The 72089-nt window shown below is 44.0% G+C and overlaps 3 protein-coding genes across 3 annotated transcripts in view; all 3 read right to left on the bottom strand.

Annotated features, from left to right (window-relative positions):
• Opn5 (opsin 5) overlaps window positions 1-1452 on the bottom strand; it is a 25678-nt gene extending 24226 nt beyond the window's left edge. The window contains exon 1 of the mRNA XM_090355294.1: window positions 1320-1452. Coding sequence (XP_090211420.1) covers window positions 1320-1452 — 133 coding nt within the window. The remainder of the gene's footprint in view (window positions 1-1319) is intronic.
• A 20683-nt stretch (window positions 1453-22135) lies between these two features.
• Window positions 22136-34218, bottom strand: Adgrf4 (adhesion G protein-coupled receptor F4). The gene is given in 14 exon segments (XM_090356515.1): window positions 22136-22219; window positions 23687-23741; window positions 24310-24398; window positions 26942-27071; window positions 27073-27132; window positions 27134-27230; window positions 27233-27774; window positions 27776-28140; window positions 28836-28994; window positions 28996-29088; window positions 30584-30735; window positions 33314-33340; window positions 33343-33367; window positions 34132-34218. Coding segments are annotated over 14 exon segments (1929 nt in total). The 3' UTR covers window positions 22136-22171.
• Window positions 34219-41902: 7684 nt separating this feature from the next.
• Window positions 41903-57255, bottom strand: LOC150047604 (adhesion G protein-coupled receptor F2-like). Its single transcript, XM_090355515.1, has 9 exons — window positions 57184-57255; window positions 53758-53800; window positions 53024-53175; window positions 51508-51744; window positions 49058-50419; window positions 47247-47288; window positions 45498-45557; window positions 44545-44621; window positions 41903-42860 (listed from the first exon to the last, which is right to left on the bottom strand). Exons 1-8 carry the CDS (start codon window positions 57253-57255, stop codon window positions 44574-44576), a joined length of 2016 nt encoding a protein of 671 aa, XP_090211641.1. The 3' UTR covers window positions 41903-42860; window positions 44545-44573.
• Between the last annotated feature and the right edge of the window lie 14834 nt (window positions 57256-72089).

Below are 72089 nucleotides of genomic sequence, written 5' to 3' on the forward strand. Positions count from 1 at the left end.
TTTGTGTTGGAATTTAATTAGATTTCAATCAGTAAAATGCTAGCTAACAAGAAAGACAATCACCCAGGGAATCACTGCAAAATTTCTGATTCAATCTCAAAGATTCCTTTGGCCTCAAGCACTGACCATAAAGGGATCTCAACAATTTTCTAATGAGTTTTGTTTTTTTCTAATTTCAGGAATTAAATGAAATTCTTTACCAACAATAAATAAATGAGAGGGGGAAATAAACAAAAGAAAAAAGTGGAAGGAACAAGGAAGGAAAGAAAAGAAAGAGACAAAGGAGAGAGAAAAAGACAGAGGGCCCCTTGAGAAAGAAGCTTGACTCAACATCTGAAAAGATTAAAGGCGGAGAAACCTAAAGATACAACCCACCTGCAAACTGGTCACCCAAATTTAAAATAGCAACTTCAATCTTAAAAAAAAAGTATTGCAGTTAATTCTTACTTGTGTTCACTGTCTATACTAATGCACTCCAAATGACAGATTGCAAACCAGAAAAGTGGACTATTTTATTTTAAGCAAAGTGAAAGGATACAGGCAAATTAATTTTAACTGCTTCATACCTAACTTAATATGAGATATTCAGATTATTATGTGTGTTCAACCAGTAAACAATTTCTTTTAGCAATGAGATGTTTTTAACCTGGGGTTTTTCTGACCCTAAGCTGTCAGAGCATCATGGGTTTCCATGCCACAGCTCCGTTCTTGTTGGAATTCACCAGCATGGTTCAGGAGCGACTGTGACCTTTACTTCAAGCAAATGGGGCAAGTGCATCCCTCTGGGAATGCTATGCACAAATCTTCCCACCCTGACTGACTTCCAGTGACCAATAATCTCATCAATGGAGCTACTTTGGGGAAGAGCCAATGCAGAGTATCTACAGTTAATATTTCACTGGGCCAGAGTTTCCTCAATTAGAAGAGGAAGCAGAGCTTGACAATTTCTATGGTTCATTTTGATTCTCAAAATCATAAATCAAAAGTATTTTAAGCATAATATATCATTTTTTTAAATTTTATATTCCAACAAGAATCCTACTAGTAAAATAACCAAAGTGAATGCACTCTCAAGTTGATTTTTCTATAAATGTTCTTTTGCTCCATGGAATATTTGTCCCCAAGAATGATAATAATGATCATTTCTATGATATTTATGGAATGCCAAAATGTCGTGCCATCTTCCCGCTCTTTGGCTCCACTAAAAGAACAGAAAAACAAACTCATGCAGGTGTTACAAGCATTTTTGCAAAATCAACATCTCAGCCTGTGCATTTTCTAAAAACAGCCTTTACAAGAGAAGAAGGAAGGGAGCTTACCGATTACGGTTAGGTAAAAGCCAGCCACTATATCCGCTTCCCAGGAAAGCTTAGAGGCAAAGGGATCCTCGTCTGGAACGTAGTGTGGCCGGCGGCCCTCGTCCTGGGTCTCAGCAGTGTGGTTTAAGGCCATGTCGTTCTCAAGCCACCAGGATGATTCTGAAAAGCAAATTAGAACCTCATCGGACCTGAATAATAAGCTTCCATCATTTCATCACCCTTCCTTCTCTTACGGGCCCTCTATGACTCTCTACTCCATAACTGGTGTGGACTTGAGCATTTGTCTTCAAAGAACCTCATATAACAACATGTTCAAGTGTCGCTCACACTTACCTCTGACCTCCGTTAAGTGAGTAAGAGATTGAAACCAGGCAGTCCAGCTGTTTCTGAACAATTTCTGTCTGAAGCTAAGCTAACCAAAAGTTCGTATTGGCTATAGATACTGCCTGGCTTTTCATCATCTGTTGGCTTATTTTCTGATTGTCAAGAAGCACGATTTCTCCAGTCAATGAGCTTTCAAGTTTTGCCGATGGAGGAAATACCTCTAACTAAGCAGACCAGACAGAAAGATGGACAACCATTTCAACAACTGAAACTAATGGCTGAGAGGGTGGCTGACATTATCCTGAAACTTGGGGCCATTTCGGAAAGAATTTAGTCTTGGTGTGACAGGCTGGGCTCGCACAAGGAGATATGATTCTGGAGTTTCCTGTAGCAGAAAGCAACTTGATTATTTCTTCCTACCGCTCACATCATCGACAGAATTCCCCGGATTTGTGAATGGTTTGAATTTGGGGAATAAAAGACTTACAGGAAATCTCTGGTGGGTGCCCCGTGCAAATAAAAGCCACATGCTATCTGTCCTTTTAGTGGGTCCCCCCTGCTCTGAGGATGATTGTTGGCACTTGGCTTATAAAAAGGTAATGAAGGTTTCCAGCCCCCCCTAGCCTGGCTTCTTTCAGAAGTCACCAGCAGGTGCCACTGCTGGGCGTTCTGGGAAAAGAGCAGCCTGGAAGCAGCAAGGAGCAGACCATGGAGGCAATCCGCTATCTCCAATGGAGACAGGTCCACCCTTCCCTGCCTGGGGACTTCCATTGCAGCAGACTTTCTAGTGGATGGGGCTAGCACCTACATCCAAGCATACTTTGATGCCAGGGGGTCTCTGTGGGTAATGTCTGTTCATGTGCTAACACCCTGGCTTGCCAAGCCCCTGTGCATCAGGCTCCATTCAGTCAAAGCTGCCCTTGACCTCTCCAACTCGGACTCGCCCCAGACTCCTTCCCAGTCCTGGCGTCCCATCCAACACAGGCTCACAAGATGAAGGTCAGCGTCGGCTTTCACGCTCGCCCTCTGACCTAGAGCACATTCCTTCATCGCCTGTGTATGTACAACCGCTTCCAATTATTCTTCCCCATCCCTCTTGCATACTCCCATAGTACAAGGAGACAATGGACTGGAAAGAAAACTGTAAATGGAGGGAGGGGTGTCCTTTCTAGCTTGTACATACAAGGACACTTACTTATTTTCCCCAAAGTTGGCAAGTCACAAGACATAACCATGGCATAACAACTCTTTTCTTTTCTCAAAGTCTAATTTGGAACAAGTGTGTGTGTGTGTGTGTGTGTGTGTGTGTGTGTGTGTGTGTGTGTGTGTGTGAATTCAAGTAGTTGTTGAGAACTATGAGACAGGATATAAAATGTATAACTATGTTATTTAGACATAAGGAGAGTAAGTACATTTTAAACAAAAAAGACAGAACTAATAGAAAAGTAATAATGTTACAAATGCTAGGTGTGTGTGTGTGTGTGTGTGTTACGCACATGCATATACGCATGTGTGAAGTCTCATCCTTCTTCCATCTCAAAGTCTCCAAAGCCTTGGCACAACCCAAGACTCAATATGCTGTTACTGATAATAAGGACATAAAGCTTCAGATGAGTCATGAAAACCTATTTTTTGCTTTGTTATGTCCTGTCGTTGTTAAGGCTTATTCACTGTGATTATTCTTTAGATACTTGTGTCTAATCACAACTATAAGAGATTGTGGCATCTACAAAAGCTCATTCCCCAGGTGATTCAGTTTGTCAGATCTGGAAACACCCTTTCTTGCAGAGCAAGTGTCTCAAGATCATAGAGGTTAGAGGGATAACTTGCAAGGAAATGCGGCATTCACATGAATTCACTGAAGAATAAAGAATTAAAATAATTCAACTGAAATCTCTCAAGGTACAGAGCATCTACAGCAACTTGGCATAGAAAGCAAGCAGCGACAGGAAGCTGGCCAGCTCCTCCCCACATGATGCTAGCAGTGCTTGTAGAGAGAGCCAAGGAACTTGGGGAAGGTGGAAAAGAATGGAGGGAAGACCTGGTTTTTCAAAAGCACAAGTAAACTTAATGACTTTATAATATCCCCAGGGTTTACGATCCTTTGCCAAGTTATAAATTCAACCTCTCAGCAATAATTCACATTAGCTCAATCCTTTAACAATAAAACACACTCCAGCACTCACACTCCACTGACCAATCATCTTTTATCCATGAGCAAAACTTCCTAAGACTGTTTGCAGAAAAACTAAAGACACCTCTATTTCTTGGCACATTTAATAGCTTTAAATCCTTTTATGAATGACTCGAATTAACTTGGAAAAAAATCTTCAACATTCTGTAGTTGCACATTTAAAATTAAGGAATAACTTGAGGCTTTACCAGACCTAAATTCTCATGTTCAAACTGAAGAGACCTAGGAAATGTTCCTCAGCAGACGTGGTTCCCTCCAAAGACAAAAATAAACTCAAGTCAATCCCAAGAAGAGCCCAATTCTGTTTACCTTTATCAGCTCATAAAATTATTCTCAAAAATACTTGGTAAAAAAATAGATTTTCCTTGGACCTGTGTTTTTTTCACCTCCTCCTCCTCCTCCTCCTCCTCCTCCTCCTCCTCCTCCTCCTCCTCCTCCTTTTCCTCCTCCTCCTCCTCTTCCTCCTCTTCCTCCTCCTCCTTTTCCTCCTCCTCCTCCTCTTGCTCCTCCTCCTCTTCCTCCTCCTCTTTTTCCTCCTCCTCCTCTTCCTCTTCCTCCTCCTCCTCCTCTTCCTCCTCCTCCTCTTCTGCCTCCTCCTGCTCCTGCTCCTCCTCCTCCTCCTCCTCCTCCTTCTCCTCCTCCTCCTCCTCCTCCTCCTCCTCCTCCTCTTTCTTCTTGCTTGTCTGGTTGGGTTGGGTTTGGTTTTGTGCCAATACAGGGGCAAGCATTCAGAATCTCTCACTGTCAGCTTGCTTTTCTGCCCAAGGCTAGTACTCTGTAATGGGGCTTTTTATTTGTGGAGAAAGATTGTGTGTGATAAAAGCATTTTCCAATCATTTACTTTCAAAACTTTCATAATATTAAATAACTATCTTTATAATAAAAGATACATGTGCTCCGAACCTTGTGCCAGCACAGGCCTGGATGTGCATAAGCCATAGTCTAAGTACCTTGAGTGTTTCTCCTTTTCTTGCTCACAATGCACACTCCATACCCTTCAGCCACTCTCCTTATAATGACTTTTTTCCAGCTACAGATACTTCATTTGTATTAAGCCGCAATAAGACCATTATTGTGCTAACACGTTATAGATCATGTCTGTATTACAGTGAAAATAGTTGGTATACATAATGATATTATGTTTCTTTTGTATAACAAAACCCACCTGGACATGTACCTAAACATGTAAAGTAGTAATCACAAAGCAAAGCGAACGGTTTAGGGGCTTGACTATCCTAATCTAGGTCTGAAGACAGGTAGCCTTTATCTATTATCTAGTGTTAATGAGATCTTTGTCTTCTCCACAGGTGCAATGTTCACAGCCACAAAGCAAACAAGCATTGAGCAGAGGCTGGCAATCAGACCGAATTGCACACACACACACTTCAGGTTTGATCTGCCATGGTTAGTGAGACACTAGAAAAGAATTACATAAGCATAGTATTTTTGAAATCACTCAACTAAAAGTACAGTAACAAATATGGAAAGGAAGTAAAGAAGGAAGAAGAAAGGGAGGGAGAAAGAAAGAGAAGAGGGGAAAGAAGAAAAGAGAAAATATTTCCCCACATAACCAAGGCAACAGCATGATCAATATATTCAATATCTTCTAAGCCATGGTGGGAAAGAGCAGATTATCTGCTGAAAACAATGCCTTCCTCTCAATTTATTCCTAACCAGAACAACTGGAAGCAAGTGGGTCAATCTAAGGTCACTGAATGCCATAAGCAGTAGAGAAATGTGCTTGAATGTGTCTTAGATTGTTAATGCTAATTCTTTTAAAATGTCAGCTGAAGTACTACTGCCATTTCATCCATGTTCTCCTCTGAAATTCGAAATAATAAACTTCAGAGGAAGCCTACCCCTGTGGTCTACCTACTTCTTCGGAGCAAAACAGACGAGATTCATATGCTTTGCAACAATTCCGAGGTTAGTCGCCTGCTGTCAATAATCCTCATTCATGGAATACAAGAGACACTGAGCCCAGGTATCAGACAATGGAGCCTACCTCTGGTATGTACCCTCTGCTTCTTCCCAAGGAAGCCTTCTATACATCAAAGAGGCTTTCCTGGAGAAACCATCTCTGCATGTTCACAAAGGCTGTGCTGGACCTAAGACTTGCTCAAGAGCACCCAGAAAGCTGCGAGCCCCAGAGATGCCCCTGCAACCTCAAAGCTCCAACCAGCATCATCAAAGAACATTGTGCTTGAGACCTTGTGACATCAGCCTCACAAGGTCATGTTATCTCTTCAGCACTCAAAGGGTAGAAAAGGAAATCTGAGCCAGAACAGTAAAAAAAAACAAAAAACAAAAAACAAATACTCTGCAAAAAGTCCTAAAATCCCCTCACTTACTTCCCAGATTCAAATATTCCAGCTCTGAACTCAGGAATCTATCTGTACAAATCACGTCAGCTCTGATTTATCAAGTGATAAAGTAACTATCAATAAAAGTTAGTGATAATAATGGTCAATGTGAAACACAAGCAGAATTTCCAATGCCAGAATCTATTCATTCTTTCTCAACAACAAACAAATAAGCCATACCAAACAAAGCTTTAATAAAAAAAAAACACTGGCATGAGTAAATAGACTAAAATTATTCATTTACTTAGTCAAAGAATGGGCACTGCAGAAGAAAAAGTAGAGTAAAAAGCATCCATGTTTACAGTCTCTCATTTTTAACTGATAAGAACTTGCTGAATTTTATTTCTGATCTGAAATCGTTTCTGAGACGTTCTGCGTAAGTGTTAGTGGACAGATAGAAGACCAAACTCAACAGGGAAAATAAACCCAATTAACTTCCCCAGTTACACACAAAGGCTCTGAGCGGTTTCTACCACCAGCACAAAGAAAAAGAATCTCTACATAACTGCGTGAAGACTCCCATATCTGCTCCAGGAATCATGGTACCACCTCTCCCCCGCATCCCTCTAAGCCACTGTTCAACCCAAAGCTCTATTTTCCAAAAAATAAACAATTTGTTGTTCCACAGTTTTATCTCTCCCCCCCACTCCCACAACCTCGTTGAAACTCACCAAGTTAAGGGCCTGCCCCCCTAAAAAAGAAGTTTTTTTCCCTGGGCTGCTGGATGGGTTTACTCAAATTTGCCACATCTTCTCATTGGCTCTTCCGAAAACAGCACCGTAGTGACTGCGCTTCGGTGATTTTAAACATTATCAAGTGAAAGATATTCATTTTCTGGACTTTGTTGCTCTCTCTCCACCCCTTTGCTAAAGCAACCAATCATATCGTTAGGGGAGAAAGTTCACATCTTATTGAATGATGAGGAAAGATGCAATTTTTGGAAGCTTAATTTATTGGTGATTAAAAGAAAAAAAAAGCCAGCAGCAGCGAGTTGGCCCTTATATTGATTGGAAGCTAGAATAATGCTGTCTGCTAAACTAGACTTGAAGACACCCGATCTTTGATAGGTTATTTTTTTCCTTTTCAGACTTTAAAGTCTCAGCTTAATTCTTAACATAATCAATCATTTAATCTTAAAGCCTTTATTAGTTGTGTGCGTATTCTCCATTTTCTATGAATACATGCTCTCTTGGTTACCAAGCAAAGCTACTTGAGAAAGGTCAAACAAGAAAAGGAAAGCTCAGCCATAATTTTTTTAAAAAATCCTAGTTGATGTTTGCTGGTCCAGGCTTGGTTTATAACCCTAAGAGTCTGCGCGAATTGAATATATGATTTTTGTTCTTCGGTGTTGGGCCTCTGTCATGGCCTGGAGCAGCCACAGGTGTTTGATGCTTGGTAGACATTGCTCTGTCCTCAGCAAGAAGCCTGTGTCCAGGGCTGGTTTTATTGCCACTAGGAACCTTCACAGCCATGAAGATAACTGCTGGTCATCAGAGGCTGACGGTTGAACAGAAATGCACGGATGGATATGTTCCTTAGTAGCCCTGAACTAAGTTAAGCTACCAGTCATGTTCCATTACAGGTTTCTGGACTCAGCCAATGAACAAGCCCTTTCCAGCACTAAGCATTGTGTTCCAGTGATATTTCTCATGGAGAAAAAGGAAAGAGGTTATCTTTCTGTTAGAGAAAAAAAAATTGATGTGTCAATATATACAATCATTGTAAGCAGGCCTCTGAAAAATGCAAGTATTTTAGACCAGCTCCCCTCAAAGAAATATTTCCTCCTCTTCCTACATAAGTGTAACTCTATATACCCTATCTCATCAACTTCAGAAAGATACTTTTCATATACTATAAAAACATTTTCTCGAAAGGGTATCAATGTATGTGAATTAATACACCTTCTATCTGGCAAATATCATGTAACCCTTTTACTAATTACAATAAAAAAATTAAAAAAAACATTTTCTCAAAAGTTCTCCTAAGCCATGCCTGGACTTATCTCCCATTTCTCACACTCCCTAACTGGAGATAAAATATTTTGTTTTCATAAACATGAAGCCCAGTTATCTGCTGGGGTGCTTTGTGATGTTATTTTTAAATCTCTCTTTAAAAACAAATGAAAAGCTGCTACAAAAGATGCTTAACTAAGGTCAGAGGAAATGGTGCAAAGAATTCTGATTTTTTTTGTTCTTGCATGTAGGTTCTCTATTTAGGTCTAATAATGCCTTCTCTGTGGATTTGTGCTTGCCTCAAAATGGAATCTGTGACTACAGAATCATCAGGCCCACCAGTCATTGTTAACTAAACTACTTACGAGGCCCTGTTGCAGCCGCAGTGAACTTGACTTCCACTCGTTGTCCTGGAAGCACATCCCAGGCTTGCTGACAACCCTGAACTGGCCCTCTTAGGAGCAAGAGAAATTCACAGTTCATGCGCTGTGAGGGATCACCTGGAGCCTGACATGGGTCAGCATCCAGTCATCAAATAATGCTATTCATCCCCGTCTGAGATCAAACTGGAGCTGGAGCGGGTGGTTGGCGCTGTTATCCCAGTTACTGGGGAGGCTGAGAGCTGAAGGAGTGTGGGTCATAGCCAGCCAGGGGATGAAAGTCTATGAGACTCCATCTCAAAAAGACCAACAAAAAGTTGGGCTAGAGTGGTAATAGTGGTTGTGTAGTGCAAACAAGCCAAATAAAGTCCTGAATTCTAGATTAGGAAAAAAATCAAGGGCAGCAAAGACTGATAGTGTGGCTGAAAGACAGTCAAAGAACAATTCTTCTATTCACAGGACCTTCCTGGTCCACTAAACTCTTCCCTGTGCTGGGTGGGGTCTGCCCACATTAGGGGTGATGAGGGGCTCTGTCCATCTGATGTGCCAATGATACTCTCCACAGAAATGCCCAGAATACTGTTTGACTGAATACTGACGCATCTTTTCCCCTAATCGTTGCTATCACATCATATCATCACTGGTGGGATTTAAATTTAGACAAATAAACGTCTAAATGCCAGAATTCAAAGGCAGATATTATAAAATTGAATTAAAAAGCAAGGCTTCATTGAACATGTAGTACATTCAAGATACCTTTTAAATATAGAGACACAAATAAGCCATTCTTTTACCAAGTGACAGGTTGTGCCAAGACCAATCAAAAGAAATTTGAGGTGGGTCTATCAACATAGAAGAACATGGATTGTTGAGCAAAGTAAATCATCACTTTGAGGACCATATTTCACAACAATAAAGACACCAATTTACCAAAAGACACACACACATAATGTGGCAGAAAGTTCATATGAGGAGTTAAGGTCCACCTTAAGAAACTTGAGTTTTAAAAGAAAAGAATAAAGAAAAAGAAGAAAGTACTAAAGATAAAAATAAGAACCAATGAAATACAAGCAGAAAAACCAATATAGAAAAACTCAATAAGACTATTAATGTTCTCTAAAATATTTCTTGAATAAAAAATAATAGTCTACAGCACTGTGTTTCCGGTGACTTGGCACCTCAGTAAAATGCTGAACAGGAGGAATGGGTATATTTATAGTTCTGTAAATGCAGATCAATGAATTAAAACTTTAGCTGGGCATTAGATCATTTCTGGAGACAGTTTAACAAGCTTTCTCCTGGGACTCCCTGAGGATTGTAATTCCTACCTGGTTATAGATATGTGAAACTTCTCCCTAGGAACTCTGATGAGTTCATGGTACATAACTATTGGGCCTCACATCATCTTTGATTTACTTTTAGTCACCCTCAATGTAAAAAAAAAAACAACCTAAAGAGCAAGAATTCTGTTCAAGAAGACACTTCCCCAAAAATGTGTGTGACCAGAAATATGATGAGATTGTGTGGCCCTCATATCATGGCTGGCCCCAGCTGCACACACAGGCCACAGTAGACCCCAGTCTTCCAGATGGATGCTAAAAAACAACTGCATATGAAACACAGTAGCATATGCCATCCACTATCTATATTATAAAATATCCATCATGCTTTACGGCTATACAACAGTGAAAAGGCTAGCAGGGAGTTTCTGTGCAGTGAGAATAGACTTTCCATCATCAAAAGGAGATCTAGAGGTCTGCTGTCCAGTCATGAGCCTGCAGCCAAAATTACTGTATATATCTCCTGTGGGTTTTTTTTTTACCATGGCAACAAGTGGTAAGTGTATACATCAACTAAAGACATCAAGTGCTATGAATGAATATGAGCATCAATTTTTAAGTACATATGTAAAATGACGACATCAAAGGCAGGAGCAAGAAATGAAGGCATGGGCTCCTTAGGAGACAGTTTGACAGCTCTTACAAAACAAGACAAATTCTTTCTTACCCTGCAGTCTGATAACTTGGTACTTACTCTGAAGCACTGAAAACATATACCAAGTACACTTGCACATAAATGTTTCTAGAAGCTTTATTCATAACTTCACAAGCTTTGAGACAAACAAGATATCCTTTCGTGAGTGAACAGACAAGTAAACTGTGGTATATCTAGACAAGAAAAGAGAACTCAGCACTGAAAAGGAATGAGCTATTGAACCATGAAAAATCCGGGTCAAAACATAAACTTTCACATGACAAGAAGGCAACCTGAAAAGCTTCTCTAGCTGAGAGGATTTTTGAATAGTCTTGCAGAAAAGCAAAGCAAAATGATCATCTAAGCATCTTAACAAAAAATAAAAAAATAATAATTAATGAAGCTTGCCAAGACAGAAAAAAAAGGTTCTCTTACGTGTGAGTATAGCTATATGACATTCTGGAAAAGACTATGGAGACAATAAAAAAATTTAACCCAAGCCAGGCATTACCAGTGACTCACTTCCATAATCCCAGCTACTCTGAAGGCTGAGATTTGAGAATCACGGCTCCAAGCCATCCCAGGCAGGAAAATCTATGAGACTTTTGTATACAATTAATCACAGAAAAAGCCAGAAGTGGCGGTGTGGCTCAAGTGATAGAGTGCTACGCTTGAGCACAAAAAGATCTTAGGGACAGTGCCCAGGCCCTAAGTTCAAATCCCCTAGTATCGGGGGGAAGAAGAAAAGGTTAATTCATTTCCAGAAGTTAAGAGAGAAAAAAGGATGAAGAGGAATTTTAAGATAGTGACGCTTTTATTTATGATACTACAGGGATATACACCTCTGATTGCACACATGCACAAATACATACTACATAACACCAAGAGGGAGCCTTAGGTGAACTGTGAACCCTGTGTAATGAAGACATGGCAGCGTAAGTTCACCCAGAATTCGGCACTCTGGTTGATTGGCAGCAGCGGAGGAATGGGTGAGGGAGGTGGGAGATTTTAGCAACTTTCCTCTACTCAATTCTTCCTGTGACTTTAAAACTGCCCTGAAAGCTCAAAAATATAAATGAGAAATAAGGAAATGAGAAATAGAAAATAAGGCAGAATAAGATAAATAAATATATCTTTTAAAAATACATAGCAAAGAGCAGTTGTCCAGATATACAGCAATGAAAAGAGAGAAGATGCTGCAGAAGACGAAGTCAGGTGTCAGTGTTCAATGGATGGGGCTTTGTCTGCTCAGAAAGGAAAACTCACCTAGCACCAGTGGCTCCTTCCTGCATGTAATCCTAGCTTACTCAGGAGGCTGAGATGGAAGAACTGCAGTTTGACACCAGCACAGGCAGAAAAGTTTGGGATATTTGTATCTCCAATTAACTACTAAAAAGTCAGAAGCAGAGCTGATGTAGCTCAAATAGTAGAACAAGAGCCCCTGAGCAAAAATAAGGCTCAGAGGCGTCACTTGTACCCTAAGATCAAGCCCCAGAACTGGCACCAAAAATAGATAGATAGATAGATAGATAGATAGATAGATAGATAGATAGATAGATAGAGTTAGTACATGCTCCATCGCTCCCGCCCCCACCCTACTCTCATGGGGCTCTGCCCACCACCATTCTACACTCAACTTCTATGTAGTGTTTCTCTACATTCAACATCTATCCCCATAAAGGTTGTTGAGCCGATTGCTGCGTCACTTATCTACTGGATCTTACTTCATGCCCTGTGCTTTTCACTGTGAAGGTATTTTCCATATTCAGCAGATGTGAAAATGGAAGTTAGCATTGTTGGTCCACCATATCTTTACTGTAAAACTGCACTCGGTATTCTAAGAGGATATTCCTAAAGAGTAATACTGCTCTCTCTCCTCACCAACCCCCATTTCGATGCCTGTTGAAATCTGAAGTTCATCTTTATCTAGTGGAGCAAGCACCTTGGAAAAGAAAATGAGGACTTGTCTGTCTCCTTCACTTCCAAGTGACTTTTCCTCCAAATAAATCTATCAAAGTTGAGTGGGCTCCTGCTGTCACGGGAGCGGGGTGACCACAACGATCCTTTCAAAGACGTTCTAGTGAAAGTTAAGTGCTACAGTTAAGAGCTCTTCTGGTGTCTTACAGTTAGTTGTCTTCCTTTCACAACTGAAGAATAAATAAATTTTCTAAAACAACCATGTTCATATCCCCATTTAGCTATCATTCCAAACTGCAAGGATTTTTCTTCAATCTTTGCTTCTCAAGGCCACTGTGCATTAGTATCCCAACAACAGGGAATATTGAAGGCCTATACTTGATATTTACAGAAAGTATAAAAGTAATATGCAAAAATGTTTTTGATGTAACATTATACATAGGAATAAAGCTTTTTAAAGCTCTCTGAATACTAAGGTCACAAGTATTTATAGACAAAAATACAGCCAAAAGTCAACGTCAGATCATAAAGTGCTGGTTCATTTTCTTTCTATTTTTGTTCTCTTTTTTGAAAATGCCCAATACTGCTGTATTGATTTTCACATCAAAGAAAGTGTTCAGAGAAAAAAAATGAAGATGGATATTTTAGATGACTACCCAAAGAAATCAAAAGAAAACGTAATTTTGCCCCAATTATCTGGCTAACAGCCCACCCACCAGTGTAATTCAGTCTTCACAGCCTGGCATGGACAGTCTTCTACCTGGACTCAATTAAGCCTCCCAGCTGGCTTTCCCTTTCATAGAAAAGTCAGGAGCACTGGGCCAGCACCTGGCTGATTCCTCCTCACTGGTGGTGGCTGGGGGGTGGGGAAGAGCCTGGAGCAAAAGCAACATGAGCTGGAACTCTTTCAAGAGTCACATCTGAGAGTCAAGGTTTCTTTCTGCAGCCAGCTCCTTTACTGTGTGCTTTCAACTCACCCAGTCCACCGTGGCTGTTTTCTCCAGCCTTCCTAAGGTTTTTCTACATTACATTTTTTTGTCAGCTTACCTTATACTTTAACCCATCTAAAAGTATGTAAACACACACACACACACACACACACACACACACACACACACACACACACAATTAATACGCCAATTTAGTCAGTAAGATTGCCCTAAGAAAACTCTCTAGAAGGGTCATTCAGAAATGTGATTAATTGTGAATCAGTAAGGGGATCACACTTTGTTGATGTCTAATCATTTATTCCATGTAGAAGGAAGCTATATGGCAAAGAACATTCTGCCATGGAAATAATTATAGAATAGAAAGGAGCAATGATGATTAATGAATGGATAAATCTATTATCTATCAATAACAGATAATGTCATTAAATTGGGGGCCAAAATGAGACTCTTTGTTTTCTTCTTTTTCTTGGCCTTTCAATTATTTTCTTCTTTTAGAAAATAAAACAGAAGCTAATTTTAGAAAAGGAAAAAATAAAACACCAAAGATACACACAGGTTACTTAGGTTCAATACATGAAGAAATAGGATGGGAAATAAGCCATTACAGAAACTGACACTTAGCTTTATATTTGCACGTTCCGTACTTGTTTTGCAAAGACCTAAAATGTGTGACTGTCTTCCACCTGTTGGTGAATTTAAATGGCTGTGCTCCAACAGGCCCCAGCAGACTTAGCTTTTAATTGGATGCTGAAAAAAAAGACCAGTTGCAGCCATCAGAAAGCCCAATATTTTAAGAAAAATAAAGATCATCAAGCAGCCTTCCAAAAGCTACATTATTTAAAGAAGAAAGGCTAGCTTTATGGACCAGGCAGAGTGAAGTGAATTGTCAAAAAAAGTGTTGGAAGATAGTCTTTGCAGGAGGATCCACAGAGGAGGTTTTGACTTTATCCCCAAAACTACAAGATAATGAAAAACACATATTCCTCTATTTTCTAAGTCTTCTTCCATCTAAGCTGACTTATCAAATTTTCTCCTTTTTCTGATTCATTGACATTTTTTCTTGACCTTGTCCTTAAGCTGTGTCTTTAAGTAATGCTGCAAAATAACATGACTATATTCAAAGGAGAAGGGGGAAAGAAACAAAAGAGCACACAAAATAAATAGGAGAAATTGGAGTTAGATTTGCTGGCTTACCCAGCAGAAAGCCCGTGCTGTCTCTCCTTACCATATCACCAGCAAGGACAGTCTATACTGCAAATGAATGGAAAGGGCCATCTATCCCCGCAGGTGGCTGCCTTCTCCTGGATTAGTTCGTTTACTTTCTGTTCACAAATGCAAATTGAATGTCTGGGACAGTCCTGTCTCACACCAGCCTTCTGAACATGAGGCCCTTGTGCCTCTCATCTTCAAGCTCTTCACCCACTCACCCACTCCCGGGGTCTCAGACATAGATGAAGACTAAGGTGAATGTCAAGCTGGAGATCAGGAGAGGCAGATATACCAATATTTCTGTTTAATAGAACATAACCAAAACCCAATGTCCAAAGAAAGATCATGTGCTTGGAAGGGAGACTTGTCACCTTCCAGCCACTGAAGTTTGATGACCTCGCCAGCCCCAGCTTCCCAGCAGGTGTTCAGTCCATACACCCTCATCACCCTAAGCCTCCACACATACAAAACTCCCAATGGCACTTGGATTCATGAGCAACGTCCGCAGAAGTACTTCAAGCTACCTGCCGGGATGAGAAATCAAAGGACGTCTTGTCTCTCATAGCAGACTGAGCAGCGGTGTTAGGGTTTGGTTCTAAGGGCTGGTGGGTTTCACGCTTGGCCCCCCCCCCATGCCATGCTCTGAGTCAGATCCAGGACTGGATCATGAAGACTCTCACCTAATTAGTGGATTGGTCTAGGAATTAATTCCTAATTTGGTGTCATTACTGGAAGGTCATGGATATTAGAACATCAGACTTAGACCAAGGATATGGGTCACTGGGGATATGCCTAAATCTGTCTTTTGTTCAGCCCTGTGGTCTCTGTCTACTCCCTAGCCAACATGAGGTGAATAACTTTGCTTAGCCATGTCTCGCCACCATGTCCTCATCTGAAAGCATGGCTCAATTGAATGCTTTCTTCCTTTAAACCACTTTCTCAAGAATTTCTCAGCTAATTTATGAGGAATTCCTCTAAGTCCACATTCTTATGCCAAGAAGCTTACAGAGCAAAAGCATAGTAGATTAACATTAAGAATCTGGAGATGGAGGCCAGGAGTTTGGCTTAGTGGTAGAGTGCTTGCCTAGCATGCACAAAGACGCAGGTTTGATTCCTTGGTGCCACATACTTAGAAAAAGCTGGAAGTGGAGCTGAGGCTCTCAAGTGGTAGAGCTCTAGCCTTGAGAAAACTCCAAGGACAGTGCTCAGGCCCTGAGCTTAAGCCCAGGTCTGGCAAAAAAAAAAAAAAAAAAGAATCTGGAAATGGAAAGAGCACCCAGAATTACCCAGGATACTGAATCCAGTGGAATTGTAGACAGTAGTTCTCACTTTTGAAGAACCAGTACGTTCAGGTACAATGGCTCAGGCCTTCAGTCTTTGGTACTTGGAAGACAGAGATCAGACCACTCTATAAGGCCAACTCAACTATACAAGTTCACAAGACTCTATTTCAAACCAGTGGCTAAATATAGAGACAGCTGTCTGTCAGCCGAAATGACTCGGGGGACTGCAGCCTAGGCTATCTACAAGCTGGAAAGAAAGAGAGTTGGTGGGAATGTGGGAGGAAGGAAGGAAGAAAGGGAGGAAGGAAAGAAGGGAGGGAGGGAGGGAGGGAGGGAGGGAGGAAGGAAGGAAGGAAGGAAGGAAGGAAGGAAGGAAGGAAGGAAGGAAGGAAGGAAACCATACTCTAATGCTGTGTGGCTAAAAGTTATATCTTTCATTTTAACATTTTCTTTTCTGTTAATTGTCAAGGGAAATGTTCCAACTTTCGTGAGACTTTTTTTTTTTTTTTGCTTACCACTTCCAAGTTAGTCCTGTAGCTCTTAAATTTCCTCTCGACACAAAGACTCGGTTCTGAGAAGAGAAGCCCTGGGGATACGTGAAATAGCCCGTGACTTCTCGGGGCTATTTTATTTACACATTCTGAGTCATTTTGACTCACATAGGTAAATTGGGGTTTAAATTAGACAGTCTCTGGCTGGGCAAGTTCTGCTGTTCCTAAAATGGAACATGGCGAGAGGGGTGACAAGTCGTGTCAAATGGCTCATCATCATCCACAATTAGACTTTCTCCATCACCTGCCAAGTGTTGACAGTGCCAGGCTCCAAGCTGCACCATCTCACTTAAAGGCTTCGTTGACTTCTGGTAATCTTCCTCAGTTACTGAAAATTATTGATCGTGTTTCCACACATCTCAATGGAATCAGCTTCTCCTCAAGTGTCTCCATGGACACCAGAGACCAGCTTGACCTGTGAAATGAGCCGAGTTGATGCCTGTTAATATCTTCTCTCTTCCGAGTTGAAGAGTTAGACACCACCAACTGAGGCAACTTTTAATTTGTTCTTAAAATAGGACACACACTCCTGGATGAACGGCTCACGTGTGCTTCTGTCACTGACAACCATCAGCCATATAATTGCTATCAGGAAAAGTGGTGTATGAGAGGAAGACCTCGATGAATGGAAAGAAAAGGAAATCACACAAGAGGCAAATGAGGCAGGGGGCTTTGGATTGAGTGGAGTCTTTCACCTCTTGGTCACTTGCAATTATTAATACAGTGGTAGCACTCAGATACTTAGCTCTCCTAACAGTACAGGAACAAATGTTGATTGTGGAACATTGGTCTAGGCCAGTTTACATTATTTTTCAGTTGTGGGGCTTGAACTCAGAGCCCGTGTGCTACCCCTGAGCCTCTTTGTGCTCAAGGCTAGCACTCTACTACCTGAGCCACAACATGACTTCTGGCTTTTGAAAGGTTAATTGGAGATAAGAGTCCCACACAGGCTAGCTTCAAATAGCGATCCTCAAATATCAGCCTCCTGAGAAGCTAAGATACAGGCATGAGCCAATTTTACTATTTATCTTTCCTAATTCAGACAGCCAATGAGAGAGAAGGGAAGATTTGTGAGACATTAACAACTGGTCACAGGCAGATACAAAGAAATGATAGAGCCACAGTGGCACTCCACATTACTGTTGAGTGGTTTGGGGAATATTTTAGTCAGAATAGACTTTGGGATAAAGGAATATTACAGGTGTTTTGATCTGTCTGTTTTCGCTCTCATAGCATTCATGGATTCACCACGATAGCATTATTTGTTGCCTTCAAGAACTTTTTCCTTTTGACTTCCCAACTTGGCTAATCGGGAGAACAGCACCAAAATCCAGCCTACCTCAGCCTGTGGTAAGTTTTCTCCTTTAAGTTTATCCTTGGTGCTAGAGACACAGACTATTTCCCTTCACTTGACAGGAAACATTATAGGGGTATAAATTAGTCTCGGTTCAGTATTGTCGTGTTTTAACAATATTGTTGAAGGTAGTCCAAGAGAAATAGGGAGAAAAGAAGAGAGAGGAGAGAGAGGAAACAAGGAAAGAAAGAGGAGAAACAAAGACAGCGATAGAGACATACATTCTGGAGCATATTCATTGGCGGAAAGCCACATGTGGGCACGTGTCAAGACCATCCCCCCCCCGTGGGTCTGCTCAATGAATGAGACAACAAAACACGACAGGTACCTGAGCATGGTGTGCAAACAACAGAGAAGTCCATCCCGAGTGAACTCACACACGGCAAGTCAAGAAATATAGTCATTTTTATTGCCAAAATACCAACGGTCATTTTCTTTATGTACAGTGGTTTAAAAAGACGCAAACACCTGTGTGCACACAGACACACAAACAGTAACACTAGTGAGAATCTCCTGCCTGATTGACTAATGAGGAATATAAAACCCCAGAAGCAGCATCCATTTACGCAAGGCCTGAAATAATGAACTCAAGTCCACCCACCCTCGCATCCCTACCCCCAGCCCCACCCCTGAAACAGGATCTAACACTGGAATCCCGAAACACTCAGGTTCATTCACAGGGAGAATGACTCAGCCACACACTCAGTATTCTCAGAAGTAAAAACCCACCAAGACCTGGACACCGTGGCTCATACGTGCAATCCTAACCACTCATGAGATGTCAGCATTGCAGTTCAAAGCCAGCCTAGGCGAGAAAGTCCATGGGACTCTTATCTCCAATTAACACCAGGAAACCAGAAGCGGTACTATGGTTCAAAGTAGTAACTCACTAGCTTTGAGCAAAAAAAAAAAAGCTCAAGGACAGTGCTCAGGCCCTGAGTTCAAGCCCCACAACACACACACACACACACACAATCATAGGACAATAACAAAAACAATGCAGACCAAATCCAGCAGGGCCTCACCATGCTTGGGCTTGGCAGCCAGGCTATAAAATGGCTGAAAAGAGCCACCCTGCCAAGGGTCGGATAGGCCAACCAGCTCCACCTCTTTAAAGCCTAGCCATCAGATGTCCTCCTCAGTTTTTCCTCAGCTTAGTTGTCTCTCCTGGCTACAAGAGGACGTCTTCCAGGGAGGCCTGGCTGGCCAAAGCATCCGCACATGTTTTCCACATCCTCCTTCTCACGTACCCCTCTCCGTCCCGAGATACAAAATAGCTATGAGGGAGGGGGCTGCCTGGGAGGGGAAAAAAAGCGTTGGAACACTTGTTAGTGAGACAATGAAAAGGAGACATCAGTAGAGAATGTATGCCCGGCAGAGCTACCGTTACTTTGTTGTTGTTGTTGTTGTTGAACAGATTTGTACATTTAATCCTAAAAGCATTCTGGGAGGGAGGTGTGTGCAGTTATGACTGACTGGCAAACGTGGAAGTGAGTCGTGACCAAGCTGGCCAGGCTCACACAGTAACCTGTCCTCCCAGCAATCTGGTTCTGGCCCTCGGCCTTCTCCATGATTCTCCCTCCACCCTAAACCCAGCGCCCGGTGTGCTGGCTCCTCTTTCTTTAACTGCACTAGGTCTCTAGAAGGACTCACCTCACTTTCCTCTCACTCCACTCCACACTCCCCTTTCCTTTAAAAGGGAAATGAAAGGGCCTCCAGGACATAGAAACAAAAGCCAGATAATGAGTGATTGTTGCCCTTAAGGTACTACGTTATCTCTCATCTCTTTTGCTGTCCCTTGGTTATCTCATATTGTTACAGTATCTCACTTTGTTATCTGATATATTGGATATATGTGTATTTGGTTATTTGAAATTGGATAGGAAAGGGGGGGAAGACACGATGAGGGGGGGAGGGGGGAGGGAAATGGGGACCAAGACATGAGAAAGGGTATCAATGTATGTATGTGAAGTAATGCACCTTCCATCTGGTAAATATAATGTAACCTTTCTATTAATTACAATAAAAATATATGGAAAAAAACAAAGGATGTCAGCTGGAGCTGGGAGTTTGGCCTAGTGGTTGAGTGCTTGCCTAGCATGCATGAAGACCTGAGTTCAATTCCTCGGTACCACATACATAAAAAAAGGCAGAAATGGTGCTGAGGTTCAAGTGATAGAGCTCTAGTCCTGAGAAAGCCCAAGGACAGTGCTCAGGCCCTGAGGCCAAGCCCGAGACTGGCAAAAAAAAAAAAAAAGGATGTCAACTAGTTTCCTTGTTCCAGTTTCATGTAGACATAAAATGACCTTCCTCCATATCCATGCTCCCTCTCCCTCTCCATTCTCCTAACCTCCTAACTCAGCCTGTGCCACTTTCCTGTCATGGGTATTTTAGTGTATGTTATTTTCACAGTGCCATTTCATCATTGTGTTTTGTATATGCATAATCAGATTAATCTCTTCTGTTCCTCTCTCTTCCTCTATCCTCTCTACCCTCCTGTTGCTCCATAGTTTCCAGTATAGCTCTTAAAGTCAGCCTCATACTTAAGACACCTTACATCTCACTAGTGATAACGTCTTATCATTCTCTCTCTGCTCTCTCCTACTCGCCCCTGCTCCCTTCCAAACAGTCCTAGAACTGTTTGCTATATCATCTTAACTTTACGTGGCAGACACACTCTGTTTCGTTTTATGTGCATTTCAGGCCTAAATAAATAGACACACAATCACTGAGAGGAACCAGATCCTTCCTGCTTCCTCTAGTATAATACAGGCTTTGTGTTAAGCCAGTCCTGGCCTTCCCTCAAGTAGCAGAAGGCACTGCATAGTTGGGACATCAGTAAAAGTTACCCTCACTCTGCCTTCCAGATGGGCTTTCCCAGTCACAAGCACTGAAATAAACTCCCACCTTTCACATCTCATGTCTCAGAGGAACAGACGTCCATCCCTCTTTCTGGAGCCTTCACAGACCTGTCTCATCTTTGTTTGACCTCAGATCTTCCACCCACAGTGAAAGCCTGGAATCTAATTGTAGCCAACTCTGCTGTACTCCAGGCCCTTTATCACTACTGGAATTTTCCTTCCACTGCCGGTTGATCTTCACCTCTGCACTACGTGATAAGGACTGAAATGCTGCCTTTTCCAGAGTACAGCACTGCCTTGGACTGCACCCTTGCTTCGTGCTTTCCAAACACTCCCAAATTAATTCAGTCATCAAGCCTGTGCTTGATGATCTAGGGCCCCCTGGGTGTTAGCCGGTCTCCACTCTGGACTTGACATTGTTTCGTGTCAATTTCCTCTTCCTGTGCCCTCATGCTTCTTGAATCCCAATGTGGTCTGCCATGATGCTGGCTGGCATTTTTAAAAAAGGACTTTAAAAAAATCCTTCTGAAGCCAGGCACCGTGGCTCTCACCTGTAATCCTAGCTACTCAGGAGGCTGAGATCTGAAGATCATGACTCAAAGTCAGCTCAGGCACTAAAGTCCCTGAGACTCTTACCTCCAATTAACCACCAGAAAATCAGAAGTGGTGCTGTGGCTCAAGGGGTAGGGTGGTAGCCTTGAGCTGAAGAGCTCAGGGACAGCGCCCAGGCCCAGAATTCAAAACCTAGGACCAACAAAAAAATACAAATCCTTCTGATACTACATGTGCAAATAAAGTCCCGGGCCTGGACTGGAAAAGGAAGGGGTGCAAATTAGTATAAAGCTACTGCCAAATGGCAAGAGAAAATTAACCCTCTAGCACTTATTTATACTAGAGCAGAAAGACTAGAAACCCTCTCCAGAATAGAACTATTACCAAGACTGACTGTGCCTGCCTGTGTTACCTGAGACCAGTCACGCTGCTGTTGCCCTTTCTTAGCTTAGTGCTTCCCCTTTGTAGCTACCTGGTCATTGTACACCCCTGGTTTCACCAGTGTGGTTGTAAGTTTCAGAGGCTGGCTGTGAGTAGGCAGCTAATTGGCCACAACTCCACCCACAGCTTCCTTAGGAACGCGGCCGAGCCCCCATTTCATTAGGGAGAGGCAGGCCATGTTGTCACGAGATTTCAGTCATCAAGTCCTTGTCAACAACGAGGTCATGATCAGTGTCACCATTCGGGGACAAGATGGAGCGCAGGTGTGTGCTGAGGGCAGTCAGATCAGATGCCTCCTGCGCCGGCATGTCCTCGCATGGAGGACACAGAATAAAAGCACACCGATGTACTCGTGTGAATGCAAGTAACACAGGTTTACAGAAAACTACACATTTGCATTTCCGCATGCAAGGCATCATGAAGTAGCTATTTCAGAAAGGTGAGATCTTCCGGTCTCATCCTACCATGCCCTGCACCTCAGATGACAGGCAAGTGAGGCCACTCACAAAGGAAAATCCTCCTGGAGTTTAATGCTCACATTTCACTCTCAGTGATTCATTAATCTTGATCCATGGGTTGGACTCAATGATGCATTCTAAATAGGGGAGGAGTGGGGGAAGAATGGCAGAGTTGACAGTGAATAATGATACTGGGACAGGGGAAAGATGTTTATTGATATTTATATACACCCTGCCTGAGGATAAACATGAGAAAATGGAGACATAAAGAAAGAAGTTCCCAAATTGATATGCCCACAGAGAATTAAATTAGCATATGTCACTCAGTGTTATACTGCAAGCGGCATCATTATTTTCATGCTTTACAAAAAAGAAAAGGCAACATGCCTGTCAGTTAAGTAATGACATATTTAACTGATTGCAAGATGCATTCCAACTTAAGAAATGTCAAAAGGTGAAGAAAATGCCTGTCTTAAAATTGATGAACTGGGGTACTAAGAGCCACACCAAGCCAGCACTATCCCACTCTAAATGGCGGCTCTCATAGCATCTGGATAGTTTTGTTTCCAAGTAGTGGATCTTAATGTTCGCCTATAGGTTGAACCAATATCTTCCTTGTAATACAGAAATGTTGGCAATTATAGTTCATATCTTAAAAGGCAGAGCACCGGGCCAAAAGTGTTCTGCAAGATCTATCATTTCATGAATACCAAATACGAGGAAGTGTCGTGAACTGGAGCAATCCTCAACAGGGAGAATTGACAGGGATCTTGAGGACAAACGTCTCCCCATTATTCTACTCATTATTCTGGCCCTAAAATTCCTTTCCTGTAAGATGAGTCAGTTGGACTAGAATCTAATTTCTGACTCAACTCTCATACCCTGGCTCTCATTACTTATAAATCTGTGATGTATACATCTTATAAATATCATTGGTTAGCATCTAAATGGGCGCAAAGTCTAATGGAAAGGCAGTCTAGACGCAAAATTCTCTCAAAGAGTAAATTCTGTTAAACTTGCTAGATATGTCCTTTGCCATGAAGACACGCTTAAGCTTGATGCAGTCCCATTTATCCAGTCTTTCTTTGATTGGTTATGATCCTGGATCTTTACTTAAGAAGTTTCCACCATGGCTTGGAGCCCTAGACTTTCCCCTGTCCCTTCCTGTACTATTCTCATGGTAGCTGGTCTTACACTGAGGTGTTTGAACCATTTGGAACTGATTCTGGTACAGGGTGATATATAAGGACCTAGCTTCCATTTTCTGCATGTGCGTAGCCAATTCTGCCAGCACCATTTGTTGAAAAGGATGTCTATCTTCCAACCTGTGCTTGGCTCCCTTATCAAATATTAGGTGGCTATAAGTCTGTGGGTTCATTTCTGAGAATTCTATTACAATAATTTTTTAAGAGAGTGTATTTTGATCTCCAGCATGGGCAGAATATTTCAAATTGTTAAAAAACAAACAAACAAACAAACAAGAAATAAGTGGACCTAGAATGTCTTGTTGATACTATTTGCTCACAAATCAAATCTTGAGTCCTGAACTGCTTTGCTTAAGTCTGTGTTACTGGACCAGTGTGACTGGGGGGAGGAGAACTTACCTCTGCTGCCCTGAACCGCCTCCTCAGTGAAGACATCCTCATCCTCAAAGCTTCTCTATCTGAAAAGAAAGGACAGTGAGAATGCCTCTGTTCAGACCCAACTCCTAAAACTTCGAGACCAGGAATTTTAGCCCACATCAGATGGCATCATTCCATATTTATTTATTTATTTATTTATTCATTCATTCATTTATTCTTGCCAGTCCTGGGCTTTTAGCTCAGAGCCTGAGCCCTGTCCTTGGGCGTTCTCAAGGCTAGAGCTCTACCACTCAAGCCTCAGCACCACTTCCAGCTTTTTTCTATGTGTGTGGTGCCAAGGAATCGAACCTGGGTCTTCCTGTATGCTAGGTGAGCACTCTACCACTAGGCCACACTCCCGGCCCATGTATATTTAAAAAAAACAACCAACTTTATGAGTGTTGAGTATACAGGATTTTCTTATGAATGGTTGTTTTTGTTAATGAACAGTAACCTTTAGGATGAATGCTAAGCTGGAGCTCTAGCTTGACTTAGAACAGATGTGCAGTGTCATCATGGTTTTATTGTCACCAACAGCACTCTCCCACATCCTCCTGATCACTGTGGCGCCCCTGACATCACACACTGGTCAAAACCGCATCCACCCGTTTCCCTTCGCTGAGCGGGAAATGTCAGCAACGAAGAAAATTACCTCGTGGTCCATAATGGTTCCAAACAGCAAAACGAAGAAGCCCTGCGGGAAACACGACAGAACGGTGAGCGGCCACAGCTTAGACGGCTTCCTAGCTGTTGTTTTCACTCTGTTCCTCCCGTCAACCTCGAGGACAGCAGGTGTACAACAGCAATCTGGTTTCCTGGCTGTGAATAAAGTGCACTGATGGGTACTTCATTCTCGTCTCCATCCACCCCTGGTGAGACAGAGCATGGCACATTGAGTCTTTGACCTGACTAAATCTTGCACTTCCTTTCCAAATATTTATGTAGCTCTTCTGCCCGGTGACAATGGACACACATTGACAAATCACAAGCATGGAAGTAGTCTCAGGGAAAGGAACCTTGTGTTCCAGTCTGCTTCCTGGTGAACGTAACACTCTCTAAATAGGAAGCTCCAGGCTCTTACGGTAAGAGACCTTGCTGCATAAAAGTTGGGGAAATCTACAAAAAAAATCTGGGTGCTTAAGAGTGTCTCCAGTCACCTAAGGAGAGTTTCAGAGAGAAGAAGCACCAATTAGGTGGCCAGAAATAAGCATCTTTAAACATATTGGTCTGTGAAGAGATTTCTATGTCACTGAAAGGATTTTGGCCTTTTTCTTCCTATCCAGAAAAGAGAAATACAAATTCTCTGAAAAAGAAATACAGAGCAACATTTTCAGCAGTTTCATTAAATTGTGAAATAAGAAGGAAGAAAGATGAGATTATTATTAGTCACTCTAATATCTTCAAGAGTGGGGAAATCCTGTGTATCAAGGAGCTTTTGATTTTAAATTAAAAAAAAAAGAAAAAGCACAAAAAGAAAGGTTTAGACCAAAGTTTTCTCTTCACAAGAATGCAAGAGGGCAAGTAAAATCAATCTGCTATAGAAATACCGAAGAATGATGAGCAGAAAGCGAAACATGGCCCATTATTATTACTCAAGAGGCAAACATGGAAAATCATGATCTATAAATGTTTTCACCTGGTGTCTTTTAAGTATTTTTATACACTTTATAAACAATTTTATTGTTGTTACGAAGATGCTGTACAGAGGAGCTAGTAGAGTACTAGGGTCACACTAATGGAAATATCTGTGCTGCTTTGTTTGGCAGTTATGATACTTAAAGCAGTGGCCAGAATACTTTTCCCACAAGATACAGATAGTGAAGATTCTCAGCTTTGCAGCACCTACAGTACTGCAACCATTGAAATGTATTTTTGTTGCTCAAAAGCAATCAAAGAGAAAGAGTCGACAAACAAGCAGAAGTGTGTTCCGGAAAAACCTTCTCTACAAAAACAGTTGGCAGGCCAAAGTTTGCCAACCCCCAATTAAAACCATAATTAAGACTACTGTCTTGCCAAATTCTCTATTACTCATAAATACAGAAAACAATCTGGCTAATGATAGCCCTGTGGAAGGTTCTAGTTTAGTAGCAGGAGGGAGTAAAACCACTTTGAAACAACATTTAGACAGTCTTGTGTGGTTGAGTAGGAAAAGACAAAAGGATTTATTCTAGATACTTATTTTTACTCTGCAGATCAATCCTTACTTTCCCAAGACCCCAGAGCCTACAGTGAGGTTGCCTGCCCATAACTTACAGCTCATATCACTCATTCCACAGGAAGGCAAGGTCTGACAACTCAGATTGGCTGACATCCAATGACTGATCCTGCCCATCCTATTAAAAAAAATGGCTATCCCCTCAAGCTCCCAAGCTACTGCTACATGATAATGGTGCTTGTTTGCAGGCAAAATGCCAGTGCAGCTTCATGCGCCCCTGATCCAAGATTAGTCCTTCCTTAGAGAAGGCTAATTCTGACAAATACACAGCTGGATCACCCAGGAGGAGAGAAAGAAGGAACTTCTCCCCGGTCCTGACTGACCCGCCAAGTCCAACCTGGCAAGATGGCGCAATCAAATATCCTTATGATGATCATGTCAAATGATCCCGAGCAAAATGAACTCCAAGGAATGGAAGCAAGAAGAGGTTTGTCAGTGTACTGTTTATGGCTTGCTTGCTTTTCTTTCTTTCTTTCTTTCTTTTTCTTTCTGCTTCCTTCCTTCCTTCCTTCCTTCCTTCCTTCCTTCCTTCCTTCCTTCCTCCCTCCCTCCCTTCCTCCCTCTCTCCCTCTTTGGTTTACTCCCCCTCTGAGGCTGTTTTCAATGTCTGTACCCTTCGTCTTGTATATGATTCTGTCTGGTTTGGGGAAGGTAAAGGGGAGGACAGACACAGCGGGGACAAAGTGAGAACCCATTCAGCTGTTAGACCCTCCAGACACTTCCTTGGAAATGAACTAGACAGCTTGGGGTGTGAATTGTGGAGGGCAGGCAGTGGGGGGACTGGGAGAAAATGAGGGGGGCCGGTGACAGCTCAAGAGCAACGTACTGGTTTAATGACTGCCGTAACCTCAGCCCCTCTGTACACCACCCTGACAGCAAAGCCTCTGCAAGCGAAAGACGAGGAAGGAAACGCAAGGGCCTCTTGTTGTGGTGCGGTGAGGTGTGGTCCTGTGGTGAGGTGTGGTCCTGTGGTGTGGTGTGGAGTGGTGTGGTGTGGAGTGGAGCCCGTGGGGCGTCTTTACCTGCAGGGCGTTGAGCAGGGCGAAGACGACGTGGCAGGCGCGCGGCGCGCCGTCCACCAGGGTGGCCACGCCGGAGCCCCAGGTGAGGCCCAGCAGCGGCGTGAGCAGCGCCACGACCCTGCAGACACGCGGTGGGGCCGGGCTGGGCCAGCACGGCCAGCAGGTTCACGGCCACCACGAGCAGCGCGGGCGGCGAAGGCCCGCAGCGCCTTGGCGCGGCCCCAGGCCAGCCAGCAGGCGTCGCAGCGCACGTAGTCGCCCTGGGGCTCCGTCACCTCCATGGTGACACGATCGCCAGGGGAGCCCCATGGCCCGTGGCGAAGCCCGCGGCCACCACGCTCGACTGGAGCACGGGGCGGAAGACCACGAGCACGCCGTAGGCGAGAAGCAGCGCCTTGAAGAGCATCCAGAAGAAGGCGGACAGGTAGAAGAGGTGGCCGAAGAAGGCCACGGCCACGCACCAGCCGTGGCTGTGGATGGGCGCGTGCCAGCCCACGAGGAACCACAGGTCGGCCGCCAGCAGCGACGCGGCCATGTTCACGAGGCGCACGTGGCGCACGCACGACACCTCGGTGGCTGCCACCTGCGACCACGCGGCGGCCTCGGCCAGCAGGCACAGGGCTAGGCTGAGCAGCGACGTGCCGAGCGCCACGCGCGTCACCTAGTCCAGCGCCTCGTCCGCGGCGGACGCGGGGGACATGAGGATGGAGAGGGAGCGCACGGCCCGCGAGCGGTCGCAGCAGCAGCCCACGTGGCCGCCGCGCTCCCACAGCGTCCAGCAGGGCCGGGCGTCCCACGCGCGCCGGGACGCGTGCCACCCCACGCACTGCGCGCGAGCCTTGCGTCTTGCGCAGCGCCTCGGGCAGCACCACGGCGAGCACCAGCCCGAGCGCGCGGCCCCCCGCACGCCGCTTCCCCCAGCACCAAGCCCAGCGTGGGGAAGGCGACGCCCAGCGCCCCGGGATGGCGATGCGGCCCAGGAGGTGCCCCGCGGGCTGCTGGCTGGCGTCCCCGGGGAAGGTGAGGCTGGCGCCCGGGAGGAGCGCGGAGCCCCGCGTGCGGATGAAGGCGCGCTCCACCCCGCTCTCCGCCTCGCCCAGGGCGCCCAAGTGCCCCGCGAAGGAGCTCACAGACGCCAGCAAGTCCGAGCTGGGCATGAAGGCCTAGTTGGAAATGGCCGCCGTGTCCAGGATGTAGCTCTGCAACAGAAGAAGACCCCCGTTACCCATACCAACGCTGTATATAATACAGTTGGATTGCCGTATACAAATATGTGATGCAGACACCTATATCCAGACGGTTCTATGTTTTAGATACACACATATATAGATACATATACACATCTGTATATGTATGTATTGCACCAAGGTTTGTTTACCTACTTTGTTACTGTACCCAAGGCAGTGTTTCTAAATCACAGGCTGGCACACCCAAGTTTCCCACATGAGGGCCAGGGCAGCGGATTCCAGGTCAATCTAAACTTGAGAAATGCTGCATATCATATCCTTCCATCCCTCCCTTTGATAGCAGTGTTGGTTAGCACACTGCAGGCGCTGGAGAGCCCTGGCACACGCACTCCCGCTGACTTTGTACAACCCAGGGCTTACTGCGAGCCCTCCTGTGCTGCTGGTCTGCTTTGAAACCCAGCCTCCTCACTCACATTTCTCTGCGTAGCTCAGCTCCACAGAACACACTCCGTTATCGCTATGTACTCTATTTCTTTTTTTAATCCTCTAACCTCTTGAATTGTCCCATGCAGTAGAAAGAATCTAGATGCGGCACTAAGGTGGAATATCTGAATTTGCTGCTACGGTACAGCTGTCCCGGTTTTAAACCCCCAAAATACAGTTTGAACCACTAAAGCCATGGGTTTCATGAAATCAATTAAAAGTACCTGCATTTTCTCTCGTGTGACGTTTTCAGACAGGTCTGCAGAAATGTTCTTTAGTAACTCCACGATAAAGGCTATGTTTCCGGATGTGGGCTCAGACGACTTCACCATGTCCACTATGCAGGAGTAATCCAGCGGGCAGTGCTGGAGAAGGCCCTGGACGGGCGTTCCCCATTGGCTGTGGAGCTTGCAAGTCCAGAACGTGCAGGGGGGAAGAGGATGAGGCTAAGCAGAGGTGTGCCGCACCATTCCTGTCCTGTCATTTGGAATTAAAATGAAACTGAAGTTACTGGCATTTAATAGAATGGCCGTGTAAACACATGTCAGTGAGGAAACAAAAAGCATAGACGAGTCAAGTGGAAAGGACAGGTAGAGAAGGATGTCATCCTGAGGGCCAGGTGGGGGCTGAGAAGTAGAGGGCAAAGTGAGATCACAGAAGGAAGACTCAAGAAATGATTGTGAAACGGAAGGATGCAACCATGGGTATTTCAGTTTAACTGGTTGCATTCACTGGTTTCTTCAAGATACCCTTCAGATCACAGATTTCTCCTTTTTTTTGGTCAAATTTCTGAAAGCACTAGGAAAAAATATACCAACTATAATTTAATTCTAGATAGATGGATTAGTGACTAGAAGAAGAAGCAGATGAATTCACCTTTTTTTTTTTTTTGCCAATCCTGCAGCTTGGACTCAGGGACTGAGCACTGTCCTTGGGCATTCTTCAAGGCAAGAGCCTCAGCACCGCTTCTGGCCTTTTCTATGTATGTGGTACCAAGGAATTGAACCCAGGTCTTTGTGCATGCTAGGCAAGCACTCTACCACTGGGCTATGCACTTGGCCCCATGAATTGACCTTTAAAGGTGACCTTTAAGTTGTAATCTAACTATTGGGAAAGCTAAGAATGGCAGGATGGATCTCTGAGGGTGCCTGGGCTGAACACTTCACAAGACCCCTCGTTTTAAACACACAGGTACGTTGGCCTAAACAGCGTGCACCTAGCATCCTAGTAACACAGAAGATTGGAGCAGGTCGATCACTGCTGTAAGCCTGTCCCCAGCAGAAAAGTTTAAAGACTCCATCTCAACAGAGAAAAGCTGGATGCCGAAGACCCTCCCCATCACCTATGAAGTCCATGCATGAACTCAGGCAGGAGGTGAAATCCTAGGTCAAACCTAGCAAAGGGACTGGGAGCGTGGCCTACTGGTAGAGATCATGGTTCAAAGCCAGCACAGGCAGGAAAGTCCATGAAACTCTTACCTCCCATTAACAACCAGAAAACTGGAAGTGGCACTGTGGCTCAAGTGGTAGGTCTCTGGCCTTGAGCTGAAGAGCTCAGGGACAGTGCCCAGGCCCCAGAGTTCAAGCCTCATGATGAACCCAGAAAAAACGTAGAGTAGGGGGTATGGCTCAACAGTAGAACACCTGTCTATCAAGTGTGAAGCCCTAACTTCAAACTTTAGTACTAAAAGCAAACAAGAAAGCTACAATTTAGCCTCTCAGCACTACTCTAAACAATAGTGTTTCAAGTCCCCTTCTCTGTAGGAAAAACATCAGAAGACCAGTAGAAAGAGTTGGGAGGGAAGCGTCTAGAAAGGAAAGATGGCTGGATGAGAGACATATTTGGCCCAGTCTAGGTTTTCTGAAGCCCTCCTCTAAGACTTAGGGTCCTTCAGGATGGATCAGATCGAGTGTCCCGACAGCTCCTGGGGGGATTAGCTCATATCCCCAGTAATACGTGAATGCATCATCACCTTAAAAAGTGTCTCCACAGATAAGCTGGTGCACGCCTCAGTGGATTTTTGCCACTTTTTTGGGTGACATGTAAACCCAACTTGTCCTCAGAAGTGCTCGGCGCAGGGCTGACTGCAGGTGGAAGAGGGGACTCAGGGCCCGTGGCATCTCTCTGAAAGAAGTACACAAACCGAGTGAGAGACACAACTAGCACAGCCACGGCCTACCCAGGGCATCTAGCTCATTCTGCAGGGGGTTTTTGAATGACTTTCCAGAGGTCTCATGGTAATGCAAACTGTCTCCACTGTGAAACTTAGAGCACATGGGTGGATGGTGAAGCCAGAGGCCAGGCAGAGTGAGCAGCATATGGGAAGAGACATGGCATAGCATTCAGGCAGGCTTGTTCAAAGGGCCTGAGGTGGTTCGGGAAACAGCAAGAAAAGAGAAGAAGGAAGATTCAAGTGGTAAACACATAGCATGGGACTTACCAGAAAACGATGTTGAGATTTGTTATTAACAATAGTATAGAATAGGAACCAGATAGCTTTCCTGCAGAAACCTGAGTGAAGGAAGCTGATTGGTAAAGTACAGGAAGCCTATTTCAAACACTAATGTTCTGTTCAGATACTGTGAATTATCCTTATTCACAAGAGTTATTTTCCCAGAAGCCACCACGAACTCTGACTTAGCAAACAGTGAGCCAATGTGTCGATGTAAGGCTAGAAAACATGATTTTTCGTTGACTAGTTAATTCTTGGGCTGATTTCCTGTGTGCTTCTGCATCCGAGCAGTCCGTTTACTATGCAGGATGGATTCCACTGGTGGGCAGAGCAGTCAAACCCATGAGCAAAGTTTATTTCTGCCTCTGTCTCCTCCACAAAGCACATCACAGCCTTCTCTGGCTTAAAAAACACTGGACAGGACTTTCATGCATGGTGGTCAGGAATCGTTTAAAACAGAAAAATCACCATCCAAATGCACAGAGCAGAAAAATTGTGGCACTACACTGACCAGGAAATGACAGCACTGCTGCTGTATGAGCACTGGAGAGAGGCCTCAGGGCACCACTGCTCACACTCACGTGGAAATGTGTGCATCCGGCAGCTCAACTGCTCCCTGATCAGTGCATGTCTACTAACGATGCCCAAACCCTGAGCACCCATGTGTGCATCACAAGGCAATTTAGGAGGCAAACTCAGAAATGCAGAACCTGAAGATAATGAGGATGGATCAGAAACGTCAGCTAACTAGTGTGTAAGGTGTCTGTGTCTACGCAATCCATGAAGTATTACTTATTGTTTATCTGAAATCTCAATTTAATTAGGTATGATATATATATTTTTTAATTTGCTAAGCATGGCAACCCAAATCAGAGAGTAAATAGTTAAGGCTTTGCAGCTCTCTGTGTAGCTCTGTAGAATCTACTCCATTATGCTTTTTTTTGTGAAAGCAACCAAAGACAATGTGTACATAAGTGGAAATACCTGTGTGCCAAAAACACAAACACTAGTGGCATCTGAATAGAACACAATGGATTAGCTTGAGACAAGACAGGAGTCTACAAATAAGGTAGTCTGAGAAGGTTGCCAAATTGCAGTGGCAGTGAAATTAGAAAGAAGCGGATAATGTGGAGACCTATAAAGTCACTGAACTCAATAACTGGCTGTGTGGCTGATGGGCTGAGAGCCCAGGGCTGTGTTCATGTTTATGACTTGGACAGCTTTGTGCATGACTGTTCCCTGAAAAAGGAAGCTGGTTAGTTCACTTATTTCCTGGATATCTACCAAGTATCCCTAGTATTTGTTGCAAGTTAGCTATTCACTTCTTCATTTAGCCAGAGATGGTGACACAATGTGTTCCAAGTCTTATGTCATCTAAATATTGGTTTGCAAATATTCAGAATCATGTATAACACTTAGATCAATATGGTCATGCATCCCCCCCCAAAAAAATATTAACTACCTTTCTCTTCTCTGCTTCTCCAATGCCATAGTTTTAGAGGGATGTGTTTGCCATCAAAAGTATATCTGAGGGGCCAGGAGTTTGGCCTAGTGGTAGAGTGCTTGCCTAGCATGCACGAAGACCCGGGTTCAATTCCTCGGTACCACATACATAGAAAAAAAGCCAGAAATGGTGCTGAGGCTCAAGTGGTAGAGCTCTAACCTTGAGAAAGTCCAAGGACAGTGTTCAGGCCCTGAGTTCGAGCCCAAGACTGGCAAAAAAGAAAAAAAAAGTATATCTGACCCTGGTTTGGGTGAGAGCCACATGATCTCAGTAAATTCCCCCGAAGGATTTCTTCTTTTGTTTATTCCTATTCGTGTAGAGTGGCAATTCTCACCACCATCTTATTCATCTCACTCTGTTTTAATAGTCCGTGTGCACAGGTTTCCCATACATTTAAGTTGATAATACTTTTGCAGGAAGAAAGTAAGTTACCTGGTCCTTTTCCTGCCTGGAGTCCTGTGAGCTCATTAATTTCAATAGAAGCAGTTCCCTTTGGGGGTTCAAGAATGAACACTTCATGACCATGCGAAGGCACATGTGACTCTCAATCGGCTTGCTTCCTTGGCTATGTGATTGATGAGGTATCGCTGTAAGAAAATCTATCAGGGATAGCTATACCGAGAATGCATCCGAATGTATTGTTCAGTTGATAAAGCTTGTGGTCTGGGGACATGCTGGCAGCAGCCACATCTTCCCTTTGTTCTGCCCTGTCTCCACATGGGGGCAGACTGCCCATGCCCACATACCTTGTGTCCTTCCAGGCTTAGCATCTCTTGTGGACTTTGAAGTTTCTCTCCATCCTGCAAAACATGAATTCACAAGGGTCCTCCTTAGTGACGGACGCCTCTGTCTTCTCCGCTCAAGAGGCTCCAGGGAAATACAAAGGGAGTCGCATAGCAGGAACTTATTGGAGGGGCATGAATGAGAACACACTGTCCTCTGGAGAGGACCGGAATCTTGGAGGTCACTTGAACTCTGAAAGTCAAGTGCGTGGACTGGTACCACTTCTGTCACATGTTATGTATCCGGGGAAAGCCCAGACATGACAGCGGTAGCTTCACATGTTTCTGTCTGTATTCTGGAAGATGAAAGGCAACTAATCTGTCTCCCCACCACTACCTATCCTCAGAGAGGAAAAATGAGTAGATGCTAGAAATTCACCTTGGGTTGCAATCACAGGTTCATAAATCTCCACTTACGTTGCCCTGCATTGTCTCTCCAAACAAGCCTCATATTGCAGATAAGAAGCAGAATGATGTGTACAACAAGCGAGAAGAAGCATTAAGACCTGAACTAAATTGTGCTGTGGCTCCTCTGCTTTCCCCTCTGCACAAATGTCTGTCCAGAATCTCATCACCCCACTGTACTGCAGCTCTCTGGGAAAATTTCAACCCTCTTTATGTTGTGTTTCTAAGTCTCCTTCTCTAGAAAGCTCCTATGCTGAAGGATAAAATGACAGGCACTTGAAATTTTGTTAAAATGGCATGTTATGTCCTCTGAATCCTAGACCTTCGGGGGACCAGAGAGCTTTCTTTGGGTATCTTGTGGAGATGGTCAAACTTACTTTTAAGTGAATCTTGAGTCTAGAGTGGGAACATTCCATGGCCAGAAAAAGCACCAAACAGAAAACCAAGGCAGTCTGGGGCTTCATTTTTGCGCGTATTTTAACCTACAACAGAGAAAGAAGGCAGATCCAGCCTCAAGTGCTCGCTTCATAAAACCAGCCCAGTGCCTAGCAAAACCTCGGCTTGCAGAGGGTTCCTGAACAAATCCACACCAATGCAACCTGCCTGGACAGAGACACAAGTACCTATTGACAACCCAGTTAAGATATAAGAAAAGAAAAAAAACAAAAAACACTTTCTCTCATTTGTTGACCTGTCTTCAACACAGAACAGGGAAGATGGATTCATGATTCACAAAGCACCTCCCTATCACTTAATCCACAGTCTCTTTAACAGAAACACATCGAAAAAGTCTGCTTGCCAATCTCTAAGGCTTTCTGTATATTAATTCATTTAATCATAGTTGTATATATCACAAAATTAAGAAAGATAGGGAGTGGGCTGAAAGGGGTGAAAATATTGATGGGATGACAGAGATCAAGATCCAGGGTGCACATAAACTGCTCTTTTTTAATTTTTGCTAGTCCAGGGCTTGAACTCAGGGCCTGAGCACTGTCCTTGTGGTAGGCTAGAGCTCTACCACTTGCGCCACAGCACCACTTCTGGCTTTTTCTATGTATGTGGTACAGAAGAATTGAATCCGGATCTTCATGCATGCTAGGCAAGCACTCTACCATTAGGCCAAAAACTCCTGGCCCCAAGCTGCTTTCTTAAATAGCAGAAAAATTCAAAACAAATCCTACAACATGGGAGGGGTGGGTTGGGAGGGGTGGGTGAAAGGAGTAAGATCAAGATACACTGTGTTCATAAGCTGCTTTGATGAAGGGCAACTCCTCTGGGCAACTACTTAAAGGTAAAAATGTTTTTAGAAAAGAAAACACTATTATGATCTTCATATTATGACTGGCAGAAATAAGGTCTGAAGAACTGAGAAGCTATGAGTCCAAGGTCACTCAGCTAATACATGAAGGGAGGAGTCCAGAGTTTGAACCCAGTGGTCGAGCTGGAAACCCATGCATCTGTAATGGCGGGTACTGGCCCGCGGGGATGGATGGTTGTCTGTTGATAAGTGCCGCCCTCGGTATGGTAAGATGCTTAATGGCAGTCTCCACCTCTGCCTAACAGATCCCAGCAGCAACCCCTCAGTCCACAGGTGCATTTGCCAAAATGTCTCCAAGGACACAGCCAAACGTGCCTGCAGGAGCACCGCTGTCCTGACGTCCTCTGCATCTGGAGACGCAGTGGCAAAGTGATGCGGGTGTGCACATTCTCTGCTACTGGTGCAAACGCCGGGACTTCCTCTTGTGGATGGCCCAACTGGCATGTGGATACGAAGGGGGCACCAGGAATAAGTGTCTGTCTCTCGCGTTGCCATGCCTTTGTGTCTTGCCTTTTCGTAATGGTTCCATCCTCTCTCAAATCCCAATGTCTAAGATTCCTCAACACCCTGAGGGTGGCCCTTAGGCTTTCGTAAAGGACAGTGACAATTCAGCTTCCATATTGGTAACAAATTTCCTTAAGGTTTCCTTAAAATAGGAATTTTAGGGGATTAGCTCAGTGGAAAAGCATTTGCCTGGCAAGTACAAGACCATGAGACCAGTCCCCAGCTCTGAAAAAAAAAAAAGCTAAAAATTTACATGGATGTTAGAGCCAGTAAGAGTTAGATTGCACATTTGCACACTCGTATTCATTGCTTCTCTATTTGCCATAGCCAAGCTAGGGAAATAGCCTAGATGCCCTATAGTGGAGAAACAGATTGATAAAAGTATCAGATATATGTATATATGATATATAAGATAGAGAAAGGGGAAAAAAGGGAAGGGGAAGCAAGTAAAATGAAGAGGAAGGGAAGGGAAGGGAATAGGAAGAGAATGGGATGGAAAGGAAATGGGAAAGGGAAGAGAATGGAAGGGAATGGGAATGGGAATGGGAAAGGGAAAGGAAGAAAAGGAAAGGGGAGACAGAAAAGGGAAGGGAGCCTTACTGCTCAGATCTGTAGGTCTGACATGGGCATAAGGGTGGCATAGAGGTCACTTTCTGTGCCATCTGTACAAGGCAGAATATGTACAACATGGCTCTCCCCCTTCCAGAAGCTTCAGAGTTCCTAACAGCTCTCTCCTATCTGCCCATCTTCTTGAGGGGTGAACTGTGAGGGAGCAGTGGGTGTGCCTGGTCTTGTTGGGTGGAATTCTCAGAAGACTCATGAAGACAGAGGGGCAGGAGGGGACAGAGGGACTGGAGGGGCCAGAGGGGTGCTCCCAGCCCCCTGAGCACGCCCGGAAGGGCGGCAATGGGACTCCCTGAGGAAAGGAGAAGTGAGTCCAGAAGGGCCAGCACAGCCAACCACCAAGGACCGCATAGAATGCGCTCACACTCATTCTCCCTTACAGAAACCTTACAGTAACAGCCTGGAAATGTCTGAGAGCAAGGAACACGTTTAAAAGAACATGTTCTCTACCAGTCCACACTGTAGGGGGAGAGAACCATCTCAGTGCTCCACGAGCCATCCGGGCAGTGACCCACCCTCATCACCCTCACTGTCTAATGGGTCTGACCCATCTCAAGGGTGAACTGAGGGTTGAGAAGGGAGCGGAACTTGAGAATAAGGTGATCCAGATGTGTGTGTGTGTGTGTGTGTACATGCGTGTGTGTGTGTGTGTGCGTGTGTGTGCGTGCACACACGTGCATGCATGTATACCCGTGCCCCCTAGGCCTAATTCCATAACCACTCTCTATTCTAGTGGTGTAATTAGAACTCTGATTATAAGATCAGATGACTAAATGAATTGTTTACATGTTTAACACCTGGTACTTTTGAGGCCTCAATAATCGAAGGCAATGATTCACTCTCTGTTGCTTTCCTTTGCTGTAGATGGAGTACTTCATATGGAACACAGAGGAGGAAAATAAATATTAAGAGACTTTGAAAGCATATTCTCTCTCTTTGTTTTAGGTGGCTCAGGATTGTTTCTGAGCTGGGACTCAAATTCAAGTTTTGACAGTCTCCATCATTCCATCCTGGCATCTCCCCAGCTATCTTGACAAATAACAGTTTAAAAAAAATGGTAGGGCCAACAATTGCTCTACATCCTGAAGTACCAAAAAAGAGAAAAGAGACACCCCAAGAGGCAACATTTTAAGATCCCTCTGTTGTTCACAGAGTCTGTTATGTAGCCATCAAAACAACACACTTTAAGCTACTTGAGACCAGGGAAATGACTTTGAAATGGAAGTTAAGAGTAATTGCAAAACAAATGATTCCTTCCTGCTTTTCATTGTATTATCTTTAAGTAGTTGTACGAAGGGGTTTCAACTGAATGTCATTTCTTGAGACAATGTCTTTTGATCAATGTCACCCATCCATTTTTCTCCCCACCTCTCCCAACCCCTCCCATGTCCTCCACTTTACCTGGTTTTATAAGAAATGTTTTTTTTTTATTCATTGTTATAAAGATAGTTTGGACCACATCGCTAAAAGAATAACCACTAGAGAACTTACTTTTCACTCTAGTTTTACATTCAATTCCATATAAAGGAAAGGAATTACGTGTGTCAGGCCAGGGGTAGTGCTGGGACAGAGTCTAAGCATGGGACAGGTTGCCTTGCATTTGCACTCCTAAGAATGAATGAGTCAAGCCAGCAGAACAGATGACTCCATGAAAAGGAACAAATGGGAAAGGGGAACAAAGTGGTTTAGGAACTCCTGCAACTTTGAGGTAGCCAATTACTAACTGGAGAGCCTGCAAAACTCAAGCACTGCAGAATACCCCGTCATAAACCACACATTTCCCCCAGTCTGCAGTGAGTACAAAACAATTGTTTCTTCACTCGCAAACACGCTGGCACCGGCTACGTACTCACGGTATCCAGGAGGCGGATCCAGAAGCCCCGGGAGTGGGTATGGAGATCCCTCCACCACCCCACCATCACGCTCTCACCCCAGGACCCCTTCAACAGCCAGGACCCATCTTTCCAAAAGAGGGGGTCCAGGAGGTTTCAGGGAGAACCAGCTGGCTGTGGTAAGAAGCGGGTCTGACAGCGCTGAAGCTGCCCACGGCTCTGAGACTTGTGCAAGAGTGTGATTCATTCCACACTGGGTCTGTCAAGCACGCCTAAGAGAAATTACAGGCTTCTCTTGTCTGGAGCAAATCCATTGACGTGAGTCACTTGTTTGTCCTTTGGTTCATCGTTTTTATCTCATATGATGGCGTGGGGCTGTGCGTTGCACCCACACCCACGTAATGAGGAGAGAGCAGAGGCAAAGCTGGGCCACCACTGGGGAGGAGAGCTACGACAAGTTACTGTGGCATTTTTTTTTTTGCTTGTATCAGTGATGAACTTGGAGAAACCGAGCTGAGAAACTGAGGAATACATCATGAGCTCATCTCTAATCAGTCCTGAGGGAGTTCTGATTCACTGTGCTCATGGCTAAGAAATGCCAGGGAACCTTCTCAGGCCAATGAGTGAAGACCCAGAAGGCACAATTCCTGCCTGTGGGCAGCTACATGATATGACTCCAGCCCATCCAGGCAGCTTGAATTGTTCTGCACACACACACACACACACACACACACACACACACACACACACACACACACTCGTCCCACAGATCCTCATTCTGGTGTCTTCCATTCCTGGTCTCTAATAAAAACAGCCACTGGGATGTGAACAGGGGGTGTGGTGAGGGTGAGGCAAAAGAAGGAAGAGGGAGTCTGGTCACACAATCTTCAACAATGAGGGTCAAGGAGGCACCTGACATGTGTGGAAAATAGGTCAGTTCCATCTAGGTCACTGGTTAAGTATCAGGTCATTAAGGATTTGGAAAAACCAGTCTCATAAAGTTATGTCATCCAAGACTTTATTGAACTTATTTACTGAACGTGATCTATGTATGAAGATGACACATTCTGCCCATGAACATGCAAAAGTTAACTCAGTGAGTCACTGAAGTAAACGTTTTCCTAAAGATTCACAACTCTAGCTGGAAAAGAAAATAAATACACACAAAAGACCAAAGGAAACAATAAATATCAATGCAAAGTGGGCGGCATTGTTGATAAATGCTCTAAGAAATTACTCAAGAAAATACGTCTTGGTTTGGCCAGAAGGAAAGACTTCCCAAAGAGAAGGAAGAAAGGGAAGCCATCTTGGAACTGTGAGCCATAAAGAGAGCCTGCAGTGTATATTTGATAATTCCTGAATAGGCCTTGATAAGTCTCATTACACAGCCAGGATATGGATCTAGACAAGGTGCTTCATAACACATGATGAGATAAAGGAAATGTGATATATATGTACAACAGAGTTTTCTTCAGCCACAAAGAATAAAATTTTGTCATTTGTTGGAAAGTGGATAGAATGGGGGAATCAGCTTATTAAGCAAGGTAGGCCAAGCTCAGAAAGACAGAGACTGCATGGTTTTTCATGTGTACAATCTAGACCAAAGAAGAATAATATGCCATGATTTGTGAACAGGAAATTGTTTTGAAGTAGGACCAGCAGCTGAGTATACAGGAAAGAGAAAGGGTGATAAGAATGAGTTGTGTGAATGCGAGTTTGGTCTAGTGTAGAGTGCTTGCCTAGCATGCACAAAGACCAGGGTTCGATTCCTCAGTACCACATACACAGAAAAAGCCAGAAGCAGTGTTGTGGCTCAAGTGAGAAAGCTCAAGAACAGTGCCCGGTCCCTGAGTTCAAGCCCCAGGACTGGCAAAAAAAAAAAAGAGTTGTATGTAAATAAAGCATGCATACACCTGACAACAGAAATAAATCATGTATCTACATGAAAATTGTCTACAATAAAATGCATTAAAAATTCCTAAAAAGGAGAAGAAAAGACAATGGAGCTTAAGATAGAGTAACGTGGAGAGAATGGATTTTATCAAAGTACATTCTGTTCATGTATGTAAATATTACAAGGAAATTCCTTTGTACAATTAATTTATGCTAGTAATTAAAAAGAATTCAATGAAAATAAGGCTTGTTCCACAGTAAGATAATCTGATTTTGCTGGATGTGGACTCTAGTGTCAAATAGACCAAATAAACTGCAGAGTTTTTTAATTTGGAAGTCAATTAACTAGCTGGATATGGTGATTCACACCTGTAATTCCACCTTTTTGAGAAATGGAAATCAGGAGGATGACAGTTCAAAGGCAGACCAGGCAAAAATAGTAGTAAAGTAGTAAAAAGCAGGTCAGGTCCACCCACCATCCCAGCTGAGCGGGATAGAAACAGGAACGTCTCGGCTCATACAGGTTGGGCATAAATGCAAGCAAATGCAAACCCTAAAGTCAAACCAAATAGTACCCCCAAAACAGTAAATAAATAAAATAAACGCTATAATTCAAAAAAAAAGTCAGTTAACTGTCTCCCATGAAGATAGCAACATCCAAACTCACAGGCAGGGCCAAAGCCGTGTGTGTGTGTGTGTGTGTGTGTGTGTGTGTGTGTGTGTGTGTGTGTGTGTGTGTGTGTGTGTGTGTGTGTGTGTGTGTGTGTGTGTGTGTGTGTGTGTGGACGCGCGCACGCACGCATGAGCACAGTGCTCAGAAAGCAAAAGGCAACTCGTATTTAATGCACAGTATTTCCCAAATGCCCCTGGCTCCAGTGGCTCAGCTAGTCAGCAGACTGAGTTCTAAGGATCAGGGACCCAAGTCAACCCAGACAGGAAAGTCCATGTGACTCTTAACTCCAGTTACTTATAGGAAGCAAGAACTGGAGCTGTGGCTCAAGTGGTAGAATGCTAGCCTTGAGCTGAAGAGCTCTGGGACAGAGCCCAGGCCCAGAGTTCAAGTCCCACAACTGACAAAAACAAAAACAGACTTTCCCAAGAACGGTTGTATATTAAGTGCATATCCTACTACCTGCCTAGTGTAAGGTTTGAGCAGGACACCACTTGTGGATCTCTTAAGAAATGACCAAAATAAACCTCATCGGCACCATTTCTGGACATCACGGGAGCTGCCCCGACATGGGCTCCTGGCTGGAGAAGACAGAGACCTCAACTTCTTCGAGGGACACCCACATGATTGCAGAGTGGCTCTGGTAAGCCTCCATGGGACCTTTCTTGGTGAATTCTGAGCCCTGAGTAGGTAGGTGTCTTCTGTCACACTCCTTTGGGGAGGGTGTGCCCGAGTAGAGGCAGTTTCCATGCAAGTTGTGGCTACCCAATACACAAGGCAAACCAAAGAAAGGCAGCTCCCTCAGTCTTCCCCTGGGCTCAGAGTTCTCACTTGTTAAATGTGACTTCATCTCTAACGTGTGTCTCCCAACTATTTGACTTTGGGAGATCCCATCCTCATTGCAGTGTTTCAACCCCTGGCAACTGGCATTTCTCCGTGCCTGAATCACCGCACAGAGAAAGCTCAGGACTAGGCCAGGCCCATCTCTTTCCCTTGAGGAGAAGCTAAGGATGTATTGGTAAATGGTCAACTAAAACCATTCTCTGTCCATTGAGAAGGATTCTGTTACTATGGAAACAAGAGTGATGCTGTGCTTTGATATCAATAGAATAACAGAGATAACACTTCTGGTTGATCGTTTGTTTTCTCTCCATTCTGATTATTATAATACCACTGTCTTTACAAGCTTCTCCACTTAGAGGAAGACTCCTTGTAACAAAAACAGAGAGAGGGAGAGCCCCTAGTCGTCCACAAATTCCTGCCTCACTTTCCCATCTGCATGCAGCAGCAACCACGCAGGTCATGCTTCTGGCTTTTGCTTCTGGCTTCTGCTGCAGCTGCCTCCACAGGCCTTTGTTAAGGCTTCTCCCTCATAGCTTTGCCTGACCCTACTTTGAATATTGAACTCAGTTACATATGTCGTTAAGAAAATGAGGGGCTCTATACTTGAAATATGACAGCTCCCTCCTCCCTATCCCAGGTTTCAAAGCCTATATTGGTGATGTCAGAAAATATGAACAGAGGGCCCTTCTGCTGCTATCTGGTCTGGAAGACAAAGTCGAACGCAGGGAGCCAGCATCAGCCTGGCTAGGTAGCAAAAGCCTCTCCCTCCCTCTGGCTCCACGCCAGCAATAAGCTTCCATCTTCTTCCCTGAAAGCAGGCATCTTCCATCGACAGACTGTGTTCAGAACCTACTTTGTGAAGGGACAACTCCTTTGTACTTCTAACGATAACTTTTGAAGGTTCAGGGGGTAAAAAACAAAATAGGCCTCTTTTCTGGGTCACATGCTCTATGTTTTCCAATGAAGTTCCACCGACGTCCCCAGCCCATCAGGCGGGGCATCTAAGGCACTGAACTTCGAAAGAGTAGAATACACTGGCAGTTGGGTTCCTTTCATCCAAACAGCCAGTGGTGACCTAGTTCAAGTCTGGCTCAGAGGCCGGTGACTGCTCATGAGGCCCTCTCCCCCCTCAAACCCCCGGATCCAGCTAGCACATCTAGGTCTCCTTGCCAAAGTAAACCAGAGCTCTCTTCCTGAGGAGAAACGGGACCCACAGCACAGAGCTGGACGCGTGCACAAGACCCAGGTCCTCCTTTCGTGGACACCCAGGAGAGCATAAGAAGTCTATTCGTGGAGATGTTTAGCAGACGGAAGAACTCAGACAGCGGAGCCTCCCATCCTTTCCACACTGCACCCCACTCCTCCATCAATTCCTTCATAGTCCATGGTTCTTTGGTTCTGCCATTCCTGGAATGAATGACCCTGTCAAGGAAAGAAAAAAATCAGAGCTTCAGTGCACAAGTAAGCAAGGCCCAAAATTTTCAAAAATTTACTCTTCCCTGAACAATAAGCCTTGTGCACAGCCCCTCTGGCAGATGGTGAATGAACCTCTTCCCTGGAGGCTCACGTGCACCTCGGGCTCCGGGCTTGTTCTATTGCCTACTGATGCTGAGTTACTAACTCTGTCTTTCTCTAAGTTGGACCACTTCCTTGTAAGTGGAACTTATCTCTAAGCATTCCAGACGGCCCCAGAAGCTGCTGCCACTTTGTTGTCCTGTCGGGGACAGGAGGTGCTCTCTGCATGTCCAGGGTACCGCTGTGTGACCTTGGGCTGTGGGAATGTCATTTCCATGGATTCATTCTGCATTTCCCTGAGTTCCCTAGCCAGCTCCACCTCTGAAAGTCTCCCTTTTCTTATGGGTGTCTCTGTCGAGTGTGTCCCCATCTCCTTCTCTGTTTACATCTTCTCTCTAGATTTCGAGAAACAGGATGACACAGGATTGGAAGACTGTGCCCACATATGTCTGTCACATTGTTTCTTTTCCCATTCTTTAGTCCCCAGTGTCCCTCTGTCAGTGTGTCTCTGAGTGTATTTCACACTGCGGTCCCCTCCTCTAACTCTGTTTCTCTATGTACCTCTACCATAAGCATAAATAAATATCTACCTAAACGCATAAACTTATAAACATCTCCTTTAAGCATAAATTTTAACAAGCATCTACCTTAAACATAGATTTCTATACCTAAGATCTCTCACAAATATTATTTTGCCAGAACTCCTTCATCTTTTAAGGCCAGGAAAATGCAAGAGGCCATAATAAGAAATTTAGAGACTTATATAGATTTAGAAATTTACAGCGATTGATATGTGTCTATGACATACAAACCCTCAGCTTAATTTTGATTATGTTCTAAAATCTATGTGCCAGTGATTGTACATAGAGATTCCCTTCTTGAATACTTGTTTGTCAAACATGACATGTGAAATATGATGTAAAAATCAGTGTTAATAAAATCTTTCAAAAAAAGAAACAGAGAAAATGCTGACATGATAAAGAATATGAAGTGAGTGGGAGAACAAGAGAGGAGAGATGAGGAGAGGGAGCAATTAAGTAGAGAAGAAACTAGCTCCAGCTTCCTTAAGCCTTCCTCCCCCTCGGCCCCCAGCTAGCTCAGCATTCTTCTCTTACATGCCTGAATGCTTATAGGAACAGCAAAACATTTCCAGAAGACCCAGATCTAGAAATGTGAGCATAGCTGGGTGCCAGCGGTACATGCCTATAATCCTAGCTACTCAGGAGGATAAAATACAGAGAAATGTGGTTTGAAGCCAGGTTGGGTAGTTCAGTTGGTGATAATCTGTCCCCCAAATAACCAGAAAACAGCCTGACTAGAGTCGTGACAAGTAGTAGATCATGATCCTGAGTAAGATCTAAGTTCCAAACCTCAGTTCCAATAAAAAGAAAGAGACACATTTCTAACCATAGCCAGGTGAGGATACATTGTACTCGAGAATCTTTTTAATTCTGAAATGATGTTTCTTATAGTTATGGGTTTTTTTAAGATATAGCATTATATGCAATATATAATGTATATGTATATGTGTATATATACGTATATATTTTTATTAAAAACACATACATGGTGACCTCTGGTTTGTACTCACCTCTCAGGTTAGGGACGAAGCCTAAGTTATTAGCTTGGCCCTTTGGTGGGTTGACAAGTGAATTCTGAAGAAAGGCTCTGATGAAGACAAAGTATGATTATGTTTATCGTGACTACTCTGGTTGCAGTCATCTCCATGACTCAAAACAATACAAGAAAACAGTGGTCCACAGCCAGCAATTCATTTTACCCTTAAACTGCACCTCCCTCCTCTCCTCTGTATTAGAATAGCAAAGGACATTAAAACAGGCTGGTGTGGGCTGGGAGTTTGGCCTAGTGGTAGAGTGCTTGCTTAGCATACACAAAGACCCGGGTTCGATTCCTTGGTACCACATACATAGAAAAAAGCTGGAAGTAGTGCTGAGGCTCAAGTGGTAGAGCTCTAGCTTTGAGAAAGTCCAAGGACAGTGCTCAGGCCCTAAGCTCAAGCCCAGGTCTGGCAAAAAAACAAACAAACAAACAAACAAAAACAGGCTGGTGTAAGAAATTCCCTGCTCGCCTAGCCTGGGCTTCTCTCTCTGAAGAAGTTCCTCATGGCTTTGAGTGGTTGAGTCAAACCATAATGGAGATTGACCTACCCCCAGCCTTGAAAATCTGTTTATAGGATACTCTGTGAGTTCCACACTCCAGGGACTAGAGTCACAAATAACTCCTGGGCTGTCCTCAGTCCTGACTGGTGGGCGAGAACTCAGCAGACTCCCGGTTCCCCTCTCATTTCTCTCTCCATCACCCATCCTCCAGTCCATGCTTTCAGAGTCCACTGGTCTGTCATCTCTGACAGCATTTTAGCCTGCTTTTATCTCCTTGTATGTGGTCCTAGAACTCCAGGAACTATCTGGACAGCTCAATGAGGTGCTTTCTCAAAGAGAAATCCACACCACTGAGTATTACAGTGATTGCTTAGCATTCATTGTGGGAAACTTTGAGTCACACGCGTTAGCAGGGGACCTTTACCTCTGGTATTCGGGAGATCCATTTCATAGAAGCTACTCGACCCTTTATAGCAGCTCTTATCTAGATAGTAAACAAAGAGAATTAAGAATTGATTCTCAGGAGGCTGAGATCTAAAGATCATGGTTCAAATCCAGCTCTGGCAAGCAAGTCTATGAGACTGTTATCTCCAATTAATCATCAAAAAGCTGGAAGTAGAGCTGTGGTTCAAGTGATAGACAGTTATCCTTGGGTAAAAAAAAAAAGGCTCAAGGATAGCACCCAGGCCCCAGGTTCAAGCAACAAGATTGACATCTCTCCCTCCCCCTGCCCAAAAAAATGTTTAAATTTTTAGTACATACAACATTTTTTGTCCATTCATCATGCATGGTCCTGTGACAATTTTCTGAGTATTTTCCTTAGCAGTTCAGTTTTAAAATGTTAGAGGTTTGACCCTGGTCAAAAGCCCCACAGGTTTTGGATCCTTTGCTCATTGCATACACCTTACACCGCTATGCAAAGTGATAAAGCTACTGCTTTGCCTGCAGATGCTAATTATGGCATTATGAGTGACAAAGACACAATCCTGTGGTATATAATTGCATGATATCGGGCCGGGAGTTTGGCCTAGTAGTTAAAGTGCTTGCCTAACATGCATGAAGACCCGGGTTCGATTCCTTGGTACCACATACATAGAAAAAAGCCGGAAGTGGTGCTGAGGCTCAAGTGGTAGAGCTCTAGCCTTGAGAAAGTCCAAGGACAGTGCTCAGGCCCTGAGCTCAAGCCCAGGACTGGCAAAAAAAAAAATTGCATGATATCCTCAAGGCTTTCTGTGTGTTTTCAGCTATGAAAGTGAATTTGTTCTTTGCCACAACCCAGTGAAGGCAAGGAAAACATCTTTTATCTCTGCGCTCACTCACGCAGAACCTTCCCGAGGTGCCAGGCTAGGGCAGACTCACTTCCACTGATGATGAGGTCAAAGCCCACTGTCGGGGGAAAGGATCATAAGCCAGGACTGCACTTAATGGTCCTACTCTGCAGAGCCCCATGCCTTAGGGCTGCGAGCAAGTACGGATTGTTTAGCATTGTGATCACACAGCTGCTCCTGAAACAGGCTGGCTGCCAAAGCCCAGCCTAGTAAACACGCCTGCTAATGCACAAGTCCAGGAAGAGGTCAAAACGCAGATCACTTTTATACCATCATTCAAGTCAAAAACTTCAGGGCCAGGAGGGTGGCCTCGTGGTAGAATGCTTCTCTAGCATGCATGTGTGAAGACCCAGGTTCAATTCCTTGGTACCACACACACAGAAAAAAAAAATCCAGAAGTGGTGCTGTGGCTCAAGTGGTAGTGTTAGCCGTGAGGAATGCCCAAGGATAGTGCCAGGCCCTGAGTCCAAGCCCCAGGACTGGCAAAAAATACCCTTCATATTCTGCAGATAGAAATATACTTTCACCTCTGCGTAATCTTCACTACTCTGATACGTTATTCTCAGGAGACAATGAAAGGACCATTGGGGGAATTCTTCTTTCATAAACTTTGGTATTGACTTAGAAACTCGGATTGAGGTTTTTAGAAAGCACAACTCATGTTTTGTTATTGGATCCTTTTATCATTTAAAAAAATGAGTACTCTGAGTTGCTAGAAAGTTCTTTCCTCCTTAAACTGTTGTTTCCCTGCTTCCAGGAGTCACTGGGGTATGATGGAAACACAGAAATCTCAGACACTACAAGTACCAGTACTACAGAAAAAGAGACTAATTTGCATATGATACCTTTGGGTCCAGGATTGTTCCAAACACCAAGATGAAAAAGCCCTATAAAAGATGGAGGAGAAAAAAAGAGCCATGTATGAAAGGACGATAATAGTAATAGCAATCGCCAGTGCTTACATTTCAGCTACTATTTGGGGCAAGAAGAAACCAATCTTACACAATTTTTTTAGAAATGCAAAAGAGCATAGATTAAAAATGTAAGACAGCCCTATTATTGCCATTATTCTCCAAGATATCAAAGTGTTTGTCATAATGTGAAATTATTTGTATTTAAAATTTGAAAGAGGAAAAAGTGAGTAGATACGTCATCTCTATTATCAATTACTTGAAAATAATCTTGCTGGAAACTAAACATACTCAAAAACAAAAAGAAGAAATGTTTTAGAGCACTTTACAAAAAAAGTTTTCTTTGCAATTAGTGCCACCTACACTTTTAGTATCGAGTGTAAAAAAATCCTTGATTCATCAGTATATGGTAGCAGTAAAAAAAAAAACTGGCAAACAAAATCTTAATCATGAGGAAAAATATTAAATATTGAAACCCAAGCAGACATTTCAGAGACATACTAACACATAGCAAACAGTAAAATTCCAGGGTGTATTTGTATGGGACAAAACAAGTTGTGTAATTATACAGATTCACCCTTATATTATGCAACAATATACATGGATTAGCATAAAAATGTTGCAAATGTAGGTATGAAACTGAGTATTGATGATGCATGACTAAAAAAGAAAATGAACTATCTTGAACACCTCATGGCCTAGTTAGTCGTGTTAAAGATGGTCTTGGATGGTAACTAAAAATTCTAAGTGACTAGAAGTAAATCATAAAAATGTAATACCCGTATAGTTTGTAAACTAATTTTTGGAGGAAAACTTACTGCTTAATTTTTAAATAGCAACAACTCAGCCATTACAAATAGGAAGCCATTTTTAACCTTCAGATTATTTTAGCACTTAGTGCTTTCCAATTTGCCACTTTAGTCCATTTTCCAAATACCTCAACAATCTGGACAGCATAATACCTGATTTATATATGAAGAAACTCTACTTGAAATGTTAAACTCGTACGCCAAGTCTGTATATTATTGGTAAATGAGATGCTCAGAATGGAAATCTGAATCTTATCAGAATTTGAGCTTCTTTCCTTCTTACTCAATGCCTATTATTTGTTTCTTTCTTTCTTTCTTTGGGGGACAATGGCTCCAAAAAGGCTCTAGTTTTTCTTGCTATTGAACAGCCCCAAAACTGTGGGGATTTTTGTTACTCTATCTTGTGCTGAACTTCAAATATGTATGAAATGGGGTCAGAATCTACTATGTCCACGTGAATGTCCAGGGCTTCTTGATTAGAGTCTCCCCTCCCATCTTCCTCCTTCATCCTGTCTGCTCCCTCTGTTAAGATAATTTCACACTTTTCTAGGAACAAGCATGTGGGCAAAGGTAACCCTAATACACTGTTGATGGGAATGTAAGCTAGCGTAACCAGTACGGAAATTCCTCAAAAAAAGAAAACAGTGAACATAGAGTTACCCTCAAATCCCTCAATACACTCCTGGGTGTTTATCGGAGAGACGGAATGTCAAGCTGTAACAAAGGTACCCGCACACTCACGTCCATTACAGTTCACAATGGTCAGCCATGGAGACAGCCCAGATGCCCTACCACGGATGAACGGGTTTTTAGAGTGGAGACTTCTATAAGGCCGTCAGCCAGAATGCAAAGCTACCACTGTTTCTTCTAGGGAAAGCTGAGGGCACGGGTCCCGACCACAAAGCCTCTTCCCGTCGTGCGAGTGTCTGGACTCACCTGGAACGCGTTGAGCAAGGAGAAGACAATGTGGAAGGCCAGGGAACTGCCATCCAGGGCCAAGGCGAGCCCGAAGCCCCACGTCAGTCCCAGCAGGGGGGTAAGGATGGCGATGTTCTTGCTGATCCTCACCACGGCCCTCACCTCCTGGAACATGGAGCTGCCGCTGGCCACCCGCTGCGTCTTGACAATCACCAGCAGGACGGTGGTCAGGTTCACCGCCACGATGGCCAGCGCGGGGACCACAAAGGCCAGGAGGGCCTTGGTCGGGTCCCAGTTCAGCCAGCAGATGTGAAGCTGGAGATAGCCATGGCCAGGCTCGGTGACAGCCACCGTGATGACAGCAATGGCCAGAGGACATCCGTAACCCACCGAGAAGAGCGACGCCACCAGGAGCGATTTGGGCAGCGTGTGGAAAACAATCAGAATCCCATAGAGGATGAGGAGCGCTTTGGCCAGCATCCAGAAAAACACAGAAAGGTAAAAGAAGTGAACGAAAAACGTTGCCGCCACGCATCCGCTGTGGTGTTCGATTGGGCCACTGAGGAAGGAAGCCACAATAAACCACACATCTGCCCCGAGCAAGGTGGCTGCAATGTTGGCAATGCACACGTGACGCAGATAGGAAATCTCTGTCTTGGTCACTTGAGTCCAGACCATGGCTTCAATGGTCAGACAAATGACCAAGCTGCAGATGGAGATGGCCAGGCCTACGTACGTGATATAAATCAGAACTGGGTGCTCTAAGGAGCGAGGTGACATCAGGATGGAAAAAGAGGTAAATAATTTGCTTGGCCTACATTTGCAAATGACTTGCCGGGAGTTCTCTCGAATCCTCTCACAGGCCTGCTGGTCCCATCTGCTCTCCGTGGAATGCCAGCCAACGCACTGCGTCTTCCTTTCCTCTGAATTGCTGATCTTTTCAAAAATCATTGAAACCCTTTGCAGCTCCTTGGGCAAAATGACAGATATGACAAGCCCATTGACGGTGACATTTTCCAATAGGCTGGCTTCCAAGATGGCCCCAAGAGTTGGAAACGCAATGCTGATGACCTGAGAAGAGGAAGGCACTCTCTGAAGATCTTCTTTATTGATCAGGACCTTTCCAGTGAGTCTCCTGCTAGTGTCATTAACTCTCATTGAAAAACTGAGATTCCCTCCGGTGCCGTTTCCAGACACGATGGCCCCCGTGGTGTGAATGAAGTCGCGTGCTATGTCGAGGGGACGTTTATCGAGAGATAACTTTCTTGCAAAGGAATTGACTGAATGAAGCAGGATGCAGCTGCTGTTTCTGTCAGGAATGAAGGTCCAGTTCGAAATGCTTTTGCTGTCAAGAACGTGGTTGGCCATGGTACTGTAGCTCTGCCAAGGACATCGGCAGTTAGTAATCACCCCTGCACTGAGGGAACTTTCAACCTACTCCAGACCCACTTTTACAAACGGCGGTCTCCAGGTAGTCACTGGAGTAGTAGGAATTCCCTGAGAATGACTTAGAAATGGGCCAGCTTGGGGCCTGGGAGTGTGGCCTAGTGGTAAGAGTGGGAGAATGGCCTAGAGTACATAAAGACCCAGGTTTGATTCCTTGGTACCACATACACAGAAAAAGTGGAACTGGAAGTGGTGCTGTGGCTCAAGTGGTAAAGTGTTACCCACAAGGAAAGTCCAAGGACAGTGCTCAGGCACTGAGTTCAAGTCCCAGGACTGGAAAAAAAAAAGAAATGGATCATCTCAGGCCACACCCAGAACCGGTGTCTTTCTTAGCTCCCAGGTGACCTGCATGCACAGTGGGCTTTGCATGGGACTAAAGCTACGAGGGATGTGCCTCCCGGCTCTCCTCCCATGCACGCCACGCCTTCCTGTGAGACTGGTGGGTGAGGGGGCATCACACACTCACTCCACAGCTGTACCCTTCACACTGCAGGCACAACTAGAGATTTCTCACCCTGTCGTGGAGCCCATGGTGTAATTAACATCCCTGCACAGACACATATGAAACTGGGCCATTGAGACCTGAGTCTGAATCTGCATCTTGATGCCCTCTGCTTCACACGTCAAACGATAACAGAAGTGGATCCGATCCTGTACTCTACTTCCTGGGGTTGACGTTAGCTGTTTGTCATTTCAACACTTATTCACACTCACAAATAAAAGTGAGAAGTTGTTCCCTCTGCAGGACCTACAGTGTTTCTTAGAGGACGAAAGTAGCTAAAACATAGTTTAAAAAAAACAAAACAGGCTCCAGTGCCCACCCAGTCCCGAGTTAAGCCCTCTTTGTGAATGTCCATTTGGTGTGTTCACCTTTTTCCCTGTTTGTTGGCTTTCTCCCATGAACATTTATTGCTCTGTAGGCACTGGGAATAGGGAGGTGAAAAACTGCCCAAGAAGCTCACTGGCTGCTCCAACTGTCAAATTGGACAGACATCCCTCCATGAAACACTCAGGGTCCCTACCTGCATCTTGGCCTCATTTACGTTTTCCAGGAGCGCCATTGATATGTTGTGTAAGAGCTGCACAATGACAGCGATGTTGCCTGGTATTTGGGGAGAATGCTGGATGTTTCTCGTGACACAAGACAAATCCGCCGGGCACCTGTGCATCAGCTTCTCTGCTATGGTCTCATCATGCCCATCATATTCTTTTACATTTACATTGGCTCCAAAGTGCTGGACTGTATATGTCTCCTTCTCCTAAGACAGAATGAGAGCAAAGCAATTCTCACTGCATCGTGTGCACCCACCAGAAAGCACTCTCACTAAAAGTTACAATGGCTTTATTACACAGCTGCAGATTGATTATTTTCTCATTTCCAAAGTCACACCTTGAATGGAATAATTCAACTGATGACAAAGGTATTGAGCAAAAAATTTAAATGTTTCCCCTTCCCAATGACCTGCAGGTATGTGGAGCAAAACAATACAAGTCCCAACTTTACAACTGTTTTCCACTCAGCCTACTCCTCCAAACAGAAAGTGTTATCTTCATCAGACCATTTCAGATGGCATTCATGGATATCCACGGATATACATCACATCCGCGGATACAATGGAAACCAGTGGGAAATCATGATAGGATATACTAGGTCTGATGTGCTAGGTCTGGTGTGGGACCCAAATTACATACTTTGACTATCAGCAATTAAGAATTAAAGCCCACTGGACATGGTGGTTCACACCTGTAATCCTAGCTACTCAGGAGGCTGAGATCTGAGGATGGTGGTTCAAAGCCAGCCCAGGCACTAAAGACCATGAGACTCTTATCTTCAATTTACCACTAGAAAACAAGAAGTGGGGCTGTGGCTCAAAGGCTAGGGTGGTAGCCTTGAGCTGAAGAGCTCAGGGACAGTGCCCAAGTCCAGACTTCAAGCCTCATGACCCCCCCCCACACACACACACAAAAACTAAAGCCAGGCATCAGTGGCTCACACCTATAATCCTAGCTACTTGAAGGATGAGATCTGAGAATCATGGTGTGAAACCAATCAGAGCACAAAAGTCTTTGAGAGTCTTCTCTCCGAAAAACCAGAAATGATGTGATAGCTCACGTGATAAAGTGCCAGCCTTGAGTGAACAAGCTAAAGGACAGTGCCTAGGCCCTGAGTTCAAGCTCTAGTACCACACCAAGCATGTACACGCACGCATGCGAACACACACACACACACAATTTGGGAATATTAAAGAGCCTAAAGTGAAGTTAACTATGACAACTCCGAACACCTCTCCTGGCTCTAACCTAAATAAAACATGAAATTCCTTCATGGTATGAAAGGGTGTGGGGAACAGAAGAACAAATGTTTACACCTCCACAGTTAACAAGCAAGAGGTTGTTAGGTGTCTGTGTATTCACCGCACGGTTCAGCCTCATGTTCCACCTCTCCTTTACGTAGGACAATTTGTGTGGCTAATTGGAGCCTCTGCTTTGCACACGGAGCGCACGTGAGAATCCATGTTGTGAAAGAACCGACAGTACCTCGAAGATATTGAAGGCGTTGAGCGTGCGGCAGGTGTCTGTGATTTTGCGCCATGTCTTCATCCGACATACAAACCCCATAGTCCCTGCAGTGCCTGGAGGACAAAGCTGACTGCAGCGGGCATTGTCCACACAGATTCCATTGCATGGATCTGGGAAAATAAAAGTCATCGTGTCACAAGGAGCAGTCTGAACTCTGGATGGCACTGAGCAGCCAAGGGGTTGCTGCATGAAGGTTTAAGGATCTTGTGAGGGTAAGGGGGCAGGGATTAAAAGGGATCTATAGCCATCACTCATTTCAGAAACAGTATCCTCCTCCTTCCAACAAAATCGTATTCTGAACTGCAGTGTGTAGCAGAGAAAAGCAGGACTGCCCTCGTTCAAGTGAGTGGGAAGATTCCCACGTGTCTCGAAGTCCCATGACTTCAGATTTTCTAGATCAGCTCTAGACACCCTTGTTTTTAATGGTCCCAAGGAACCTTCAGCTCCAGAACTTGGTAATGTGGGCCTCGTCAATGAGTTCTCAGAGACAAAAATCTCAGATCAGGATGGAGCAGAGGATGCTGGCAACAGACAGAGACACGGCCGAAGCCACAGACACAATTCAGCGTAAAGAAAAAAAAGACCAGTGCAAAGGCAAGCTCCTAGAGGGTGCGTCAGCGGCCTGAGAGTGTGCCGGCATCACAACCCTGATAGTCAGACCGCTGTGTGGTCACTGATCGTCACCAACATACCATGTAGTCTGTTAGGCACCTTCTCTTTGCTTTTGGTGATGGCCTAGAAAGAGAACAATAAAATGCATAGCAAAGTCAATTGCCAACATGCTCATCTCAAGGCCTCAATTTAGTCACAAACCATCCTGATTGATTCACCAGCAATCCCAGCTTGGCTTCCAGCAGCCAAAAAATGAACTACAGCTCCATAATCCCACATTCCCTTCACTTTCCCTCCCATTGCTACTTGAGTGCTCTCTCTCCCCCCTCCCTCCCTCCCTCCCTCTCTCCCTCCCTCCCTCCCTCTCTCTCTCCCTCCCTCCCTCCCTCCCTCTCTCTCTGTCTCTCTCTGTCTCTCTCTCTCTCTCTCTCTGTCTCTCTCTCTGTCTCTCTCTCTGTCTCTCTCTCTCCCCCCTCCCTCCCTCTCTCTCTGTCTCTCTCTCTGTCTCTCTCTCTGTCTCTCTCTCTGTCTCTCTCTCTCTGTCTCTCTCTCTCTGTCTCTCTCTCTCTCTCTCTCTCTCTCTCTTCTTTCTCCCTCTCTCTCCCCTCTGTCTTCCTCTTTCTCTCCCTTTCTGTTTTATCTCCCTCTCTTTCTCCAGGAAGAGAGCATTGGTGTGTCTCTCCCAAGTGCAGGGAGATTTCATTGAAGATTCACGGAACAGAATGCCCTTGAAATCACTGATGTACAATAATCTTTTATTTCATAGTCGAGAAAATAAAGCCTTCATGTATAAACTGAAGAGTTAATGTTCTTCCACTAAACCATAAAGTTAAATATTATTTTTTAGGGTTCAAAAATTTAACACCTGCCAGGCATGGTGGCTCACACCTGTAATCCTAGGTACTCAGAAGGCTGAGATCTTAGGATCAAGGTTCAAAGCCAGCCTGGGCACTGAAGGACCTGAGACTCTTATCTCCAATTAACCACTAGAAAATGGGAAGTGGAACTTGACTCAAGGGTAGGGCTGTAGCCTTGAGTTGAAGAGCTCAGGGACAACTCCCAGGCTCAGGGGTCTGGTAGTAGCCTTGAACTGAAGAGCTTGGGGACAGTGGCCAGGCTGAGTTCAAGCCCCATGACCCCCCCAAAAAAAATCCAACTCCTTTATTTTACAAATAAGAAAGCTAAACTTGAGTAATGAGGTAATGCCAAAGGACGTGCAGGAGACTTCTCTTTGATTTGTGTTTCTAACACCTATAAACAGCCAGTCCACAGTGTGGAAGAAAATACAAACTTCTCATCTCCAACCTATCCTGATAAGGCCATGGCGTTTGCATTAATACACTATGACAAATGTGATTAAAAGTCAACTCTCAGTGCACATTAAACTCCCACAACAACGTATCCTACTAATTAGGCATGCATGCGGCAAGCCATGATGCCTTATTGAGAAATGACAGGAAGCCTGCCTTAAGTGAAGAACCTGATTCACTTCTTTCTAACGCACACCATACTTGATTCCTCTGGACTTTGCTAGGGTGGCATCCATTGGGGCACTTGAGCTTCAGACACCAAAAGCTTTGTCTTGTGAAAAAGAGAATGACAAATCTGGAGCTCACACAACCTGCCATGCTGCAGGCAGTGGGGGGAAGGAAGTGACGCTGCCCTCCAGTGCAGCATCTGGAAGCTTGTGCAAAGTGGGAAGGATGGAATCTTCCGGGTGAGCTGAGATTCCCCAGCAATCAAGAAAAAATAAACCCAGCTTTCTCGGGTACAGTTTAGAGTCCACATTCACTCTTGTAGAAAAATGGAGATGGGAAAGAAAAACAGTAGCAAATTCTGATGCCTCTGGCAAAATGTCCTTCCTGGTGGGCTCGGCCTTCTCCACAAAGCCAGCTATCTCAGCTTGGCATCTGTGCAGACAGGGAGCCATGAAGAACATTACTATGGGCAAACTGATTCGTGGATGAAGAAAAAATTATTAGAAAACTTATGAAAGGGACTCTCAAAGGTATTTGTTTTTACCTTAGGTGCCTCTGCATACAACAGAAAATACCAAAATGGGAAAAACAAGAAGCTGAGGATCTGGAGACAGGCGCTCTCTCTTGCACTGGCCTATAAGTCAGCAGTGAGGTATACCCCGTGAACTGCATTCTGCGACATCAGCCCAGCCCCTCTATTGATAAAGTAGGGAGGGGGGTTCACCACTTGACATCAAAGCTCCCTCTTCTATCTTGTGGTCCAACACTAATGCCCCTTCCAAAGATGCCCAGTCCTGAGGCTCAAACTCAGGGCCTAGGTGCTGAACCTGAGTTTATGTTAGTCAGGCCTAGTGCTCTGCCGTGTGAGTCACAGCTCCACTTCTTTTGGGGGTAGTTTTTAGACAGAGTCTCATGATCTTTCCTGCCTGGGCTGGCTTTGAACAGCAGTCCTCGGATGGCCGCATCCTGAAGAGTTAGGATTACAGTCACGAGTCACAGGTACCTGGTGCAAAATTCTTTTATATCCTCCCCTCCTCTGTTATCGCTCCTCCACAACCTATCTCACAAATACGACTAAGGGAAAAGCTAAAATGACTTACAGTGTGACTAAGGGGATTCCAGGAAGAGCCACAAGGCCCACTGCCACATGAAAGTTCAAACGTGACACTGCGGCCACTTCCACCCCAATGGAACGTTATTTAACCACAGTCTACCTGAGCCCCCAGGGCCCCTTCCAGTCCAGCCCAAGTGTCCAGTAACTACATCCTCAACAAAGGTGCTATTCACATTTTGAGTGGGAGGCAGCTTCCTTGTGCCACACCATTTTTAGTACTGCCCATGAAATGCCATGAACATGCCCCAGCCTCAGTGGTGATCCTCAGACCTCTAGGGGTGTGTGTGTGTGTGTGTGTGTGTGTGTGTGTGTGTGTATACGCTAGTCGTGGACTTGAACTCGTGGCCTGAGTGCTGTCCCCAAGTTTCTTTTTTGCTCAAGACTAGCACTCTACTACTTGAGCTCCAGCATCATTTCCAGCTTTTTCTGGGTAGTGTTGGAAGTAAGAGTCTCTCATGATCTTTCCTGCCTGGGCTGGCTTCAAACTGTGATCCTCAGACCTCAGCCACCTGAGTAGCCAGGATTATAAGGGCGAGCTACCAGCTCTCAGGCCACCTCTACATTTTGAAGAAAATAACATAACCTCTGTTATGAGCAACTACAAGGGTCACTACCTGAGGGTATAAAAAATTAGCTAATCTCCCTAGATCATTCTAACCACATTATGTCTCAGATAATAACAAAGAATGGAATGAAGGGGAAAAAGGATGAGAAAGTAATTTCTAGCTTTTGCCTGAAATTGTTTTGTTGTCCAACCTGCAGTTGCAAATTCTCTTGACCAAACTGGCCATGCCCTCACTATTCTCCTCCTCTTTAGCTTTCAGGCAATGCCACTGGTTCACTTATACATCCTGCTGTCCATGCTCTCCACCCACCCCTCCCAGCTCCTCATCTCCTCTTGCCCCTCTTCTTACCTGGCATAACGTCCTACAGGATTCAATGGGCAAAAGAAACAGCAAGCAGGACAACAGAAATGCAGGGATCATCGTCTTCCACACAGCTGCTGCCCTCCAGTCTATAAAAATCATTAAAAAAAAAAAAAAGGAATATAGCCCCACGTATAGCCCCAGGCCACTGCAGACCCACCTGCCTGGGAACCTCTCCTCATTTAGAGCCATCTGTGCTCTGCCATCCACGTGAGCAGGAACCTCTGGGCTTATGCTCCCAGCCCACACTGCAGGCCTCGGCCATGGCCTTGTCTTCCCTCCCCTCTGCTCCTGGCTTGGATGTCTGTCACAGCTAGAGTGGGATTCCCTCCAAATGAACTGACTGCTTGGCAGATTTTCCCTCACCTCCCAGGACATGACAAACAGCAGCCTGTGTTTAGGGAGTAGGCACGGTGGCTGTGAACGAGGTGAGGCTGAGAATTGTGTAGGTGGCTAGCGCACATGCGCTGCAGCTCCAATGGGTCACAACTTTCTTTGGAAGGAATGGAAGCGCTGGGCGTGGGCGCCCTGTTTTCCCCTCTCTCCGCCCTCTTGGTGGGGCTGGATTTGCAGCGGTCAGGAGAGCTGATCTTCAGAACTGATCTACTGTGCTTACATTTACCAGCAAGGATGCCAAAAATTAAACGGAATCTTTAATGCTCCCAGGACATATGGCAGACACCAAATATACTCAGTAATAAACTCGATAAAGAAAGAGGGAAGGAGGAAGAGGAAGAGGAGAAGAAAGATTCTGACACTGGACAGTGACTAGCACTCATTCCAGTTCTCTGAAGGCAGAAAGTTCAGAAGAAGAAAAATGGTGCCATGGGAAGGAGCAGCCTGGCTCTATTTTGATCACAAACCCTCACCACCTAGAATCCATCCCTTCCTTCTTTTGTCTCCCCTCTCTCTAGGGAGCAGCGATAGCAAGAGGTAGCTGGAATTAACTCTTGCTTCCTAAGCAAATGTTTAAAAGGAAGCATCATAGAGCCTAAGCCAAAAACTTGATCACAAACATTCCTTCTATTTCAGAAATGGCTTATCTCTAAAGAATACACAACATTAAAAAAAATAATAAAATTAGGGGCCGGGAGTTTGGCCTAGTGGTTAAAGTGCTTGCCTAGCATGCATGAAGACCCGGGTTCGATTCCTCGGTACCACATGTAGAAAAAAAGCCGGAAGTGGTGCTGAGGCTCAAGTGGTAGAGCTCTAGCCTTGAGAAAGTCCAAGGACAGTGCTCAAGCCCTGAGCTCAAGCCCAGGACTGGCAAATAATAATAATAATAATAATAATAATAATAATAAAAGTAATTTTGTGTGACTCACATCCAAAGAAATAGTTACATGGGCGCTGAAATTCTACGGATTGAAATGTGCCACATAAAACATGCTAGATTTTTTTTACTGAAATACTAAGAACCAGACAGGCGCTGATAACTCACACCTGTAATCCTAGCTACTCACTCAGGAGGCTGAGACCAGCTTCAAAACCATTTTGGGCACTGAAGTCCATGAGTCTCTTGTATCCAATTAACCACCCAAGAAACAGAAGTAGAACTGTGACTCACATCTTAGAATGCTGGCCTAAAGCATAAAAACTCAAGGACAGAGCCCACACCTGAGTTCAAGCCCCAGGACTCACACACTCACACACACACACACACACACACACACACACACACACACACACACACACACGGTAAGCAATGTGATTGTATAATTTTGAAGAGAAGAAAAAGTATTTTATAACTTGAACTCTCGCATCTATCTTAAGACCAAAACTAAGTACTCAGACAGGAATCATAAACCACAGCAAGCGCTAAGACGAACAGAGCCCCAGACAAAATGTTGCCAACAAAACCAGGAATACTCTCATCCCTAGCTTTGCTGGCCGGCAGTCCAGGGCTCCTACTTGCACAATTAAGGTTTGTAATGAATTGTTGTGGTTTCACGTGAGATTCCAAAGAACACTTACAGAAGCCCTCAGCCAGACAGATTGTGGGTACACATCGCAGATGATCTCAGAGGTGGAAGATTCCAGAGCATCACTCATTAGCCACCCTCTATTTCACTCTTAGCCTATGACCAGTGCATTCTCCTGCCTGAATGCAGTCTTCCTGGGAGGAAGGAGAAGAAAGTCCAGTTACTACATGGTTAGCCTGTATTAGGAAAGGTTTCTGCACTCCTGCTTTCAGAATGCCATGTGTCTTCCTAAAATAAGAACAAGATGATCTTTGCACAGATTCAATCCGTTCGGAGTACTTTCACATATAGCTTTTATGGGTACTTAGTTGTTGTTGTTGACAGTATTGAGATGTGAAATCTGGGCTTTAGGTTTGGTAGACAGGCACTCTTCCACTTGAATCATAATGTCGTAATAATCTCATGAGGCAAGGAGAATAGTTACTTCTCTTACTTTTGCCTTCTTCTACCACAGAGGAGACCGTGGTTAGTTAGTGAGTGGCTTTTTCAAGGTCACACGCGATTGAATGATCTGAATCTCCTTTGGTTCATGATGCAGTACAGAAGTCACCCTTCAATATTCAGGCCTGCTCTGAACACCAGAACTCAGGGATTCTCCATTCCCTCACATTTAATAAAATGGTATTGTCTTTGTATACGACCATCATACATTATCCCTATGCCATAAATTATCTCTAGGGATCTTATAATAACTAATATAAAACTAGGCATGGTGGTACCTGCTCATATTCCCAGCACTCCAGAGCCTGAGTTGGGATGATTACAATTTCAAGGCCAGCCTAGACTACATAGCAAAAACCTCCCTCAGGAAAAATAAATAAAACCATTTTTAAATACATAAATTAGAATAATCTTGAGACACTATCTCAGATTAATATTTGGAAGTACAGCTGAATTATCATGTCTACAACTATACCTACTGAGCTCCCTCTTCATGTGCTCAGCTGAGTCCTCAGTTCTCTCCCAGTATAGAAAACGTTAAGCTCATGTCATCAGCTTAGTCTCCCATGGCTCCTCTAAACCTGATCTGAATCAGATGCAGGTTTTAAGAAGCACTGAAGAATGGACGACAACCCGACTGGAAATGTCAACGGTGAACAGCACAAACATGTCCAGACAGCATCTCTTGCAGGCACTTGGTTAAGCAAGGTGTGCCCTGAGACCCATCCCCCTGTGAATCACCACAAGCTTTAAGATGATGCCACCTGACAGTCAGGTGTGGCCAGGGCAGACACATGAAAACATAACAAATTTGGCCAGATGCTAGTGATTCACCCCTGTAACGTGAGCTCCTTAAGGAGCCGAGAATGGAAGAAACCAAAACTCAGGAGACCCCTTCTCATCGCACAGCTGAACACCAGACACAGGCCTGCATCCCCAGCTATGGGGGAGGCAGAGAACTTTTGAAGACATCATCTCAACAGAAGAAGCTGGTGTGGTAGCATACGTGGACCATACACTACTAGGAAAGGAAGAAAGACCATATCCCAACATAGCCTGTGCTGAAAGAGGCTGGAAATGTGGCTCCCCAGGAAGTACAGAACTATAGTACTATTTTTTTTAATTATATAGGAATGTTAACTAGATAAACACAACCTGTGGCAATGCTTGCAGCAGCTCTTCTCAGACTGTCATATAGAAAGAGCTGCAGGAAACAGCAAGCTTTTGTACAGAAGTTGTAGAGATGGTAGCAAAACAAAACAAAACAAAAAAAGTAATATCGGGGCTGGGAGTGTGGCCTAGTGGTAGACTTGTTGCCTAGCATGCATGAAGCCCTGGATTCAATTCCTTGATACCATATATACAGAAGAAGAAAAAAAAAGCTGGAAGTGGCGCTGTGGCTCAACTGATAAAATGCTAGACTTGAGAAAAGCCCAAGGACAGTGCCCAGGCCCTGAGTTCAAGCCCCAGGATTGGCAAAAAAAAAAGTAATATAGAAAGAGTAGAAATGAAAAAAAACAAAGTACAAATGATGAACAATGATAAGCACATGGCAAATTATGCCAAATCTAGCTAAAGGAACACTACACACATATCAAATGAAACATAATATTTAGGAGGAGTGTTAATAAAACAAATCAGTCTAAGAAAATGATATTATATTAGTTTTTAGTATTAATAGGATAAAACACTCAACCAGGTTTGCCTTGCACAGAGAATAATACCAGAGAGATTTCTCACCCACCCTCATCTGAGTCACCAACAAACTAATAAAACACTGAAAACACAACCATCTCACTTCAACAAAATGAGAAAAGGGAGAACTATGTCAATGCAAAAATTCCAAACTGCTAAAGGTAAAACTTCTTAAATTCTAACATGAAATAGAATGTGGTAGAAGAGCATTTTCTCAGGATTGGAAATATTGAGATTATTTTTCTTTTTAATGATTATTTCCTTTTTTTCTCTCTTAGCCAATCCATAATTTGGATAGTACCTTATGAAATACCATTAGTTCTCCAAAAGTGTAGAGAAAAGCAAAGTGTGATAATCCTCTTGTTTGTAATTATCTTTTTATTTTTTTTCAATGCTTCCAGGCACACAGGCCGTTGTCAACAATGCTCATGCTCTGGGGCTGTTCCTCTCTGATGTATAAGATGAGACAAAATGTCTTTTCCCCCCCAAATTTAGATGGCCAGGCAGGAAGAAACATGGTCACACCAAATCCCCATATTGGATTTAATCAGTGAGAAGCCAGACTGGGGGCATGGCTCAAGTGGCAAAACACAAACTTAGTGAAAAAGTAAGCTGAACCAGCATGAAGACCTGAGGTAAATCCAGCTTCTGGTTCAAAAAAAAATCTGTTGACTTACAAGTACGCCTTTTAAAAATGGACTATCAGAGATGGTCATTTTGCCTAGTAGTAGAGTGCTTGCCTAGCATGCATGAAGACCCAGGTTTGATTCCTCAGTACCATTATTCATGGAAGCAGCCAGAAATGGTAGTGTTGCTCAAGTGGTGGAGCTCTAGCCTTGAGAGAGCCTAAGGATAGTGCTCAGGACCTGAGTTCAAGCCCTCGTACAAAAAAAAATGGGCTATCAGAACTTGAATAAAGTGCCGATGAATTAGAATATTCAAATAGTAAAGGGAGAAGTATGAACGTTCAAACAGCACAGTATCTTTGGATCATCAATAAAGGACTAAACAAACAAATCATAGGCATAGAAGAAGGAGGAGGAGGTACAAACAAAAGGCACAGAAAGTGTATTCTAAAATTTTACCCAGTCTTGTGAGATAAAATATCACCTATGTACATAGGCCTTTTAAAACATCAAAACATACAAGACTAAAAAGGCATCATATTACAGTTAAAACATTAAGTAAACAGAACAAGGAAAAAATATTGAAAGCTGAAAGAGAAAGGCTCATAGTCACATGTAAAAGCAAATTCAGACTAACAGCAGACTTATCAACAAAAATTATAAGAACCAAAAGGGCATGGAATTATGTATTTTAATTGCTTAAAGAAAATGACTTGCAGTTTAGATTACCATATCCAGCAAAGCAATGTGTCATAACTGAAAGGGAAATGAAACCCTCCCAGGATAAACAGAAGACAAAGTTAGTGACCTATTTAGCCAACAACTGAGGATTAGGGGAGACTAAAGCATTACAAAACCAACAAAATGACAGGCATTGCTAGATATCTTCATGCTAACAACAGTCTTAATTTTTCATCAAAAGGCACAGATTGGTGGATTAGATAAAAAAAAATGAGACCCAACTATGCATTTCTTAGAAGAAATGCACTATACTGGCAAAAGGAAATACGAGCTAAAAGTGACAGGGTGGAAAAGGTATTCCAAGCTCAAACCCCACAGCAAGCAGGAATACCTTTATGTACTTCTAACAAAGCAACTATACTCTGCAATTTGTCAGAAAGAACAAAAGCTCACTTCATATCCTCAAAGGAAACACCCATTAAGAGAATGTAACAATTATAAACATATATGCACCAAAAGTTGATACCAAGTCCATCAAACACTCCTGAATAAAAGTCACAGATAAAACCCAACACAGTAACAGCATTTTCTTCAACATATCATTCTCATCCAATAAAGGTAGTCCAGGAAAAAGAAAACAAAGAATCCAAACAATTAAGTGATTCTATGGATTTAATTAACTAAATTCTTATTTCTATCAGGCCACAACAGGATGATAAAATTAGAAATCAATAGCAAGCAAAATAATAGAAAAACACAGACATATGGAGACTGAGAATTTCACTTTTGAATGATCAGTGGATCATAAGAGAAATAAAAGGGAAAATTCTAAAATTTCAAATTTCTAAAATGAAAACACAGCATACCAGCCAGGCCTGTTGACATGCCATGTAAACTCAACTGTTCATGGATAGACACCAGTAAGTTCTGTGTTTGAGGTTGGGCCGAAGGAAGGAAAAAAAAAAATTGCATGACACAATCCACAAACTAACAGAAGTTAGTACCTGGAAATGTGGAAATGTCTTCAGTAGTAAACTTACCTAACAATCAACATGAGAAAAAAACAAACAGTAGCTTTTGTATACACTATCATATGTACACTGAAAAAAGTCAGGAAAAGCAAGACATTCACAATAGCCATCCCCCTTCTCCCCATATACACACACACAAAAAACTTAGTGATAATCTTAACCAAAAATATGTTAAAGGTCTCTACAACAGAGACTATAAGGCACTGACTAAGAAACAGTAGGCACACTGTTCAGTGGAAGAAGAATGAGTAATGTCTGTAGCTTGGTTCACAGGGTCCCTGACCCTGTGTGATCTTTACAAATACCGAAGTGTGACGGCCATAGAACGAGAGGGTCACCAATGAAATGGGTGCTTTTTTGTGTTGTTTTTGTTTTTGCCAGTCCTGGGTCTTGTCCTCGGACACATTTTGCTCAAGGCTAACACTCCGCCACTTGAGCCACAGCACCACTTTCAGATGTTCCTGTGTATGTTGTTCCAGGGAATTGAACTCGGGGCTTTGTGCATGCTAGGCGAGCATTCTACCACTAGGCCACACTCCGGACAAAACAGGTGCTTTTGGACTGTCACTGGAACCTTTACCTGAGTCAATGATGAAGAAAAAAGTCACTGGCTCCATTTAGTGCTCTCTTGTCATTAGTTAATCACTTCTTCCCTGCTTCCCTGTGGCTTTCTCCCCTGGATGATGAGTGCCCCGGCCCCCGAGAGGCAGGACTTTTGGAGGGTCTTTGGGCATCCGTGGCCAGGCCTGCTGTGCCCTCGCTTCACCCTCTGGTCCCACGCGTCTGGGTACAGTGATCGCGCTGACTCTGTTTTCTCAGTGTCCAAAGACCTTCATGGCTCAGGCCTAGCCAGTGTCACTTCTCAGGAGTGTGGGGACATCTCCTCCGTCGTCCTAAGTTCTTCTTTCCCTGTCGTGCTTCTTCAGGAATCGCAAAGCCTTTCTGTCTCCCCAAATCCAATTCCTGTTGTAAAAAGCCCAGTTCTGATTCAGGAAGCAATCGGAAAGATGTCGGTGTGTTGCCATTTTGCATTCTCCCTTCATCAACATTTCATGAAAGCACAACGGCGTGCTGATGGCCGCCATTCACAGCCATCAAGCAATGAGCTTTGGCACAGAAACTGTACCAGGGTAGCCTCCAGGCTGGATGCACCCTTGCTGTCTGTGTCACTCAGTGAGAGAATGGACCCAAGGAACCATCTTAGACCTCTCCTTTAAGTTCTGACCCCCTAATTCAATGGGTGATTGAAGGCTTTGTGTGATAGAACCTGAAAAGAAATTGACAGGTATCCATATCTCCTTCCAACCGCAGGCTGGTTTTATTGTTTTTGTTTTTCTGAGACCAGGACTTGAATTCAATATGATGTCTGCTTTTCCCAGTGCCTGAGCCATGCCTCCACCCCCAGGCTATTGCTTTTATATAAAAATCTGGCTCAGGTGTTGACAGCAGAGGAATTTTTTTTTAATGAAAAGAATTCAAGGGTTTTCTTCTGGCATGGAGGAAGACAGGTTCTATGGATTCCTTGCTGATTGGTTCATGCCTCTAGAGATGACAGCACTTCCATGAGTGAATCTGGGGGCACTGGAAACTAACAATAAAAAAAAGTACTGGGGGGAGGGGGCTGGGCGTTTGGCCTAGTGGTTAAAGTACTTGCCTCACATGCATGAAGACCGGGCTTCATTCCTCAGTACCACATACATAGAAAAAAGCTGGAAGTGGTGCTGAGGCTCAAGTGGTAGAGCTCTAGCCTTGAGAAAGTCCAAGGACAGTGCACAGGCCCAGAGCGCAAGCCCAGGACTGGCAAAAAAAAAAAAAAAAGTATTAGGGGTCATCATAAATGTCCCCTGAATTGAAGCCCCAGGATCCACACAAAAACAAATAAAACCAAGTGTGAAAATGCCGCTCTCATCTACCTTCAATGGCTTAAGAATCACTATTTTTCTATCTTTTCATTAGAATACAGGCATGTACAAAGGGGATTTTTTTGTGCTATCTCCATAGATGCATGTAATAGAATTTGATTGAGTCCATCCCCTTTATTTCTCTAACACTTTTAATTTTAAATTGAGTTGGCTACCAATGAAGTCCATTTATTCATTGATGTTTTATTATCTTTAAGTAATGGTAGTTGCAATTCAACACAATATATCACTCAACAACTCTATTCTTTTAGAACCATTTTAATAGGTTTCATTATTCCATTTTTCTACATGTGTATTAAGTACTACAATCATATTCAACCCCCATGTACTCTCAACTTTCTTGAGTTTCAGAAGTAGTATCTCTTGCAAAATTGCTGGAGGATAAGAGGGAGAAGTAGAGAGCCTATTAGGTGATTTGGAGAATCTTTGAGGAAAAGTGATATTTTAACAACCAGCTATGCTACTGTGTAAAGTGTATGCCTGCTGCAACTAGAACATTAAGTAAGCATAATATCACACAGTGGTTTTAAATTTACATTATTTTATGCATAGCAACCTAGGTGAACTAATCTGATGTGACTAGGGCTTTGTTTGGGATAATTTTCTCTAGTAGGCTTGAGCTCCCACACCTACCTCGATGCCAATATATTTGAATAAGAGTATCAGATTACAACTTTCCATTTATTTCTGCAAAAGGATAATGATGCGGTGGGTCTATATTACACAGGCATTCTTGACTAGACACCAGTGCCTATGAGACACAGTTATCGAATACAGGCTTGCAGCTTATTAAAGCTAACAATTTGCAAGCAAATGGATTTTGAATCATTTATGTCAGCTGCTAGGCAGTCAATTTTCTCCAACTGATAAGTACATGGCTATACATTGAAAAAGGAATTGCAACATACCAAAAATACTGTGATGTATGTTTCCCTTTTCACTCAGTGAGTCTCCTTTGAAGAGAAAAATGCATTTGCTCCTACTTCAGAAAGCAAAAGCGGTGAAGCAACATTCAACTGTCAAAACTTACATTCACCAAATACTGACAAAAGTCCTTTAAAAAAATGGAAAATTTGCCAGGAGTGTGGTCTAGTGGTAGAGTGCTCGCCTTGTATGCACGAAGGCCTGGGTTTGATTCCTTGGTACCACATACGCAGAAAAAGCCAGAAGTGGTGCTGTGGCTCAAGTGACTAGCCTTGAGCAAAAAAAAGTGCTCAAATCCTGAGTTCAAGCCCCAGGAAGAAAAAGAAAAAAATGGAAAATTTGAGGTGGATTACAATAGTATTGGAATGCAGATGTATGGGTATTCTCTCTCTCACAGCAGAGACAAAGAGAAGACAAGCTTCTAAACCAAGACCCCAAAGTTCAAGTGAACCAAGAAAATGACAGGAGCAAGTTAGCTCATAGTCATAGGTAAAGGACACTTTTGAGGGGCTGTACAAAACATCTATTTATTTGTAATGTATATATTATAGTTTATGCATTATCATATAGAATGTGTGATATACAATATTATAAATAATAAAAATAATGTATAATAAATATGAAATTCATAACTTTATACATAATATACATTTATTATATATCGCCCTCTGGTTTCAAAAAGGTTTGAGCTTGGTGCAAGTGTAATAATAAGTTGCTCTTGCTGACAACATAAAGTCTGAAGAGGGCAAATGGTAAGAACAGTATTAACCTCCGGATTTGCACTCAAGTCACTGGGACATTCCCGGGGGAGCAAAAACAATGATGGTTTTATGAGGTCCCATTTCCAAATGCAAAACAGAAGAAAACAGAATAATGTGCATGCCAACCCAGGGCTGTCCAAGATACCAAATCCCTCCTTCATGCTTCGCTTGTGATGGATTCATTGCTCCCCCAAATTGCCCGGGAACCCTAGAATCCTACCTGACAGCTCCCAATTGATCTGTCTGTCCAGACGGAGGGGAAAGGGGCACCGTGCGGTCTCCACAGCCCGAGTCTCTGCAGACACCGCCTCATGGCTTCCATGGACTGTCCACTCCTCCCCAGGGAGCCTGACAGACAAGTCCTACTGGGCGCAGCCCCTGCAGAGGGTGGGGCTCCAGGCCCAGGGGAGGTGAGTCACCAGCCAGCTCCCACACAGCCCAGGCTTCACTTCCCCCGGGGATTCCGACCTGGGGTGCTGTCCCCCTACCACCCTGGGTCTGCCACCCCTCGTCTGGGGATGGCAGCCAGAAGGCACTCGTGTGCGTGCTTGGGCTCTCTACCGCCAGCCTGGCTCCCCACCGTTCCCTGCTTGTCACCTTGTGGCCTGGACTGTTCTAGACATGATAGCAAGTGAGGAAGCCAGGGGAGATGTCCTCATGGTCTATGCTTTCTTTTCAGTTCTCACTCACTGGAGATTTGAGGAGGCCCTGGGCGTCTCCTCTATGTTTGTGAACCTGACACAGCTCCTGAGAGATGAGATAGTCATTCCTCAGCACCTGGGGTCCCTGGAAGCTGGGGTGCTGGCACGTCCAGGGCCAGTCAGGGCCTGGAAGGACACAGCTGATTTAGGAGGAGCAATGAGCTAGCTGGAACAAAAGCCAAGACTTGTTCATAGTTCCCTGGTTCAGGAAACCCTCACCACGCATCTCTTAGAGAGATCCGGGATAGAAAAACATAAAGGTCCTCAGAGCTCATTTGAGCTCAGCAACCATGATACTCAAATGAGAAAAAATAGTTCAGTAATTACTTGCTGATTTTTAAAGGCAAGTTAAAGAAAAAAAAAAAGAATAACATCCAAGAGTCAGTGGCTCAGGCCTGTAATCCTACCTACTCAAGAAACTAAGCACGGAGGATCAAGGTTCAAAGTTAGCCTGAGCAGGAAAGTCTCTGAAACTCTCATCTCCAATAAGTCACAAAATGCTACAAGTGGAGCTAGGTTCAAGTGGCAGAGCACTAATCTTGAGCACAAAACTGAGAGACCCATATCCTGAGTTCAAGGTCCAGGATCACCAAAAAAAAAAAAAATTAGTAAATTAAAATTTTAAAAAAGCAGAACTTCTAAGCAAGGCTCCAGCTGCCTCACCAGTGATTCTGAGTCCCACACGATGGTCCTTCAGGGACTTAAGTTAATGGTCTCTGTGGTATCAGCCGCCAAGCCTTTGTGCACACTATGCTTAGGATATCCTTTCACCTCCGCCCTTCACTCCCTCGCTGTGAAACCCAGTGCTTGCTGGAGAAAACCTCACCCGAAGCCCAGGGGAAGTAGAGCACTCACCTCTGGCATGCAGGTTCCTCATCATTGATTTTGCAATGCTGGGATCTGATTTCTCCTCTCTGAAGTCACCTGCACTGAGGCAGCTTCCTCCCCTGTCCTGTTCATCCTGCCGCAGCCACGCAAGCCAAATTCACATCCCTTTCCTCTCTGTTGGCTTTACTGCAGCTCAGAAGGCCTCCACCCACCTTCACCCACGGCCCCACGCCTTGCTGACTCACCATGAGCTCCCATGTCTCCTTTGTCAAGCATTCCACAGCCCACTGCCAGCAGCCAGATTCTTCCTTTGCAACTCTCTGGGCACGTAGCACATAAGGCTGGCACCACCTTCCCAGGTGGGTATCAGCTCAAATATCATCTGCCCAGAGAAGCAATCCCAGGTGTGGCTGCAGTCATAACCCAAACCAGTTAATGCCTTGCTAAGATTTTTTTTTCACCAATTATGCCAGGTCTTTGAGGTCCTCTTCGTTATCACAGAACTAAAGACCATTTCTGTTAAATGGCTTTTTAGAAGAACAGTGAGAGGACACCAGGAAGTTCTGAAAATGAGACAAGTATATTAGAAAAAAAGAAAAGAAAGTCATCTCGCTCCATCTCCACCTTTCCTTTTGCCCTTCTGGCTTTAGAAATTGTGAAAGAGGGAGTATCAGCGGCTAGGGCAGCCACCTTGCAACCATGAGGCAGCATGCCAGAGAAGAACAGGAGTACATTGAGAATGGGGACTAGAGAGATGGAAAAACCGTGGTCCTCGATAACACCGCTAAATTACTGAATGCACCCTGGGTCACTGGGTCCTGGGCCTTGTAAATAAATAATGCCCGCTCAAAGACTGTGTCACTTAAGTTTTCTATTATTTGTAGCTAAAACACTTTTCTTGACCTTAAGTAGCCCCCAACTTGTTCTTTGTTTACATGTCACTTGCCGTCATTACATGTTCCTCAAGAAGGTAGTGACGGATTACATTGTGTGTGAATTTCCCAGGCTGGGGGCTGAGGGCTGGGGTTTGGGGTACTTTCAGACAGGAGTGATCGCTACTCTGAGGACTGAGAAATGTGGAAGAGTCATCGCCGAGGGAGAGCCAGCCATGAGAGGCCCCTGTGCAGAGGAAGGAGGTCAGCTGGGCAAGCTCAGCTAAGTGTAAGCAGCTTGGAGCTCTGGCCTGGGGAAGGGCCAGGTGCTCAGAGGTCCTGCCCTCTTGTAAGAGCAATGCCCACGGGTTCTGCCATGGCAGAGAGCAGTCCACCAGGTCAGTGGTCGGCAGAGTGGCTCCTGCTCAGGAAGCCACCAGATGCCCACAGGTGTTTCCCGTCAGGCACGTTTTGAGAATGATTTGCTGTGGGGACCTGAAAATCAGGACATCCTCAAGGCTCAGGGAGCCGCACCTCCCTGCCCCAACGTCTGGGTGGAAAACAGCCACAGGAGGTGGTTGTGGGGACAGAGAGGAGCTGACAAGGACCCACTGAAAGAGTTTATACCGGGAGGAAGTCCAGCAGCAATGGCTGTGGAGTGCAGCAATCCACAGTTCCTGGCCTGGAAGTACCCAGTGCTGAGCCCCACAGGAGGCAGCCAGGTGCCGTGTGGACTGTCAGGATAAAAACTTGGAGCCCAGAGGCCCTCCACCGGCCACCAGCCTCTCATGGGTAATGGACAGGGTAACCGAAGCGGACAAGCACTTCCCATTGCCCCCACCATTACCACCCCACACAGAGCAACAAGTAAACCAGGGGACACTCATGACTGAAGCGAGATAGCTTCTCCCAGTGGTTCTGGGGACCAGGCCTTATGCCCTGGAGCAGCAGGGTAAGAGTTTAGCCCCTGAGCTGCAACCTAGTTCACAGAAAACACTTCAGCTGGAAGATAACAAACGATCAAACCTTCCAACCAGAAGATAGGGCCTCGGAGGTGCAAATTACAATGTCAGAAACGGTTTTTTTAATAACTCTTCCAAAAAACACACTATACGGGGCATTAAAGATAGCAAAGTGAATAGAAACATGCAATCACAATATTCAGTATATATAGATAGATAGATAGATAGATAGATTATACTATGTGGAAAATGAACTGTGCAAATTGTGGGCAGGGACAAGAGCAGAAAACTGCGGGAATGCAAAAGAAAGGGTGATAATGTACAAAAGAGAAAGTCATGCATTACCTGAATTATGATATTGTAACCCCCTCTGGACACATGTCAGTAATGACAATAAAAATTAATTTTTAGAAAAGATGAAATTCCAAAGAACTCGAAAGAATGACTTTAAGAATGATCAACAAAACTAAGGAGAATATGAATAAACACCTGAATGACATCTAAGAGAACACAAAGAGTTGAATGAAATAAAGAGGACAGCAAGTGAGGTGCAAAGGGAACTCAATGAAGAGACAGATATTCTGATTTAAAAATTTGAAATTTGAATGGAATTCTATGCTGCCATCAGAAAGAATGACATCGCCCCATTTGTAAGGAAATGGAAAGACCTGGAAAAAAATCATATTAAGTGAAGTAAACCAGACTCAAAGGAACATAGGCTCAATGGTTTCCTTAATTTGTCATAATTAGTATAAGCCTTGGACTCTCCTAGCAGAGGTTTACAATAGGGCAAAACCTAGATAGATACATAAGGCCATATAGGATGAGGCTAAATGAAAGGACCTCCAGGATATGGGAACAAGAGCCATATAATGTGTGATTGTTGTTGTTAATGTACTGTTATCTCTCATCTCTTTTGCTGTCCCTTGGTTATCTTATATTGTTACAGTATCTTACCTTGTTATCTGGTATATTGTACATATGTTTGTTTATTTGAAATAGGATAGGGAAGGGGGAAAACAAGATGAGGTGACGGGGTGGGGGTGGGAAGGAAATGGGGACAAAAACATAAGAAGGGATATCAATATTTGTGAAGTAATGCACCTTCTGGCAAAAATAATGTAACCCTTCTATTAATTACAATTTTAAAAAGAATACTAAAAATTTGAACTTTGAGAAATTAAAAGCTTAATAAGTCAAATAAAACTCAGTAGACTGGATCAAATTGGAAACAAGATAATGTATCAGAATATTCAGACCATGATAACAAAAAACAAAAGTTTCCAGGAATATATTTATATTTGGTTATTTGAAATTGGATAGGGAACGGGGGAAAACAAGATGAGGGGTGGGGGTGGGGGGTGAGGGAAATGGGGACCAAGACATGTGAAAGGGTATCAATGTATGGGAATTAATGCACCATCTATCTGGCAAATATCATGTAACCCTTCTATTAATTACAATAAGA

The sequence above is a fragment of the Megascapheus bottae genome, chromosome 22, assembly GCF_031878675.1.
Source record: "Megascapheus bottae isolate mThoBot1 chromosome 22, mThoBot2.hap1, whole genome shotgun sequence".
Taxonomy (NCBI): domain Eukaryota; kingdom Metazoa; phylum Chordata; class Mammalia; order Rodentia; family Geomyidae; genus Megascapheus; species Megascapheus bottae.

Bases quoted from the DNA above. Each gene is read 5' to 3' on its own strand.
- LOC150047604 (XM_090355515.1), bottom strand. From the start codon at position 57,255: ATGATCCCTGCATTTCTGTTGTCCTGCTTGCTGTTTCTTTTGCCCATT. The intron at 47,289-49,057 runs GTGAGTCCAGAC...CATCTTTTATAG, and splicing joins CCTTGCTCAACGCGTTCCAG to GGCTTTTTCATCTTGGTGTT. The intron at 45,558-47,246 runs GTATCATATGCA...TTTACTATCTAG, and splicing joins GAACAATCCTGGACCCAAAG to ATAAGAGCTGCTATAAAGGG.